We start from the raw sequence: 64,297 nt of genomic DNA on the forward strand, positions 1-64,297 counted from the left end.
TCCTTATGAAATTTTGAGACGATTTAGCAAAGTCCGTCAGTCCATCCGTCCGACCGTCTGATTTATTTGCTCACCTTAAAAAGGAAGCAAAATATATTGGTTAAATTTAGCCATAATATTTACTATTGTCCATACAACAGAACCCCCCGAAAAGGGCTTCTGAGCTCATAATTATGTTAAATATACCTGTAAATCGATAAAAAGCGGCACAACTACGTTTTATACAAGCGTTGATGATCTTGCCAAATTTCATAGAGATCGGGCCACATTTGGCCCTAGCACCCATTCAAAGTCTTCTTCAGAAAATTACTTGAATGTCCAAAATTAACTTATAAACACAAATATCGCGATGAAATTCAGCACAATAAAATATTATGTAAATATAAATATATTCACAAAATTTTATCGGGCTTGGTCCATATTTGCCCCTAGCCCCCATTTAAAGCCTTTTTCAGAAAATTCATCCATAAAGATAAATGCTTTATTATGAAAAATAAATCACATTTAATATTCATAACTGGTGTAGGGTATCACGCCCGACTATACTTTCTTATTTGCTTTTTATACCCTACACCACTTTAGTGGGGAGGGTATATTGGATTTGTGCTGATGTTTGTAACATACAAAAATATTCGTCCTAGACCCACCTTAAAGTATACCAATCGGCTTAGAATCGTTTTCTGAGTCGATTAAGCTATGTCCGTCCGTCCGTCCGTCCGTCTGGCTGGCTGTCCATGTAAACCTTCTGCGCAGGTACAGGTCGCAATTTTCAAGATAATTGGATGAAATTTGGCACGCACGTTTTATTTGACCCAAGGACGAAGCCTATTGAAAATGGTTAAAATCGGTCCATTATTTCACCTAGCCCCCATAGAACAGAACCCCCCGAAAAGGGCTTCTGAGCTCATAATTATGTTAAATATACAGATATATCGATAAAATACGGCACAACTAAGTTTTATAGAATTCTTGATGACCCTGCCAAATTTCATAAAGATCGGGCCCCATTTGACCCTAGCTCCCATACAAAGTCCCCTTCAGAAAATTACTTGAATGTCCCAAATTAACTTATAAACACAAATATCGCGATGAAATTCAGCACAATAAAATATTATGTAAATATAAATATATTCACAAAATTTTATCGGGCTTGGTCCATATTAGCCCCTAGCCCCCATATAAAGCCTCTTTCAGAAAATTAGTTTTTCATCCATAATTTGCTTAAATGTATCGGAACAAGGGAATATTGAAAATAAATGCTTTACTATGAAAAAAAATAAATCACATTTAATATTCATAACTGGTGTAGGGTATCATATGGTCGGCCTCGCCCGACTATACTTTCTTACTTGTTTGCTATGAATATTTGCGGTGTTAGTATGTATACAAAGCAATACAAATTAATTAAAAAATTTTGATAAATATCTGCTTGTATATGTTGTATGCATATGGGCAATTTCGTGTCAAGTGATCCAACTCAAAAAAATCGATTTGAAATTCACCCAAATAAATATTTTGAGTTGAGTCACTTGACATGAAATTGCCTATATATAAAAAACCGTAAAAGCCCCAGGAGAACGTTATTAAAACTAATGATTTCATCATGTTTTTTATTTGACTATATACTTTTTGTGACATTTTATTATTATTATTTTTTTTTAATAATTTCCAATAAATTATGCGAAAAAAGAACTCATTTATTTTTATTAGCAAATAGTTTTTAAAATAGTTTTATGTTTTTTTAATATTGACTAATTACATATATTCGATTATTATAATAACAATGGTTAATTAATTAAATTATTGACGGTAAACATTTTAATAAAAAGCTGCTGAAAGGTTTCACTATTATTTAATGTTTAAAATTTTCTTTATTACCTGCTACTTAAATGTTTTTTCTAATACATAAATGTTAAACTTAAATATAAATTGAAAATAATAAAAGAAAACGATATTGATAACTCGTGATTATCGAAAATTTATTTCTATTATTTTAGTTTTTCAACTCAAACATACTTTTTTATAAATTCAAACAATTACAGAACTTTAACAAAAAGTTTTCTTTACAATTCGCTTTCGATTTTTGTTCCTTTTATATTTTATATATGTATGTATTTTTTCGTATTGTTCTTAGAAAGGAAATGGCTAAAGTGCCTTTAAGAAGTTTGTATTTGAAACAGACTGCAAATATGTTTCCGTTTCCTTTTAATAAAACTTGTTACTGAAACTAAACTTTTTCTTTGCAATAGTACAAAATATACAAACATACAAAAAATATGTATAGCTTGAAGACAAAAAGTTTATTTTTTTTTTTTTTTGTAGATAAATAGAAAAAAACAAGAAACTACACTTCCGGACATGCACGCACATGTGTTACAAATAACACATAATAAATTGGCTAAATTTGTAGAGCAGAAAATGTTATTATTCTATTTTTACAAAACTTTAAGAAAATACTCTTTATTTTATATTGGATGTAATATGTTTTGTAAAAATATATGTTTATAAATTATTGCAAAATACTAAGTAATACTTATAGAGAACTTAAAAAATATTTTTAAAGATGCAAGGTGCTAAAGATGTTTAGAACATCTATGTAACAGATAAACATAGTTTCTATTTTACTACTATACACTTGTAAAGGCTGCTGTAATTGTAAGTGATTTATTGCTCATTTGTTCAAGATACTGATTATCCGAAAGATAATTTAAAGGGAGATATACCAGGCTATATTCAGAAGAAATGCGTTTTATTTACAATGTTTTTCGGAAAATGGAATATAAAAGATCGACTTTATAATACGCTACACTTAATACTTACAAGTTTGCAAAAGGGGGATTTAAAATTTTTTGTTGGACGACGCACTCAGGGGATGAACACCACTCACGCAGTGCATTGTGTTGTAAGTAGAATGGAGGCAGTAGTGGATTCCATTTAAATTTCCTTACATTGCAAGTATTAGGATAAACTTTTGGTGGAAGTTTGTTTCACATACGTACAGTACGACTAAATAACTCTTTCTCTCTCTCTGTAGTATCTTGAGCAATCCACCAACATGTTTTATACATAAATAAGTGGTTTTTGGAACCAAGTTTTTTAATTTCTCTAAATTCAGTTGTAATATAAATAGACCAGTCAAACACGCTTCACATTGCGACCGTGATCCAATGTGTCAGATACCATTTATAATATCTCGTATATATCTGATATCTGAGAAAGCTCAATATAATTGAGAGAAGTAATTACCGACGCCAAAAGTAATTCGTTTTAATAAAAGTGCAACATGCCACATCGTATAGAAATTCATAGACCACCACTTTAATTTCGACAAAATAGTAATTGCACCTCATTTATTCGAGGGGAAGGCTCTCGTAAAACGACCACTAATAAAGCCATACTAAGTTAAGTACATTTTGGAACTCTAAATATTTTACAAGATGGTAGTTTACCATAGTTTATATAACATTTGAAACTGCAGTTGGGCAATAATTTTCAGAATTGTTAGACTCTCCGTTTTTTGGATTGGCTAAACATTTGCAATCTTCCAGCGTGTAGGAAATTCACTGGCCAGAAAGATTAGCTAATGGACGAGATAGCATCGAAGAGCACTCCTTCAAAACCAGTGCTGAAATGACATCCTTTCCTGGAGACTTATTTTTGTTGAAATTCGCTAAAATAACATTTAACTGCTATAGTTCGAAATAATAACTCATGTGTAATAACCAATGATTGATTGTTTTCCGATAGAAATTGATTTTGTATGAACTTTGGATGGTACAATATTTCAATCCGAAGGTTAAGCTCATAGCATCATTCCATAAAATGTGTGCTACTTCTACAGAACTACTCTATCAATCGTTAGATTAAAGTGCATATACTTCAGACGATCTTCCTCGCGCCCCTGGATCCTGGTGGCTAATTCTCACATTCGTATACGTACGAATTTATATTCGATGGTACGAGTTTTTTTTACTTTTTGGATTCTCTTATTCGATAACGAATAAAACGTTTCGAAATTTCTTATGATGGCATTCGATAACGAGCAATCGTTCGAATGAAACCTTTCGAGTTTTTTCTCGAAAGCAAAATTGCTTTCAAAGTAAGTTTTTGTGGAAAAAATTTATGAGAAAAAACATGAATTTTATTAAATCTGGGAAAAAATAATAAATGGAATACTTTTAAGTCAAAAATGAATTATGCCAAAATAAATCCTTGGCAATTTAATGGCAAATCACAAGAGGTTAATGCCAAATACTTCAAAAGGGAAATAACGGGTGTTGGCGGTTATAATTTTATTGCAGACATTCCTTGAAAGTTTCTTTAAGAAATAAATATATAGTCATTATGTATTTGGTTCCATGTATATAGAATTTACATTTAATAAAAGCTTATTCCAATACTTGAAATATGGATTTCAATATGCACAGAAAAAACTGAAAAACGATTTCAATTACCAAAACCTCGTTTTCAATTATTTTATTTTTTGAAGTTCAACCTATAACAAAAATTGTATATTCAATTACTACTTATAATTGATTTCGTATACAAAATTTTTATTTTTTTCTATTTTTGTTGTTGTTAAATACGTATTTGATTATACATTTTTATGAATCAAATACAAAATGAATTGAACCCTTTTAAAATTTTTAATTAATCGTTTAATTGAAAATTTTTTAAAATTAATTTTTTCTGTGTGAAATATGGATTTTGAAATATGGATTTCAATGTGGTATTGGGGTGTGACCGATCATATGATACCCTACACCACTGTGTAGTATGTAAAAATGTTAATTATTTTAAATAATAAACCATTGAAGTTGTTTATTGGTTTAAAAAAAGTAATTTTCTGAAAGAGAGCAAATAAGGGGCAAGGATAAATATGGGTCTATCCTTACAAATTTTGACAGAGGGATTTAGGTCTACATTAAAGTTATTTATGCAGAATTTCATCGTGATATTAGTGTTTATAAATGAATTTTTACCTTCAAGTCATTTTCTGAAGAGGACTTTGTATGGGGGCTAGTGTCAGATGATTGATCTGTAGTATCATTTAGGCTTGTATAAAACTAAGTATTAGCGATTTTTGTAGAGATACAATACAATTTAACATAATTAGTTCTAAAACCGTATTTGGGGGGGGGGGATTACAATTGTATGAGGGCTAGGCGAAATAATTTTAACACTTTTCAATAGGCTTTGATCTTTGCAGAGTATGTACCAAATTTCATCAAAGGTTTATATGGACACGCAGACGGATGGACGGACATAGCTAAATCGACTCAGAGACGATTGGTATACTTTAAGGAAGGTGTTGGACCAATATTTTTGGGTGTTATAAATATCAGCACAAACGCATAATACCCTCCCCACTATAGTAGTGTAGGGTATAAATATGATCCAATATTTGAATTTCTCGCGATTCTTTCATGAAACGTCCATTTGAAACCCCCTTTATTTAGCCAAATTCAGAAAATACAGATTTTTAATTTTGTCCACCTAAATTTTGATTTTAAACTACAGTTCAACGATAGGAACAAATCGCTGCTAAATTAAATGTTTGTGACCCACCAATAAAACATGCCTATAATCCAAAATGGGTCCAATCAATGAAGCCAATATCTGCCAAATAAATAAAAGTAAATAAATAAACAAACATCCATGTTGTATTTACATATCATTTAGAATATTATATTTTGCATAAAAAACTCCTCTCTGCAATTATACTCCATATTTATATTTTAATTTAATTTTTTTTTTTAAATTTTGCTTTAAATTTTTGAATTTTAATGAAACATATGAGTTTTGTTAACATTTCGTTTAGTATTGTTGTACGAGATTTTAACTTTTCTAAGTTAAAATAATTTTCAATAATTTTTATTTAAACGGAATAAAAATCCTTAAACTCTTATGTAGGGTATTTATTTAAACCGTTATTTAATTTTATTAAATATTTGGAAACTAATTAAATATAATTAAATGTATGAAAAATCTTCTGTTCGCAGCGAGGCAGTAAAAGCAAGTGAATTTTAATAATAATTTCAATTTAAAAAGAGCCAAAAAAAGTGCGTATCAATATTTAAATATAGCTTACGCATATAACATACATATTTACATACATGCGAATATGGTAAAAAGTGCGTAGCAAAAAACCAGTATTTTTCGCACTTCTTTTACTGCATTTACTTTAATGAGAGAAAATAAATCTCATTTAAGTAAATCTGCATAGAACTACCAAAATTAAACAAAAAAGTGCGTAAGCTTTTATGTGCATTGTTCACACTAGCAATGAAATTCAAAAAAAATAACTTAAATTGTTAAAGAGAAAAATAACAAATTAATGCAAATAAAATAATACAAAATATAAATATTAAAGTTGTTCACCAACATTCTCCCCCACTAAGGACGACAGTGCTTAAACCGAGGAAGAATCATCATCACCATGTAGTTTAAAGTTGTAATCATTTTCTTCGGCATTAAAGCTATCATTTGTAGGTAACAGGGCAACTTTAGACATTGGGCGTTTAAATGTTTTTCTGTTTGAAAATAGAGTGACCACCCTTACACAACCATCTTTGCCGGGATGAATATCTTGGATTCGGGCAAGCGGCCATTCTCCAGGGGCACCTCGTTCATCGAATACGACCACTAAATCACCAATTTTAGGGTTTTCAGTTATTTTGAGCCATTTGGGCCTAGCTTGAAGTCGACACAGCCATTCGTTACACCAACGTCGCCAAAAATGTTGCTTCAGCTTTTCGACGGTTTTCCATCTATTTAGTCGATCAATGTTGACATCCAGTAAATCTTCTTCCGGAACACATAGAGTAGGTTCCCCAATCAAGAAATGAGCTGGGGTGAGCGCATTGCAGTCAGATGGTTCGGAATTTAGAGGGCACAAGGGTCTGGAATTCAAACAGCTCTCAATCTGGGCTAAAAGCGTTGTAAGCTCCTCAAATGTCAAAATACGGTTCTGCATCACTCTCTTTAAGTGGTGTTTTGTAGACTTCACGCCAGCCTCCCAAAGACCACCAAAGTTTGGAGAGGCTGGAGGTATAAAATGCCATTTCGTACCATTTGCGGCCAGGCAGTCGCTTATCTCATATGAAATCGATGATTTGCTGCGATTATAAAGAATTTGTAGCTCCTTATTAGCTCCAACAAAGTTCGTACCACAGTCTGAGTACAAGTCGGTACAAGGGCCACGGCGGGACACGAAACGCCTGAAAGCGGCCAAAAAAGCATCGGTTGACAGGTTTGTTACTGCTTCCAAGTGTAAAGCTTTCGTAGTCATACATATAAACAAACAAATGTAGCCCTTTGTAGTTACTGAGTTTCTTGCAGTGGATTGTTTTATAGCAATTGGACCGGCATAGTCAACTCCACTGTGCTTAAACGGACGAGCAGGTTTAAGACGAACACTAGGGAGATTTCCCATCATCTGCTGGGCTGCCTTTGCGTTATATTTGAAACACGTTATACATTTTCGCAAGACACGTTTAGCAATACTTCTACTTGATATTATCCAATATTCCCGTAGGACGTAAGCTTGCATTTGGATTAAACCGCCATGTAAAGTTTTTATGTGTGCATCTAGAAATAATAAATTAGTCAAAGGATTTTGCTTTTTAAGTAAAATTGGGTGTTTAGAACAATAATCAAGGTCAGAATTTTGAATTCTACCGCCAACTCTAAGTATTTGAGAGGAGTCAAAAAATGGGCAAAGTTGAGCTAAAGCGCTATTTTTTATAATTTGACCTCTCTTTTGAAGTTCAGAAATCTCTTGCAAAAAATCCACCTCTTGTGAAAGTTTAACAAGCCTTAAACGAGCAAATTTTAGTTCTTCGGTTGAAAGAAACCCTGTCATCTTACCGTTACCTTTTATTTGTGAATGTTTATAGTTTTGAGTATTGTGTTTAAAACGAAATATGTATGCAGTAACACGTATCAATTTGCAAAGTGAAGAAAATCTTGTTAATATTTCTGGATATTGTTTTATTTCAGCTACAACCGAGTGCATATTTAAAGTTGGTTCAGTAGAAATTTCATCCATTTCATTTAGATTTAGTTTCGGTTGTTTTGGCCAATTTTCTGCAGGTTCCGATAGCCATTTAGGGCCATGCCACCATAGTTCATGTTCAACCAATTCATTCGAAGATATACCACGGGAAGCGCAGTCAGCAGGATTTTCACGTGTAGATATGTATCGCCATTGAGAAGCATGACATCTGCGTTGGATTTCTGCCACTCTGTTTCCAACATATACGGGCCACTTAAATGACTGACCACGTATCCACGAAAGTACAGTTGTACTATCAGTCCAATAATAAACATTTGAAATATCTTGATCAAGTGAAGAAGTTATTCTGTCAACTAATTTAGCCAATAAAGTAGCAGCACATAATTCCATTCGAGGTATAGTTAACCGCTTTATAGGACCTACTTTAGTTTTCGCTTGTATTAAATACACTTTTGTACCCAAATCTGAAATAGTCTTAGCGTAGACAGCAGCCGCGTAAGCCAACTTAGATGAATCGGAAAAACCATGAATTTCAATTGAACCACATTTAAACGTTCCGATCCAACGAGGAATTTTAATTCTTTCAAGAAACTTTAGATTTTCGCGGTATGTTAACCATCTTTTTTGCATAGCGTCAGGTAAGCGATCATTCCATTCAATGCCAAGCAACCACAAATTTTGAAATTCAATTTTAGCAAGAATTGTAGTAGGGGAAAGCCAGCCTAAAGGGTCATAAAGTTTTGCTGAGTCTGAGAGTAAACTTCTTTTGGTAACTACTGATGTATCTTCAATATTGATCTTAAATGAAAAGCAGTCGTCTATCGTGTTCCACTCGAGTCCAAGAGCCTTTACGGTATTAGGTTGATTTAGTTCAAATATATCAGATTTTTCTCTGTAGTCTACAGGAATCAATTCTAGCAATTCCTTCGAGTTTGTTGTCCATTTACGTAAATTAAACTTGCCTTCATTAAGTAAACTACATAATTGAGTATGCAAATGGTAAGCTTCAGATAGACTATCAGCTCCAGAAATTACGTCATCGACATAAGTATCTGAATTGAGCACATTACATGCCATCGGATATTTTTCCTTTTCGTCCAACGCTAGTTGTTGTAAAACCCTAATCGAAAGAAAAGGAGCGGGTGTAGTTCCATAAGTAACCGTTGAGAGCTTATAAATTGATATCTGTTCAGAGCCACTATTTCTCCACAAAATTTGTTGAAACTTTCGTTGTTCCTGTACCACAAGTATTTGTCGGAACATCTTCTCCAAATCTGCCCGAAACCCAATTTTAAAACGTCTCCACCGATTTATAATTGTGGGCAAATCATTTTGCAATGCAGGACCAGGTGCTAGTTCCTCATTCAAGGAAGATTGAGCAGACCTTTTACAGCTACCATCAAAAACTACCCTCAATTTAGTAGTAGAACTACTCTCTCTTAACACACCATGATGAGGCAAAAAGAAACCATTTTTTTCTAAATCACGTGGATAGGTACCGACCTTTTCCATATGTCCGAGACATTCATACTCTTTCATAAAATCTAGATAAAGTTTTCCAAAGTTCTTATTCAATTTACATTTTGACTCAACATTCTTTAAACGAGAAAGTGCTGCATAATCCGTATGACCAAAGACTGGAAGCGGGAGGCCTTTAAGCAATGATTTAAATGGCAGTGATACGGTGTAACGCCCAGATGAATCACGAGAAGTAGTGCTTTTGAAATGTTGTTCGCAAAGGATTTCTTCTTCTGTCAAAGCTCTTTTTTCCAGCAATTCTTCTTGTTCCCAAAAGGACAGCAATTGCTTATCTAATGAACAAACATTTACTGTGATGATGTGCTCAGATGAGTTATCATGTGAGGGGCCAGAAACTATCCAACCGAAATGTGTGAGTTGTAAGAATAAACCACTTTCAAATTTTTGTTGCTGAGGTAATATGATATCTCCGTATACATCTCCTCCTAACAAAAGGTCAATTTCACTAGGTTTCGAAAAATAAGGATCAGCTAATGAAAATTTCTTTAAATCCGGTAATAATGTTTCGTTTATAGCCATAGGTTGATATGCCGTTATTTTCGGAAGAACCAAAGCCTCGCAATCTATTTTAAAATTTGTTTCGATTCTTGAGAATATTGCAAAATTAACGTATTGCTTTGAAATAGTAGATTGGTTTCCACCTACACCGCATATTTCCACAAAGTTCCTTTTATAAGATAAGTTTAAGGCATCTGCAGCCTTTTTGGTTATAAAGGTTGCTTGAGCACATTGATCAAGAAGAGCACGCAAAACAAAATCTCCCTGAGGGGTTTTTAAAACAACACGCATCGTAGCGAGGAGAACTTGGGGCCTTTTCCTCCTGTTAGATGTTTTACTATTGTCAACGACATGAGCGGTAACGTTTTCAATACCTTGAGAAGACGAGGATGTTTGAGAAGGTATAACAGGTTCAGGGGTCGGAGTATTAGAAACATGATTTATAAAATACTCATTATGAACAGTGGTATGGTGGTTTTGTTGGCAGACTTGACAGCGAGAAGCTACATGACATTTGTTACTAAAGTGGCCTGGGGTTAAACAATTTCGACATATTCGCTTTGAATTCAAAAAATCTCTTTTTTCACTAGATGGTAAAGCAGAAAACTTGAAACACTTGAAAAGAAGGTGACGCTTATTGCAGCAGGGGCAGTTGTAGTCGGTACTTGTGGAAGCAGCATTTACATAACGTCGTAAATTGTTTCTACTTTTATTTTGATGTTGTGGGGTTTTTGGTTTCGAAAAAGGAACATTAGGGCTTGAATCAGTCTGATCAGAAATAGTTTCTAATGTTCGAAAAGTTGATTCCAAAAATTTGAACAAGTCTTCAATAGGAGGGATTTGAGTCGAGGCATTAAGCGATTGCTCCCATTCCTTTCGGGTTTGTACATCTAGCTTATTTACTGTCATATAAATAAGCATAGCATGCTCACCTTCGGTGTTTATTTCTAAAGTACGTAGTAGGGCAATACTAGTTCGTGTTGTGTCTAAAATCGTCTGAATGCTTTTGGAAGAGCCATCAGACGAAGGTATAGCAAACAGTTTTTTAAAAATAGTATCAACTATTTTTCTTTTATTATGATATCTATTCTGTAGAGCGGTCCATGCTAAAACGTAGCTTGAATCCGTTGCTGGATATTCGTTCACGATATCCAAAGGAGTTCCTTTACAAGAATTTTTCAAAAAACAAAATTTTTGAACATCAGTTAGCCCAGAATTATTATGGACTAACGAAACGAACATGTCCTGATAAGACATCCAAGTGAGGTAATCACCACTAAAAACTGGCAAATCAATCTTCGGCAAACGAGCCTGAAGCGAAAAGGTTTCATTTCTAGAATGAGAGGGACCAGCAAACGTACTGGACTGAATTCCAGGAGAACGAGTAACAGAAGAATCCATGAAATCGAGCAATTGGCTTTTAAGGGTAAGAAACTCGTCTTGAAATTGATAATAAACATCGTCTTCGAAATACGGAATATTTTCTGTATTAATAGTATTGTCACGGACTACAGCGCATAATTGGGTATTCCCGTCTTTAAATTGCAAAAAATTTGATTCTATTTCGTCTAAAACAGATTGTGCGAAGCCATGCGTTTTATGCTGTCTTGAATTATATAACCTAGCAGTACGTTTTAAATTTAAAAATAAATCTTTTTGATCCTCAATAAGATGGTGAATATCCGCCATTTTGTTCAAAACACTTTTTTATTTTCAGTATTGTATAATACAAAATGTTATGCATACATACAGTTTTCCAGAAACCACAAATTAAGGTAACTGTAACGCAGAGTTCCAAACCTTATTTTATTCGTTGCAGCAAGTTTCACTTTTCAAAATATCTTCAAGACTACAAGCGATTTTTCCAAAGAAGTTCTAGAGCCAAGTTCCAATCGCAAAGCAAGCAGTTCTAAGGGCAATAAGATTCCAATTCGTTACTCCAAATAGCACACAATTATTCATCAGTCCCGGGTTTCGGCACCAAATAATGTACGAGATTTTAACTTTTCTAAGTTAAAATAATTTTCAATAATTTTTATTTAAACGGAATAAAAATCCTTAAACTCTTATGTAGGGTATTTATTTAAACCGTTATTTAATTTTATTAAATATTTGGAAACTAATTAAATATAATTAAATGTATGAAAAATCTTCTGTTCGCAGCGAGGCAGTAAAAGCAAGTGAATTTTAATAATAATTTCAATTTAAAAAGAGCCAAAAAAAGTGCGTATCAATATTTAAATATAGCTTACGCATATAACATACATATTTACATACATGCGAATATGGTAAAAAGTGCGTAGCAAAAAACCAGTATTTTTCGCACTTCTTTTACTGCATTTACTTTAATGAGAGAAAATAAATCTCATTTAAGTAAATCTGCATAGAACTACCAAAATTAAACAAAAAAGTGCGTAAGCTTTTATGTGCATTGTTCACACTAGCAATGAAATTCAAAAAAAATAACTTAAATTGTTAAAGAGAAAAATAACAAATTAATGCAAATAAAATAATACAAAATATAAATATTAAAGTTGTTCACCAACAATTGTAAAATATATTATGAAAGTTTTTTACAACACTGAAGCAACAACTCGATTCGTTTCGTATCGAGTAACATCATGAGAAAATTACGCACTATCGAAATTAATTTCGATTCGAATTTTACTTCGATCACGACTGCGAGAATTACCCCCCTGCTATGAAGAACTAAGGTGGCAATTTTTGTACATGGCTGAGCCGGTCGATGTACAAGCACTTTGCTGAAGTATTCGAGCTATCTAATCTCTTGCCATAGTAGCCCCGTTGCGTAATGGCAGACAGCATGGGATCAATCCCAATGCAAACCCCGACAAGGAAAAAGCAATCACTGGTCTAAAGTCAATAGAAGGGGAAACTACCCCAACATCAGGTGAAATCAATCTTCCGGTATAACGGAATTATGGTGTCATGAAAGATTACATTATTTAAAATGCAATCCCCATCAATTAATAACCCAATCCTTAACCTCTTAAAGCCCGCGCAACCACACTTCTGAGATGGCTCTGTTGATTCGGCATCAGCACCTGGAGACGTATTTGGTAGTCCGAATAAATCGGGATCCCTCTGTATGTCAAATAATGTGACAAAAGATGTAGGAATTTCCAAAGTCAATTCGAACTCAATAATTGCCCCGACAAGTTGAGAGAACGGACCTCGCGTAGCACGAAAGTCTACTGTCGGCAGAGGAGTTTTTCCCGATAGTTCACCAATTACTTTAGTTCCATTCTCAAACCATAACGATCTGTGGGATGACAGGCAACTATTAAGTGTCAACGTGAGAATTCCCCAATCTATACTGGCGCCCTACTACGCGAAAAGTAAGAGATACTCAACGGGTTCATCCAGTATAAGTTGTTTTGCCACATCACCCAGTGACATCTGTTGAGATGGCAGCACCAGACATATATGGCATTTGGATATATCAGTCCTTGAACCAACATTCTCTCCCCGCGAATTTGGGTGTAAACCACAGTCACTACGTAGATCCCGAAGGAACCTCAACCAACTGCCAGGCCAGGACAAGTCCTGCGAGCAACTGGCCACCTGTAGTGGCAGATTAATTGGTGCTCTGGTTAGACCCCATGTCAAATCATTCCAAGGAATAACACCAACATGGAGATTTCATCAAGGTAACATGCCCCCCGGGGAGGGGGTGGTGTTGTTCTGAAGAAAGTGAAGTAGAATTGGCTGGAAATTTTAATACTATTTCCGCGGCACCCTACACTACTATAGAGGGGAGGGTATTATGTGTTTATGCTGATGTTTGTAATACCCAAAAATATTGATCCTACACCCACCTTAAAGAATACCAATCGGCCCAGAATCATCTCCTTTTTTGTCAACAAATTTTTAAAACATTTCTGTATTAGTATTATTGTAATCTCGGGGAAAAGAAGTGCTACCAATATCTCTTGTCTGCAGAGAATATAAACTGTTGATGATCAACTTTACCTTCGGTCTTTCTTTCGAATGATTTGACATGGCGAACTTGACGAACTAGAGAACCACATAATCTGGTACTACGGGAACCGGTAATCTACAGGGCAGTGCTTTGGTATTTATCTTGCCTTGGTTATTGGAAAGGTCCCTTTGGGGTGTATGTAGTGATTTTAGATTAAACCCAAATTCGCGGGAAGAGAATGTTGGTTAAAAAGCTGATGAACAGACTATAATTTGGGATAAATTCGATGCTGTTTCCGAGACAACAGATATCCTACAGAGGAGTGACTGGAAGACTTAGCATTGGTGGATCTTAGATACCTATAGTGAATGTAAACGGAAGTGATGTTTTTGCATATCGTAAGTTAAGCAACGGTCAGAGCAGCAATGGTCAGAGTTTAGATAGCTCGAGTACTTAACCAAAGTGCTTTTACATAGACCGGCAGAACCATGAACAAAAATTACCACCGGCTTGTAGGATAGGAAAATTACCGGTATGCAAGTTGGATGAAAAAGACCACCGCGAAGTTAGGACATCAAGTGAGGTGTTCATGTAAAGCACTTCGATTTCATGCATAAGTTATATAGGTAGGTACAGTATGCTGCCTAGAAATATGAAATGCATGCGATATCCTGCCACCACTTTATTGATGTTCATTCAGTTTATAACTCTCTTTATGACATTTCTCCTTATATACACGAGAGTCCTTCCTGACAATTATTTGATACTTCATTCGGGGGTATTAAATGATTTAAAAAATCATTGAATTAAGAAGAGAAATTTTTATGAATGTTTGAAATCTAAACAAGTTGAAGTAATATTTATATACAATTATTTTTAGCAACAAATAATGTTTCTTTGTTGTTGTTCTTTTGTCAAATAAACATATTTATACCATTAGAACGAAATTGTTTCCTATATATTTCCTTTATAAATAAAACCTTTTTTTTTAATGCGACTATAAATCATTTAGCTTTAGTCTAAAAGTACCAGATGAAATAAATGCAAAAAGAGAAAAAAAATGTTTTCCGCAATTAACACCTTATTGTTGAAGTATCTTTTATTGCTTTCATCATCTTTACGCTTAAAATCACTCAAAAGTATCACGGAGGTTTAAACAAATAAATAAATGGTTTTCCTTTATTTTATTTAGTAAAAGGGTAAACTTGAGGAATTACTTGGGAGTTTTTTTTTTCAAACTCAGGAAAATTTGTTGCTATTACGGATTGTTAAACAACCGAAATAAATAAATTTATTTTTTACATTTAAGATAAAAGTCTACGTCCCATTGAGTTTGATTTTTATATAAATGTTGAAGGTATTAAAAGATTTCAACAAATCTTTAATAAACAATTTTTGTTGGCAGGCAGTGTGGGTGTGGGTTTTATTTATTAATAATGACAGGGTGGAAAACTTTATTCATTTTGTGAAGAAGTGATTGTCCATGACAATAAAAAAAAAGTTTGATGAGACAATGAAAATTCGTTTTATTTCGTAATTTAAGATTTTCCTTAAATAATTAATATTATTGTCGATTTTAGGTACATACACAACAGAAAAAAGTATGACTGATTTAAATAATAATTTATTTTTTAGCACAACAAAAAGTTTAGTTACGATTTGAGTTTTACAATTCTCACTAAACGTATATTTTACACTATAGTGACAACATAATAAGGACGGTCGAAATAAACTAGTGCAAACTAGTAATGGCAAGTTTTAATAAAAATGGAAGTACGTTGTTAAATTATATACACGAACTGCTTTTGACTCATGAATTCAGTTGAAAATTGTTCAAAACAGTCCATGACTTTGTCTTACATAAAGTTCTGGAATTGTAAACAAAAACGAATCTAAGTAAACAAACTTCGACCTAGAATTTGTCATATGAGGTCCTCATCCGAAAATCTCTTAAGATTATCTGTTTATTATGCGTTTGTGCTGAAGTTTGTAACACCCAAAAATATTGGTCCTACGCCAATCGGCTCAAAATCACTTCCTGAGTCGTTTAAGCTATGTCCGTCCGTCCCTTGAGATAATTTGATGAAATTTGGAACGTGGTCCAAGGACGAATGCTATTGAAAATGGTTGAAATCGATCCATTATTTCACCTAGCCCCCATACAACCGTACCCCCGAATATGACTTTTGACCTCATAATTATGTATGTTAAATAACCTACTATCCCTACAAAAATTTAGTTTTATATATGTCTTTATAATTCTAGTCATTTTTGTTAAGATCGGACATTATTTGACCGTAGACCCATACAAAGTCCACTTCAGAAAATTACTTGAGTGTCCACAATTCACTTATAAATATTAGTATCACAATGAAATTTGTCATAAATAAGTTTTATATAAACATAAATACTGAAAATAAATTTTATAAGGATCGACCCAAGTTTTGCCCTAGCCCCCATATAACCGGACCTTCCGATTTGGGCTTTTTAGCTCATTACTTTGTCAAATATACTACTATCTCTCCAAAATTCGGCACAACTAAGTTTGATATAATTATAAATAACACTGTCAATTTTCATAATGATCGGGCATTATTTAACCCTATCCCCATACAAAGCCCCCTTCAGAAAATGACTTAAATATCCACAATTCACTTATAAACACTAGTATTACGATGAAATTTGGGACAAATAAGTTCTATATAAAGATAAATCCCGACCATAAACATAAATACTGAAAATAAATTTTATAAGGATCGACCCAAGTTTTGCTCTAGCCCCCATATAACCGGACCTTCCGATTTGGGCTTTTTAGCTCATTACTTTGTCAAATATACTACTATCTCTCCAAAAGTCGGCACAACTAAGTTTGATATAATTATAAATAACACTATCAATTTTCATAATGATCGGGCATTATTTAACCCTATCCCCATACAAAGCCCCCTTCAAAAAATGACTTAAATATCCACAATTCACTTATAAACACTAGTATTACGATGAAATTTGGGACGAATAAGTTCTATATAAAGATAAATCCCGACCATAAACTTTATAAGGATCGGGCCGAATTTCACCATGGCCCGCATACAACCGCATCTACCGATTTGGGCCCTTTAGCTCATAACTATGTCAAATATACTACGTTCTCCCCAAAAATCGCCACAACTAACTTTGATATAATTATAAATATCACTGTCGAGTTTCATAATGATCGGACTTTATTTGACCCTAGTCTCCATACAAAATCCCATTCAGATAATGACTTGAATGTCCACAATTCACTTATAAACACTGGTATCACGATGAAATTTGGCACAAATAGACTTTATAACACAAACTTCGAAATTAAATTTTATAAGGATCGAACCAATTTTTGCACTAGCCCCCATACAACCGGACCTACCGATTTGGGCCTTTTAGCTCATAACTACGACAAATATACTATTATCTTTAAAAAAAAACTAAGTTTGATATAATTATAAATAACACTGTCAATTTTCGTCATGATCGGGCCCGTAAACCCCACACAAAGTCCCCTTCAGAAAAATGAGTTGAATGCCTAAAATTCACTTATAAATATTAGTACCACGATGAAATTTGGCACAAATAAGTTTTATATAAACATAAATCCTGATATTAAATTTTATAAGGATCGGACCAATTTTTGCCCTAGCCCCCATACAACCGGACTATCCACTATTTTTCTAAAAAATCAGTATAATTAAGTTTGAGATAATTATAAATAACACTGTCGATTGTCCTAATGATCGGGCCTCAGTTCACCCTAGCCCCTATACAAAGTCGCTTCAGAAAATGACTTGAATGTCCACATGTCCATAGTATCACGATTAAATTTGACACAAATTAGTTGTATATAAACATAATTCCAACAATAAATTGTATAACCATCGGCGTAATTTCTGTCTTAGCCCCCATGCAACCGGACCTTCCGATATGGGCCTTTTATCTCTTAACTACATCTAATATACAACTATCTAACCAAAAATTGGTACAATGTGCTGATGTTGGAAACACTCAAAAATATTTGACCTTAACCAGTCGGTTCAGAATCACTTTCTCCTATGATTATGATGTCCGTCTTTGTTACCGTGTAAACCTTGTGTGCACGCTACAGCTGGCAAATTTTCAATATAATTTGTTAAAATGGGTCACATACTATTCTCTGGATCCAATGACGAAGGCTGTTGAAAATGATTGAAAACGGTCTTTTATTTCTCCCAGTCAGCATACAACCGTACATAAACAGACATTATTTGGAACCTATATAAGATTCAACATAAATGCTTCATTATTGAAATGAATCACATTTAATATTCGCAATTGGTGTAGGTCATATGGTCGGCCACACCCGACTATAATTTCTTACTTATTTTCAATTGGAATCCTTATGAATTTTACCGAATACTGTACATAAGCCTGTGAAACAAAATCATGTCTACATTCAGGAATGAATCAGTTCTATAAACTTTGCTTGTTTATTTGTTTCATGTCTTTCTAGCTAACTTAGACGTATTTCAGCGAAGGCATGTATATAAAGACTTGTTTTTTATACCTTCACTTATGGTAATAGGCGAATATATTAGGTTTGTCTTACTGTGTGTAACATTGGCAATTAATTTTGTCACAGTTACCATATAAAATTATCTTAAATTTGTTAGAAAACCTATTTACACAAATTTCTTATCAATAGAAAGTCAGCAGGGCATTTAGGATTCGTTACTGCCGAATATATGTATGTACATAGCACTCCTACTTGTTTACCTTTATAGTTATGTATGTATATCTGTTAATTAAAACGTGTGTTTTTGTATATCATTCAACAAAATCTATCTTAATATAGAAATATTTATTTCTATTTGTATTGTAGATGTGTAAAACTGTGTGTATGTATGTAATTTAAAGTGTATCTGTTGAAGTTGGAAATATTGTAGAATAAATAGTCCTTGACAACAATACCTGTTGTCACGTGTCTCGTGAATATTTTCTCCTTTATGAAACTCATTAAAAATATTTTGTAGCTTAATTTTTAATAAGTAATTGAATGGAAAATAATACAAAAGGGAACAGAACAAATTATAATACATACATATGTACATACTAAAAACAAAACTTAATTAGTAAGATTTTTTAATGAAGTATAGTTTTTAATCTCTTTATGTTCATATAGTATAGGCTGAACATAAAAATTATTTAACGATATGAGACCAATAACTTAATGTTTCTCGTTTTCATGACCCCGTTTTTATAGTAATTCTGTAATATAAGCTTTTTATACCCTATACCACTATAGTGGGGACGGTATTATACGTTTGTGCTGATGTTTGTAACACACAAAAATATTGGTCCTACACCCACCTTAAAGTATACCAATCGATTCAGAATCACTTTTTGAGTCGATTAAGACATGTCCGTCCGTTTGTCCCGCCGGCTGTCTGGCTGTCCATGTAAATCTTGTGTGCGAGGTACAGGCCGCAATTTTCAAGACAATTTGATGAAATTAACTTAAATGAAGTAACCATTTGTATCACAGTGAAACTCAACATAACTAACTGTTATTTAAAAATATATCCTTTTCTCAAATTTAATGAGGATCGGCCCATGTTTGACCTATACTCCTATATAAAGCCTCATTTAGAAAATTTGTGTTTTATCTATAAATTGCTTAAATACTTTGGAATTAAGGTAAAATTCAACATAACAGTTTCTTTATAAAAAATAAAAATTGTTAAAATTTACTCATGGTGTAGGGTATTATATGGTCGGCCATGCCCGACTATAATTTCCTACTTGTTTTAGATTATGGATATATAATACAGATATAAATAAAACTGTAATAACATTTACATATGTTTAAATTAAATAAATATGTAATAATTAAGTACTACATATATGGTATATGGTTTTTATACGTAAACATCCGTTATGTTTAAATCAATGTGCATTCCATTTAACTCACATTTAAAAAAAGTTTTCAAACTATGCTTGCAAAATCAGTCATTCGTTCCGCCCATTGGTTCTCAAAAATTATTTTATTAATTTTTATACTCTACATCACTATAGTGGAGAGAGTATTATGCGTTTGTGTTGATGACGTTTGGTTGGTTAACGTGGTAGTTCACTGCACGCAGAGTCGAAGAGTCTCCGTTTTGACCGGACCACTCCAGTCAGATGTACTATTTATAGTATTAGATCAAGCCTGTAGCAGTGAGAAATCTTAGAATGTCATTAATCTTATATCCAGCTATCTCACCAAGGTTAGATATGAAGTAACTGCCAAGGAAGCAGTTTCTCTTTACGGCCAGAGCAGAGCATTCACAGAGAAGATGGTTTCTTTCTTTTTCCTGTCTTTGCAACTGCGAGTGTGATCGTTGAATGGGAGCGCAAGCCGACTTGCATGTCTGTCTATCACCCAGTGTCCTGTTATTACTGCTATCAGCCTCGATATGTACCGCCTACTTCGGTTTATAAGGTGTCTTGTGCATTCCTAATTGAAGGAGGGTTACAATAACTTGGTTCCTTTACATGTGTCAAGGTTATTCCATCTATTTTCAGTCTTTTGAAAAAATAATCTGTGGATACTGCTCTTGATAAAATCTAACAGAGTTGCTACTGAAACGGCGCTGGAAAGATCAAAAACAGATCCCGTTCTGGCAAGCTCATCCGCCTGTTCATTACCATAGTAGTCGCTATGCGCAGGGACACAAGGCTAATGTCAGACAGGCAACCCCCCCTTAACAGATCCTTCTTGCATTGTCTAACTAATAGGGAAGTGGTAGTATAAGAGTTTATTGAGAGAAGTGCAGCTTAACTATCGACACTACAGTTGTTGGGAAGACGGTTAGATATACTTACCCTAGCTTCTTCACAGAAGGCACCACAACCAACACCGCAGTTCATTTTAGAATCATCTGTAAAGATTCTGGTGGTATATTTGCTCGGTAGGTTACCTTTGCACCACTCGCTCCTGGAAGGGACTCTGACTTTGAAAACTCTATCAAAGTCCGTGTGTGGTGTAATATATTGGATGGTTGGATCAAGATTGGAGGTAATAGGCCTTAAATATTAGCGTGTCCATATGTTCTTGATCTCCAACTTCCGGATGAGTTAAGCCTCGCTGCGCTGTAAGCTGATATGGCAATTATATGCAGATATATAGGTAGGATGTGCAATATAGCGTTCAGGCCTTCTGAAGGACTAGTTCTTAGAGCGCCTGTTATCTCAATGAATGTCTGATCTCTGAACTTTGTTTAGCAGATCTACAACAAAATTCTTCTTAGTTGATGTCCACCATACAAAAGATCCGTATATAAGAATAGGACCTACTATAGCTGTGTACTTCCATTTTACTATGTTGGGACTAAGTCCCCATTTCATTCCAAAAATCTTATGATAGGTATAGTAGGCAACCGTTGCCTTCTTGACTCTGTGCTAGATATTGAGTTTCGATGATAATTTGGAGTCTAGAATAATTTCTAGATCAATATTAACAAAATTGATTACTTATTCACCCCAAAAGTAAGTAGTCTTTACTTAGATACCATATTACTTTCCTGCTTACCCGGTAAGTAAAATTTTTGCTGGGTTTACCACAAAGCAAAAATCTATGAGGACCTCTGGTCAAGTAATTTATTCACTATTCAAACTTTAAACAAAAATGTATACATTGTTTTGTTTTCTTAACAGTAATAACAATGGCTATAAATAAAGTTTTTTTTTTTAATTTTAACGGCAATATTAATTCCCCTTCATTGATCCATCTCAAAGTGCAAGTATACTATGGATGCAATTTGCTTATGTTGAGTACCATAAATACATAAGTTTTGAAATACATAGAGACATTTCCATACTATCGTATGTAATATTTATACGCAAGCAGATTGATATAAATTTTGCATAAATGGGAGTAATTAAAAAACTAAATTGTCTATTTGTGTGTACTACCTTCGAAACCAAACAGGATACTACCTTGGCCCAAAACATCAGCAAAAAAGGACATATCGTACGTGACATGAAATGGAAGTATTTTTGAGGTAAATGTAAAAATATACATACAAAAATCTATAATCTATTTCTATTCCAAATTTTATAAAATATATTCGATCTATGGTCTAATATGGACCAAACCATATATAAATGGTGGTGGTGGGATTTATATTTACATACAAGTTTATACATAAGTAAAATATGGTTGTTTAAGCCATTTTTCTAAAGGGGACTAAAGGGTCTAATGAAATCTGATCTACGAGAATCGATAGAAACATTAGGGTCATATAAATTTTTAATCTGCCGAAATATTTATATATTAATAAATATGGGGCCTAGGTGAAAAAATAGACCGTTTTGAAATATTTTAGCAAAATTTTGTTAAATTTTCATAAAATATATTTTTATACTTCGAAAAAGTTTTTTAAACATGTGAGTAAATGAAGCTTTACTGCAATAATAAGCCTGGCAAGTGGAATGATTTGTATGGAAAATTCGATATAAATATAATTTTAAGAAATTTTCTTCTTATGTATATTTAATCAAAAAATACTCTTAAAGGTTTAATGAACAGCAGGCACTATTTGACCCTAGCCTTGATAGAAGATTCCCTTCAGACAATTTTTCCAACATTCATAACTAGTTTAAAACAAGTAAGAAATTATAGTCGGGCGAGACCGACCATATAATACCCTACACCTGTTACAAAATTAAAATGGTATTTAGTTTTTATAATAAAGCATTTAAGTTGAATTGTACCTTGTCTCAGATGTACTTAAGCCATTTATTGTTGAATAAAATTGTGGATATTTAAATCAAATTTTGAAGGAGGCTTTGTATAGGGACTATGGTCAAATGAGACCCTATAATTATAAAATTCATGAGAACCATAAAGGCTAGTATAGAACTTTGTTTTGCAGCTTTTTGTCGAGATACGAGTATATTAAACATAATTATGAACTTAAGAGCCTTATTCGGCGGGTTCAGTTGTATGGGGGCTAGGAAATAATGGACCGATATTAACCATTTTAAATATGCTTCGTCTCCGGTAACATAGAAGATCATGTGCAAAATTTCATTGAATTATCTTCAAAATTGCGACCTGTAGTTTGATTACAAGGTTTACAAGCCCTATTCGGGGGTTCAGTTGTATGGGGGTTAGGTGAAATAATGGACCGATGTAAACCATTTTCAATAGGCTTCGTCTCCGATACTATAGAAGATCGTGTGCCAAATTTCATTGAATTATCTTCAAAATTGCGACCTGTAGTTTGATTACAAGGTTTACAAGCCCTATTCGGAGGTTCAGTTGTATGGGGGCTAGGTAAAATAATGGACCGATCTTAACCATTTCAATAAGCTTCGTCCCTGTGATAAAATAAGGTCATGTACCAAATCTTCAAAATTGCGAGGTTTACATGGACGGACAGACGGACGGACATAGCTAAATCAACAAACATCAGCACAAACCCAATATACCCTCCCCACTAAAGTGGTGTAGGGTATAAATAGGTAGATTTTAATGTATGACCCATGATTTAATAGATGGTATATAAGATTCGGCATAAGAGCTTCCTGTTCTATAATATAAAACACAAAATGTATATTAAAGTACATTTTTTCTTGCATTTCAAACATCTTATTTTAAAGCGCATTTAGTTTATTTACAACTTTAATAAATAAACACCTTAAAGGGCAAACGAACAATGTGAGTAGTAAAACTTTGTGTCACTTTGATGTATTGTTATAGTTCATAAATATTGTTTGTGTGAAATTTATGATAAATTATTCACATTTTCTTAAGTAGTATTTATTTTTGTTCATACTTATTCTTGTTGCAGAGTTCGGATATAGTTATAGTATGCTAGTTATGTACATATTTTTATAAGAAACTTTTAACAACATCATTTTTATATTTTCCTATATATTGTATGGAATAAAGTTAAAAAAATAAGTAAAAACTTTAAGAAAATAGTGCTGCAGCAGCTTAAAAAAGTATGTATGGAGTATGTTGGTACGAGAATTACTTTTCACGCCTTAAAATAAATATGTTGTGCATTTATTTTACAAATATTTATACCCTACACCACTATAGTGGGAAGGGTATTATTATGCGTTTGTGCTGATGTTTATAACGCCTTAAAGTATTAGTACTATACCCACCTTAAAGTATACCGATCGACTCAGAATCACTTTCCGAGTCGATTTAACGATGTCCGTCCATCCGACCGTCCGTGTGTCCATGTAAACGTTGTTATCAAAGTACAGGTCGCAATTTTCAAGATAATTTGATGAAATTTGGAATACACTTTTGCTTTGACCCAAGGAAGCCTATTGAAAATGGTTAAAATTGGTCCATTATTTCACCTAGCCCCCATACAACTAAACCCCCCGAAAAGGGCTTTTGAGCTCATAATTATTTATAATATAAATGTATCTCGATGAAGTGGAAATGATCGGACTTCATTTGACCCTAGCCCCTACACAAAGCCCCCTTCAGAAAGTGACTTGAATATCCGCAATTCGTTTATTAGCACTGTTATTGCAATCAAATTTAGCACAGACAAATATTATATATACATATTATATAAATATTATATAAACGCAAATCTATCCAGCCCATTTTATCGGGATCGGTCCACATTTGCTCTTATCCCCCATATAAAGCCTCTTTTAGAAAATAAGTTTTTCGTCAATAAATTGATTTTTTTGGTCAATTATGGACCGGTCCTCGTCAAATTTTCTAGAACGATTTTAGTTTTGGCAGTAATGAGCGTCAAAGCTATTTTTTGAAGGGACCTTATATGGGGAGTATAATCAATTATGAACCGATCCTTATAAGATTTTACAAAGCGATTTAGGTTCCTGTAAAATATGTTCATCTCGAATTACATCGCTATAGATACTTCTTTTAGACAGTTATGAGCGTTAAAGTCATTTTCTGAAGGGGACCTTATATGGGGGATAGGGTCAATTATGAACCGATCCTTATAAAATTTTATAATGATATTAAGGTTCCTATAAAATATGTTCATGTCTAATTTCATCGCTATAGATGTTTTTTTTTTTTTTACATTTATGAGCGTTAAAGTCTTTTTCTGAAGGGGACCTTATAAGGGGGGGAGGGTCAATTATGAACCGATCCTTATAAAATTATACAAGGCGATTTAGTTAGTTAGTTAGTTAGTTTGAAAGGAGGATGAATATACATCAAATCCGAAGAAATACACCTAGGCCTCTATCGGGCCTGTTGTGCGCTCCTTAACCAGTGCCTCAGGTGGGAATCGAACCCACCACCTCCGGTCTACCAGACTAGAACACTAACCACTAACCTACCGGAGGCCACTACAAGGCGATTTAACTAGTGTAGGGTATCATATAGTCGGCCAAGCCCGACTATACTTTCTTACTTGTTTTATTCTTAAAATAAGGTGATATATTAAATTTGTTATTCTATTCGAAATATATTAAAATATGTTCTATGTTATAGGACAGCAATGTTCGAAAAAGTGGCCCCACCTAGCCCCCAAAAAAGTTGCTCCTCGGAATACAGTTTAAAGAGCCATAATGAAAATAGGCAGTAGTCGTGATTAAATATTTGCAAAATTAAGTTTTATCCATAATTGATGAAAATTAATATGAACAAGTTTTATAGGAACAAAAGTCGCTCTTCCATTCACCATTCCTCCTCATATAGCGGCCCTTCAGAAAATAACTTTAAAGCTCATAATGGGAAAAGTAAGTTTTATTGAAATCAAGATCTTTCTACAATATATTATGAGATAAATTTTGACAAAAAATAAGTTTTTATCAAAACGAAAATTACTCTACCATATTTTATGAGGATCGGTCCATACTCCTCATATAACCCCACTCGCAGAAAAACAATTGATTGTCAATAAATCGTACAAAAGTAATTATTCGAAGATAATATTCACTATTTCAAATTTTGCATTTAAAGCCCGGTCCATAATTAATGCAAGACTCCATTAAACTTCTAAGACCTAAACCCAACTTTCCAAAACTAACTTAATTTACTACTTATGCTTTTATGGTGGGTATGAAAGATTCGGCATAGCCGAATATAATACTCTTACATGTTATAAAATATGTTTAAGTTGATGACAACTATATTAATATTTGAAATAATTAATAAACTTCTGAAATTAAATTCAATGACACTTAAGAGTTTACAGTTAGTGAAGGTGGCAACAAAGTAATGAAAGTAGTTTAAAAACATTTTTGTTATATCAATATAGAAATGACGTACCTTATAGCAACGATTTCAAAATGAGGGTGCACTGAGGACTTTAACCGTTTTATGTTACAGTTTATAACGTTTTTAAAAACTTAATGACAAAAAAATAGGAAAGTATAGAGGAAAATGCTCGACCAAGACCCAAAGGGTCTTCATTCAGAAGTATTTGTGCATTTTTGTCGGGATTTCCCTTAATTCCTATCATTCCTTTGCACGAATGCTTTCCTTGAGAGGCATTTGAGACCGGGGGGTTTTCGAGATTCGTGAGGGCAGAAGAGGGAACAGTGGTTGGACCCAACATCGATTCGACGATCCAATCTGTCCAGAAGTCGCTGGGGTCACCGCTTGGTCCGCATTGCCCGGAATAGAGGGATTTGCTGGCGTACCAGTGGAAGCTTGTGCAGCATCTGAGGTGGCAGCCATTACAGGCGAGACATCCTCACTGCGTTAAACCGGACTATCATCAGAAGAATGCATAGCCGGTTGTTTGCAGTCCAGAAGCTTGGGTTTACTCAGCTGATTTTCCGTGTGTTGTTTTTGTTATTTGAAGTTTGCATTTGATTCCCACGAGTAAGCACGTTAGGGGATGGACGACGCACACAGTGCAGACGTATGTGGAATATGCTAGGAGTTACAACCGATCCGTATCAAGGCATCAGAGGGGAGTTGTTAGTGATTAGTCTTTTCTAACCACTGGCTAGCCATTCACTGCTACCAACAACCTTAATCTTACAAGATGGAAAATGGGAGAAGAAGGATTAAGTAGGGTATAGGGAAGGTGAGAGGAGTGAAAAGAGTTTTGGTACGCGGTATGAACTCTGAAGACAAGAGAATTGTAATATTGTAAGAATTGTAATATTTTCTATGAAATGTATCATTGTTGTCTTACATCTTCTTATACCCTTTCTAATATCTATGTGACCATTTTTCAAAAACGTTTAAACATAGGTATAAGAATGGCTTCTATGGCAGCAAGTACCAATCTAGCTATAAAATACCTACATTTGTATCAAATGTATCGTATCGGGTCTGTTATAGCTCGAGCTCTCAGCAGCGCTGTGTCCATTTGTTTCGTATGTATCAAGACACCGATAAGAGCTCCACCTATCCGCCACCTGGGACGCGTCCGATTAATGAACTGACAACTCCGTGTTGCAGCAAGTACCAATCTAGCTATAACAGGCCTAATAGACCATTTGTCTATTAGCGAATAGCGTCTGTTATAGCCCGAGCTTTCAGCAAGCCTGTGACTATTAGTTTTCAATGTATCAAGACACCCATGTGATCTTCCCTATCCGCCACCTGGAACGCGTCCGATGGGTGAATAGACAACTCCGTGTGTAGTTTTTTATTTTATTGCAAAAATATAAACTTTCTAACTACCTAATTTATTATTCACATAAGATGCTTAATTTTTTTTTTACTTCTGAAGAATTATATGAATTTTATTCCTGTGATTTTTCTCACATAAAAAAATTGAACTTCTTCTCCGAGTTTCACATTTTTTTAAATTGAATTGTTGTATTTTCATCTGTTTTGTATTCTTAAAAAATCTTACAATTCTTTCTTAATTGGAAACTTCAAAGGCTCAACATATTTAGATTGAATTGAAAAAAAAAAAACGTAATTAAGGTTTCAAAAAGGCATTTTTGTTATTGCATTTCATACAAAAACATACAAATTCTCGTACATGTGCTATTGTTAGAAATCAATAATACCAAAATAAGAAGAAATACATGCTAACAAATACCTAAGTGGATACGTTTACACACATACATACATATGTATATAAATATGCATGAGTCCTGCTTCCTTTCTTCTCGAGCAAATTTGAATACTTAAACATTTATATACAACTTGAGCTATAAACACAATACAATATTTTGCTCATTGTAATCTATATGAGGCGACAGTGTGTGTGTGTGCATTTTGTATTTTTCAGTCTAAAGAACTAATACAAAATAATATTGAAATTATTGCATGATCACAAGCGGTAGCAGAAATTTCAAAATCAGGGCATTTGGAAAATTCAATCGAAAAGTTCAGCATTAATATTTTCCTAAAAATATCAAAGTAAAATAGCCATTACAAACTTTATAGCAAACATAAGTTAGTTTCTGGTTCGTGGCCCAACGCCAGAAGTGTTAAATGAAAAATTATTATTATTTATACCCTGCAAAAACGTTTATTATCAGGTAAGGGGTTAAAATTCTAAAATTTATTTACACAATAGAATTTTAAGTCATTATTGTAACATGGTGATGTCATTGGAAGCAAGTACTTACCACAATAGCTTACAAGTAATTAGAACACTCAGTCAATGTAAATCGTGTGAAAAAACGTATACAGCTTCTATATCTTCACACAGAAGCTGACTAATGACTTAGAAAGTATTTATATAACACATTATTAATAAGACGTTATTAAAGTACTTCCATGATATGTAAGTGGTTACAATTTCAAGTCATTACCAAGTTCTTGCTGTACATGAAATCGATTAATTAGTTGTTCTTGACTTACCATTCACTAAGAACTCAGTGAAAATATGACCATATACATACGTTTCACTTCAGAAAATGTCTTTTAAGTCAATTAATGATTTCATGATTAGTATGTAGTAGGAATCATAAAACTCAATATTCATTCATGTTGATTGTGTTTTCCTGTTGTTTGATTTGAAAAAACAATTGAATGCAATCTGTACAACAGCAATAATAATTCTGTACCCTTTGGATGTAGACACATTTATAAAATCACATGGTGAATTGTGCCATCAAAAAAGACGGGGTGTATATTGATTTCGACATTTCGTTTGTAACATATCGAACATCATCCTTCTGTTGAAATCAGGATATCGATCGAAAGGTCTGAAATTTTTCACAAAATATTTATTATTGATAAGTTGTTTAGTTAGTTAGTTAGCTAGTTAGTTAGTTAGTTAGTTAGTTAGTTAGTTAGTAGTTAGTTAGTTAGTTAGTTAGTTAGTTAGTTAGTTAGTTAGTTAGTAGTTAGTTAGTTAGTTAGTTAGTTAGTTAGTTAGTTAGTTAGTTAGTTAGTTAGTTAGTTAGTTAGTTAGTTAGTTAGTTAGTTAGTAGTTAGTTAGTTAGTTAGTTAGTTAGTTAGTTAGTTAGTTAGTTAGTTAGTTAGTTAGTTAGTTAGTTAGTTAGTTAGTTAGTTAGTTAGTTAGTTAGTTAGTTAGTTAGTTAGTTAGTTAGTTAGTTAGTTAGTTTAGTTAGTTAGTAGTTAGTTAGTTAGTTAGTTAGTTAGTTAGTTAGTTAGTTAGTTAGTTAGTTAGTTAGTTAGTTAGTTAGTAGTTAGTTAGTTAGTTAGTTAGTTAGTTAGTTAGTAGTTAGTTAGTTAGTTAGTTAGTTAGTAGTTAGTTAGTAGTTAGTTAGTTAGTTAGTTAGTTAGTTAGTAGTTAGTTAGTTAGTTAGTTAGTTAGTTAGTTAGTTAGTTAGTTAGTTAGTTCGTCTAGTTAGTTAGTTAGTTAGTTAGTTAGTTAGTTAGTTAGTTAGTTAGTAGTAGTTAGTTATTTAGTTAGTTAGTTAGTTAGTTATTTAGTTAGTTAGTTAGTATGTAGTTAGTTAGTTAGTTAGTTAGTTAGTAGTTAGTTAGTTAGTTAGTTAGTTAGTTAGTTAGTTAGTTAGTTAGTTAGTTAGTTAGTTAGTTAGTTAGTTAGTTAGTTAGTTAGTTAGTTAGTTAGTTAGTTAGTTAGTTAGTTAGTTAGTTAGTTAGTTAGTTAGTTAGTTAGTAGTTAGTTAGTTAGTTAGTAGTTAGGTAGTTAGTTAGTTAGTTAGTTAGTTAGTTAGTTAGTAGTTAGTTAGTTAGTTAGTTAGTTAGTTAGTTAGTAGTTAGTTAGTTAGTTAGTTAGTTAGTTAGTTAGTAGTAGTTAGTTAGTTAGTTAGTTAGTTAGTTAGTTAGTTAGTTAGTTAGTTAGTTAGTTAGTTAGTTAGTTAGTTAGTTAGTTAGTTAGTTAGTTAGTTAGTTAGTTAGTTAGTTAGTTAGTTAGTTAGTTAGTAGTTAGTTAGTTAGTTAGTTAGTTAGTTAGTTAGTTAGTAGTTAGTTAGTTAGTTAGTTAGTTAGTAGTTAGTTAGTTAGTTAGTTAGTTAGTTAGTTAGTTAGTTAGTTAGTTAGTTAGTTAGTTAGTTAGTTAGTAGTTAGTTAGTTAGTTAGTTAGTTAGTTAGTTAGTTAGTTAGTTAGTTAGTTAGTTAGTTAGTTAGTTAGTTAGTTAGTTAGTTAGTTAGTTAGTTAGTTAGTTAGTTAGTTGAATAAGTTGTGGACATTTAAGTCAAATTTTGAAGGGGGCTTTGTATAAAGGCTATGATCAAATGAGGCCCTATAACTATACAATGTTTGAGGCTCACCGAGGCTAGTATAGAACTTGGTTTTGCAGCTTTTTGTCGAGATACGAGTTTATTAAACATAATTATGAACTTAAAAGCCCTATTCGTCGGGTTCAGTTGTACGGGGGGCTAGGTGAAATAATGAAATGATGTTAACCATTTTCAATAGGCTTCGTCTCCGATACCATAGAAGATCATGTGCCAATTTCATTGAATTGTCTTCAAAATTGTGACCTGTAGTTTGATTACAACTACAGGTCTCCTAGTTGTATGTGGGCTAGGTGAAATAGTGGACCGATGTTAACCATTTCCAATAGGCTTCGTCTCCGATACCATAGAATATTATGTGCCAAATTTCATTGAATTATCGCCAAAATTGCGACTTGTAGTTTCATTACAAGGTTACTTGGACGGACGGACAGACGGACATAGCTAAATCGACGCAGAGAATAATTATATTACTTTAAAGTGGGTATAGGACCAATATTATATTTTATAGCAACATATGCAACCTATGTACCCAAATTAACTCACGTGTCCATATACATATATTTTAATCTGCCAACTGTTTTTTGATACATATTGCTTATTTTTTTGATACTTAAATAAACATACAACTTTGCTTTGTTTTCATTTTGCATTTGTTTATTGTAGTTGTATTAATTTTAATGTTTACTAACATGGATTCCTACAAACTTCAACAACAAACGAGAACCGGAAACCAAAAAATAAAATGAAAAGTGTCTATAATATCAACATGAAATTGTGCACGTTCCTCAAATGTTTATTAGACTGCTGCAGAAAATTTAAATTTGGAAAATTCCCGATATTGGATCATTTCCCTAAAATATTTAGTTTAGGTTGAAAGGGTGATAAATACAGCTATGCCACTATGGGGTTTTGTTTTGCGCTCATGTATGGTGCTCTATGTATTATATATAATTTTATATTTATACAATTTTCCAAACAGTGTCCTTGATTTATGTAATATCTGTAATAACATCACTTCCAAGAAATTTGTTTCTAATTTTCAGCGAAAATTTCATCCTCACAAACTTAGACCACTCTAATGCTTAAGTGTATATGCGTTAGAGGGAGTAACTGTATCCTTGGTTTAAATGGGGTGCTTTGTTTTTTGTACCTTTGTGCTCAGCCATTCATTGTTTGTTTTTAATTTTCTAAATTTGTTTTTAAACTGTTAAAAGAAAACAAAAGAAATGTAATAAAACAAACTAAAACTGTTTTGTTTATAAACAATAGGGAGGTGGCTGGCCTTTTTGGTCAAACAATTGTTAATTTTGCGTTGAGTTTTTTTACTTTGTTTATTCAATATTAAAAATAATAACAATATAAAGGAAAGGTAAGGTTTGTTTTTTAATAAAATATAATGAAAAATAATACTTCAAACATAAGGTTGAAATTTGTGCAAATTAAATATAGCTTAAGGTATGCATTATAAGATGACGGTACTGGTAAAAACTTTTGCAGTTTGTTAATAAATTTTTGTTGATGAAAAGAATAAACAAAATTTATTTTTTTCATAAATATTTATATTGGTTGCTTCAATATGCTTTATTTTAAAGCTACACTTTAATTGTGCACAAATTGTTAAAACTTTTTTAAATTAAATATTAACAATGCAGTAGAGACATTTTAGTCAAATGAATTCCAGAATAAAAGTCCGTGTAAATTCCATTTCTTGCACAAGTAAATTTTTGTTTTAAAATTATTTTATGTTTCCACATTGTCGCAGTCATAATGGTAAAGAACTTTGTTTGTAGACAAGATTTCATGGTGAGACACTTGGGTATAATAATAGTGCGATTATATTATATGCATACTTATAACAAGTAAGAATATATGGAGATTCAAGCCCGAATATATATATTATCTTACACTGCACAGTGGGGCAGAATGGAAATTTTTTGGAAATAAATCTGGCATTTCTAAACGGCTGATCCGATCGGGATAAAATTTGGCATGAGCGTAGCCAAGGAGTATTCGAGTTTAAGTTTTGAAGATGAACCCTGCAGATGCCCCAGGGACGGCGCTGTGGCGGCTCAAAGTGGGGTACCTACGACATGTAAAATTTTTAAACTCGTGCCATTTTTTTGTTTTTCACCCAAATACAAAGATTTTTATATTTTGTGAAAGCGCTCGACGAGATCTTGAAAAAACATGCTTGGACATACTACTTATCTCTTATAATATCCGAGTTATAGGCATTTAAAAATTTAGTGATACAAAATTTACCATACCTTGGTCCGCCTTTTTTTGAATACCGGGCGTAATTTTGGACCAAATGGACTCAATTTTTTCTTGTTAGTTAGACAACAAAATTTCCAATAATATACAAAAAATTTCAGATCAATATCATTTACAGATCCAAAAATATACGTTTTTTAATTTAAAAATTCAAAAAAAGTTAGATTTTTGCCGTTTTTTTGCCCAAAATGTGTCTTAACTCTTTTATTAATAAAATAAAATTTTCTTTATGAACATATAACAATTTTATAGTTTTCTAAAAGGTATCTTTACGCAGAACGCTTTGGCGTAAAAAACTTGTCCTATTTTTTGAAAATGTTGCCACTGCGTCTTTCCGAATATGACCTATTTTTCATCAAAACTTCAACTTTGGGCGACATGTTCTAAAATCCCAAAGCTGGGATCAGAAAACTGAAAGCAGTTTTGGAAACCTCAATATGTTTTCTATTTACTCCAAAAGTATTTTCCCAGCCCTGAAAGAAATGTGGACCCTATGGGCAAAAAAGTAAAAAATCCCATTTTTGGGATTTTCATTCCTATTTTTGGGAATTGCGGGATGCCCTTTGACCTTTTCAATTTTTTTTTTTGCATATTCTTATTTGAAATGACAAATTTAACAAGCGTTGAAAATTTCATTGAGTTTTGTTCATAAATAAAGATTTTGTCATATATTACATATTTGTTTAATTTCTAAAACTATGATTTATATCAAAATTTTAATAGGATCGCAGATAGCTACAACAATTTAGTCCATATTTATCCCTTAATATCATTTTTTAGTTAGATATGGAAATTCTCGACCCTTTACAAAAAATTTCAAGCCAATATCTCAATTACATTCAAAAATATGTTCATTTAAACCTGTGTCCTTTAATTTCATCTTTTTCATATTTTAGTATTAAGTATGACAGAACATATTTAAATCTTATATTTACCTATTTTCTATTTGTTTGCTTATCCTTATAATTGAAAGGTCCTATTATGCTTAAATTTTCAAAAATTTATAACTATTTTTTACCTAAATTTTTTCGACAGATCATTTCGATCTGTTTCGTTTATGATCATGTAGGTAAAAATATACAGGTAATGATAATTTCGATTCATTCACTAATAAGAAATATCAAGGACTGAATTACAGGTTATAGTAATATAGTCCTAAATGTTAATAGGTCGACAATTCGTAATTTTTTACTTTGGAATACCTGTATCGGAAATGACAAGAATTGGTATATAAGTAAACTTCTCAGATTTTAAGTACCATATTTAATAAATCTACAATGAAGATTACATTAAAGTACGAAGAGTTGTGTTCCGTTTTATGGAGTATATCTTCAAAAGGGCCAGAAAGAATTGAAGACATTTCAAATTATATAAAAACTACATATAGTAGAAAAGTAGACAAAACAGGCATATCAAAAATTGAAAACTTTTTAAAACTTTTTGATGTAAAAAGTAAGTCTGTGGATGGAAATCAAAAGAAATTTCGATTAAAATTTTGTAGTTGGATGGAAACTACTACGGAAATCTCAACTTACAACACATCAACAGGAGCGCCTTGCAAGTCATACGAAGACTTATGTTCAAGGTCAAAAAAAAAAGAGGGTCACACAAAAACTTTTTTCAATCTCAAATGAGGAAATTGCTACATTTAACGAAATGCTGAAAAAGGAAAACCAACATATGGATGTCTTACATATTGCAACTATTCTTCCTAATGCATCACCAAAACGACTTAAGCGAATTGTGGAAAGTATACCAACTCCAACATCATAATCAAATTTTACTGAAGAGGAAGCAATAGCGCTTATGTTGGAACTGGGTCTCAGTCGAAATAAGTACCAAATATTAAGGAAAGCTCTGCATGAAAAAGGACACAATATATTACCATCATACAAGGCGATCCAGGAAAAAAAAACAAACTATCCTACTAAATCAACAAAAAATAATGAAGAATTGAAAGAACTGAGAGCTGCGGAAAAAAGCAGAATCCAAGAAGAATTTAAAGTTCAGATGGGATTAAACATCGACAAACCACTTTCAAGTTGCGGTAGTACAAATGACGGTAATACGGCGAGAAGGTTTTTTCGTGATTTTGAAATTACTTCAAAAATAACTGGAATCGACAAGGAGTTGCTTCGAAGAGTTAACACTATTTTAATGGCACTGAATAGTAAACATAAAATTAATGGAAATCGATTTGGGGAATACACATCTGAAATTTCTAAATTACTTGTATCTCTGTATCCATGGAGGGAACTAACACCAACAGTACACAAAGTATTGTGTCATGGTCAAATAATAATTGAATCGAATATTCTTCCACTTGGAGAGTTAACAGAAGAAGCCCAGGAAGCGAGGAATCGAGATTTTAAGCATGTTCAACTATTCAGCTCAAGAAAATGCTCCAGGCAATCACAGAATGAATATATTTTTAATAGTTTACTTTTATCTTCTGATCCTGTTCTTTCAACTATGCGAAAAAGATGGATTTGTTATGAAACTCTATCATCTCAAAACAAGGAAGATTTAAAGGACTTATATTACCTTCTGGATATGTATACCGATATGACAGATTATTTTATAGAAAATAAGTAGTGTTAGGAATTAACTATATAAGTAGGTTGTAAGAATTAATTGTATTATATTTAAGATAAACAGTTCAAATAAAAAAAGCTATTATACTAACTGATGAATTGTATTAAATTGTGTTTTATATTTCGGTGGGCGGGAAAGGTAATTTGTGTGGGGTGATTTAGGTGTTGTTGTGCGTGGCTCATAATAAAATTATAATTTTTTTATTGTATATACAATATTATAATAAAATATTTAACTAAATAATTTTTAAAAATTGTCCAAATATTTTATTCAACACCAAATGTATGTTCTGTCATAAAAATATGAAAAAGATGAAATTAAAGGACACAGGTTTAAATGAACATATTTTTGAATGTAATTGAGATATTGGCTTGAAATTTTTTGTAAAGGGTCGAGAATTTCCATATCTAACTAAAAAATGATATTAAGGGATAAATATGGACTAAATTGTTGTAGCTATCTGCGATCCTATTAAAATTTTGATATAAATCATAGTTTTAGAAATTAAACAAATATGTAATATATGACAAAATCTTTATTTATGAACAAAACTCAATGAAATTTTCAACGCTTGTTAAATTTGTCATTTCAAATAAGAATATAGGGCATCCCGCAATTCCCAAAAATAGGAATGAAAATCCCAAAAATGGGATTTTTTACTTTTTTGCCCATAGGGTCCACATTTCTTTCAGGGCTGGGAAAATACTTTTGGAGTAAATAGAAAACATATTGAGGTTTCCAAAACTGCTTTCAGTTTTCTGATCCCAGCTTTGGGATTTTAGAACATGTCGCCCAAAGTTGAAGTTTTGATGAAAAATAGGTCATATTCGGAAAGACGCAGTGGCAACATTTGCAAAAAATAGGACAAGTTTTTTACGCCAAAGCGTTCTGCGTAAAGATACCTTTTAGAAAACTATAAAATTGTTATATGTTCTTAAAGAAAATTTTATTTTATTAATAAAAGAGTTAAGACACTTTTTTGGCAAAAAAACGCCAAAAATCTAAAATTTTTTGAATTTTTAAATTAAAAAACGTATATTTTTGGATCTGTAAATGATATTGATCTGAAATTTTTTGTATATTATTGGAAATTTTGTTGTCTAACTAACAAGAAAAAATTGAGTCCATTTGGTCCAAAATTACGCCCGGTATTCAAAAAAAGGCGGACCAAGGTATGGTAAATTTTGTATCACTAAATTTTTAAATGCCTATAACTCGGATATTATAAGAGATAAGTAGTATGTCCAAGCATGTTTTTTCAAGATCTCGTCGAGCGCTTTCACAAAATATAAAAATCTTTGTATTTGGGTGAAAAACAAAAAAATGGCACGAGTTTAAAAATTTTACATGTCGTAGGTACCCTACTTTGAGCCGCCATAGCGCCGTCCCTGGGGCATCTGCAGGGTTCATCTTCAAAACTTAAACTCGAATACTCCTTGGCTACGCTCATGCCAAATTTTATCCCGATCGGATCAGCCGTTTAGAAATGCCAGATTTATTTCCAAAAAATTTCCATTCTGCCCCACTGTGCACTGTACTGTGATAATATACATACAAAAAAGATGTACAATTTTGCCCACAAGCACTTCCAATGTTGGTGAAAAACGGGTATTTCACAGTATACCACAGGGTGGCATTTTGTCCCCTTTACTCAGGGTATCCACAATTAATAGCCTTCTAAGGACCCTAACCTAGAAAGGGCATAGACCTGTCTGCTATACATACGATGTTGTAATACTTCTAAAGGAAAAGTATCCAAATTACTTGGGAAGAAGGCTGTAAATACGGCCTTGAGCTGGGCTCAACCGAGAGTCCTCAATGTTAACCCAGCGAAATCTGTATTTTCACAAGAACGATACAACTTTCTAAGTATATTGAATCCTGTTTCTTGGACACAGGTGACAGACAAAGTTAAGTATTTAGGTGTTATCCTTGACCGGGGATTACAATAGAGACACTACATAGGGGATAGAATCAACAAGACAAACTGGTGTCCTACTATGACACCTTGGTACTATAAAGGTGTAATTTGACCTAGAGTTGGTCTTAAGGTTCAATAATTTAGTGGACTTCTTCGGATGTGCTCGACCGCATACCAGACTCAAATTATGTAGGAAACTTTAAAACACAGATCCAAGATAGAACGTCTTGGTCAAGCGGAACATTAAAGCAAATACCCGCAGGAATTCGTTGCTACACGGATAAAAGTGGGCCTGTGGTTCTATTTTGAAGACCCAGGTATAGAAATATACCTCCGTTTCCTAATCACAACACTAGCTACCAGATAGAAGTCCGAGTAACAACGGAATGAGTAAATTGGGTTAAAATAAATATGACGCTTACAGGGCTTAACATATTTACCGACAGCCAAAAGGTAGTTAGGGCGATATCAGGTGATAAAGTTAAATCTACCGTATTGGATTTTAAGAAAGCTATAACCAAATACTCTCCCAGAGGTAAGGTTTACATCATATGGATACTAGGTCACGAGGGAGTAGTCGGCAACGAAAGAGATAATGTAACAACTTTAAAGGGATGAGAGCTCGAGTTAACGAACTCAAAACCATTTGACGCAACGAGGCAGAATTAATAATGTGGATGAGGAACCCATAATGCCTCTTGGAATAATGAAGCGGTTAGTAAAACCACAAAGATCCTGTGGGGTGAGCCTAACGAGAGTAGGACGAGTAGCCTCGACCTCGTTAATATAATAGCACGTATTCTTAGTGGTAACACCGAATTACGGACACAGTTATAGAGAATTGGACATGCGGATTCAGATGTATGTATATAAAGATGACAGTGAAACTCTGGATCACTTTCTTTGTCATTGTCAGGCTTACGTCGAAATTAGTTATAAAGATCTTGGAAGTGACATTATTCCGGATATAACATCCCTCACTAACTAATTGAAAACTACGTCTAGGAAGTTTTAGAACATCGGAAGATTAGACATTCAGTGAATACTATATAAGGTTTTTGTTTTTACCAACAAACATTTTCCATGAAAAGGTGCGAACAAAAGGACCTACAGTGCATCAGGTGTATTTCTTGGGACCTACGTTTAATAGGTCTTAATGTTATTTCATTGGAAATTTCGACGGAAAATCAGAGTTACATAGACATATATATATGCAATTATGAATCGAGTGGTATAGTTAATGATATTTTTTGATTTAACAAACGTTAGCAAAATATCAAGTATTTTACTGCTCTTCTATAGAGGAGTAGGGTATATAGAACTATAAATATACCCATGTATGTTGGGACACAAATAATTTTGTGTAATTTTTGTATGTTTCTATGTACAAATAAGTTAATGCTGTAATTTAAGCACAAAATGTGACCGTTTGAATATATTTTTACAGCTGAAACGTGCTTTAAGTGAAAAATGGTCCAAAAAAATTAAATAATTAAATCCGAACAAACCCTCAGAAAAAATAAACTATTTACTGTACTTCAAACTGGAAAGGGTGTCCTTTACTAAAAATCAATAGAAATTTCTATCGTTTTCATTGAAGCTTTTTGATTTTGATTTCCAGCTTTTAGATTTTACAACAAGTAGCTTTAAGCAAATGTTTGATATAAAAGGAGCCAAGTTTGGAACCAAGAAGGAGTTACCTAATTTCTTGCTAAAATCACACTAATTTCTGAAATATTATAATTTTGGTTACATTTTAGATTAAAAAGTCTCTCAATATTGTTAGAAACTAGATCAAAATTCTGAATTGAAACGAGCCCCCTAATATAGGTTTACAATTCCCTTATAAATATATTCTCATGGAATATTTAAATTTTCATATAGTCAAACGAGATTGATTCTACTCCCTTACTTTAAATATAATTTACAGAAAAGGAAATAATTTTCAATAATGATTTAAGACATAAAATATGACAAGAAAATAATTCATTTCTTTCATTCTGAAAACCACAAAAATCTTTTCATTTACAAATGCTCAAAGGTACTCATGCCTCAGAGGATTTTAATTAAATTAAAAATAACACAAACAACCTACAATAAATGTTCATTTTATATTGCACAAATATTTTTCAACTTGTTGCTAAAAATATTTTATATGATGTCATATTTTTTATTTTTAATATATGTACATACATACATGTTAGGGTGATCGATTATTCGACATTTTCCAAAAACCGGTTTTCGAATAGTTCGAATAGTTGACATTTAAAAAAAACCGGTTGATTTTTTTCAAATTCAGAAAAAACCGGTTAACCGGTTTTTCATTATAAATAAAAAAAATATATTTTAATTTGAAAAACTTAATGTTTATGTTTAAATTTGATTAATGAAACATGGCCCGAAATGATTTTTAACAGTTTAAAAGATTATAACTTTAGATCTAGTCGTCTGATTTACATTATTTCTTTAATATAAAAAAATTAGGAAAAAAGTGGGACACTTCTGTTAAACATAAGGTACAATGTAATCCAAGCTTATTTTAAAAGCCCTGTTTAGGAAATTTGCATATGCATTCCAACACGTCAGCCGTAAATTAATTATTGTAATTGGAATATAATCTTAAGATTGATAAAATTTTATCAAACAGTTATCAATTTTACAAATAAATTTTTTTAATTAATTAGGAAAATCAAAAAAGTTTAACCAAATGAGCTGTAGAAAAATATACGCTAGTTCCTCGAATCGAATATTTTTAAAATTTAGACGAGCTGCATTATTATTTACTTAAAAATTTCATTTAAATAATCTTTGAATACAAAGCAAATAAAAGTATTCGAAACCGGGTTTTAAAAAGTGAAAAAACCGGGTTATTCGATATTCGAAAAATCAACATTAAGAAAAAACCGACACTGGTAAAGCAGAAAAAACCGGTTTTAAAACCGGTCGAAAAATCGAGTCGATCACCCTAATACATGTCTTTAATAAATAGTTTTAAGAATATTTACCTTTAAAAATATAGTATTTTCTAGAGAAAATTTATTTACCCTTTGAAGTCAATTTAAATTTATAACAATGTCATTTGCCGTTTAAACTACCATATCAACATTAATACCATGATGATGATGATCCTTTTGCTGCTGTTAGTGATGATAATAATGATGATGACAATGATAAGGATGCGTGCTACAAAAGAGGAAAAAATCCATTTATCCCACCACATCCATCTATCCATCCAGTCAGCCAGCCAGCCATGTATCATGTCTAAAGTAATCTTTTGTCATAGTATTAAGCTTAGACTAAATGTTACCTGTCATTTTGTGTGTAGGTATAGGTATATTAATGTGTGTATTCATCTCCCAATAATTTTGCTAGGAGTCTGTGTATCACTTTTATACACATTATTACTTCGGTGTCCCTATCTATTTGTAATCAAAGTTGAAATAACTGAAAACATTTTAGACCGAACTGCAGGGCTGCATGTAAAAGCATATAAGTATATGATTTGTGTCAGAGTGTATGTGATTTATACTTATAAGGGTGCGATAGAATTCTTGTCTTTAAATATTTCACGTTTGATATAGATACATTTTCCACATGTATTATTTTGTTAAATATATGTCCTTTTATATTTTAGTTAAAAATTCATACACGTTATGTTATGTGTAAAAATATATAGAACCTAGAAGAACACTGAATTTTGTAACACAGAATAGATCAGCTAACTTAACATAAGAACTAATAAACTTTAAAATATCTATTCAATATGATATCACATAATGCTGTGGCCAAATCACCTAAACGAAATTTAAAACGAAAATTTTTTAATAATATTTATACTACGTGGAAAAACTGGGCCAAATAGATCAAATTGAAAATAATTAAAGTTTGTCAAATTATAGGAATTTATTGTGAATCTAACTATAAATTTATTCAAAGTATCGGTCATCATTTATCTTTCCTATCTTTCGGATAATATATAGATTATACGTCAAAAGAGAGAGAGAGAGGAGACCCAGAACAGCAAAACAGGAAACATTCACGGAACATAACGAACGAAAAAGGTTGGCGGGCTACAAACGCTCTCTCCTGTATGTCAGAACGTTAGACACACGAGATCCTGCGTCCTTGACCACCCGGGAAAAGTGTTTGCGATGCAAATGCACCTACTACATATATAAGTATGAAGCCATGTTAAATACTACTGTTATGGAGGTCAGGCCAGCCAAGACTTAAAAGGACCGAACCAAATCAGAGCAAGCATGTGATAACATCTAAACAGATGCCCCATGCCAGCTCTGGACCGAACGCGATAACCATCTCGGAGAATCCTGACGTAGGTCCGTCTACATCAAAGAGGGCCACGCCGGGACCAAATAGAGGTGATGACCAATGCGGCATGACGAAGTATGCTAGTACAACACCCGTCTGCGATTTCCTCTACTCGAGGTAACGCGACGGTTACCAAAGGTCCAGCAGGCAGACCTAATATTAAGCGGAAAAAGTCGATTGAAACGTAGGTGCCTAAGGGTAAAAGGATGAGACCATAAACTAGCTTAACATCAGCACCTGAGCTTCAAGTAGCTTTCATAGATCGTAATCAACCCGATGGGAAAATAACTACGGAAAATAACTCCTAGTTCAAAACCTAAACTCGTTAACACTTCTTTACGTACTATGTGAAATTTCATGAGAATTAGAAGTATGAGGCCATGCCAAATGCTACTGGTAGGTCAGACCAGCCAAGACTAGAAAGTACCGAACCAAATTAGAGCAAGCATGTGACCACATCTAAACAGATGCCCCTTGCCAGCTCAGAACCAAACACGATAACCATCTCGAAGAATCCTGACGTAGGCCCATCAACATCAATGAAGGCCACGCCGGGACCAAATAGAGGTGATGACCAATGCGGCATGACGAAGTCTGCTAGCGCAACACCCGTCCGCAATTTCCTCTACTAGCGACGGCTATGAAAGGCTCAGCAGGCAGACCTAGTATTAAGCGGCAATGAGATGAGACCATAAACTAGCTTAACATCAGCACATGAGCTTCAAGTAGCTATCATGATTTGAAATAGTTAAGGGGTGTCAAGATCATCGGGAGTGGTAACGAGAAAGCCCTAGGCTTTCTTTGAAACTGCCGAATAAGGCTCTTAAGTTCATAATTATGTTTAATATACTCGTATCTCGACAAAAAGCTGCAAAACCAAGTTCTATACTAGCCTTTATGATTCTCATGAATTTTATAATTATAGGGTCTCACTTGACCATAGCCTCTATACAAAGCCCCCCTCAAAATTTGACTTAAATATCCACAATTTTTTTCAACAATAAATGGCTTAAGTACATCTGAGATAAGGTACAATTCAACTTAAATGCTTTATTATGAAAACTAAATCACATTTTAATTTTGTAACAGGTGTAGGGTATTATATGGTCGGCCTCGCCCGACTATAATTTCTTACTTGTTTTTATTTATATAACACTGTGTAGCGTACTCCACAGCGCTTCTAAAGTAGGTGGATTTTTCAAGTGCCCTCTAACAGGTTTTATACATTAGAATAGGCTGGATAATCTGAAAAAAGCAATTCCACATTACTTGGGCTAACATCAGAAGTCCTGTATATGGCCTTCCTACATTTTAGATTATACAACAATGTACATATATTTTGAACTGCAATTGAGTTTCACCCCATTAAAACGTAGCAATGGAAAAGCTGGAATATAACACCTCCTGTAGAACATTAATAGTTTCACTACAACAATGACTTACAAATGACTATATATGTAAGTACTTACTTTTTAACCTATTGTTTTATTTTTTACTGAAATGAAAAAAATATGTTTGTGTGAAAATATTAGTAGACGCAGTGCACTTATTCTCGTCGGCTCCTCTTTTTTCAAAAACAAAACTGCTTAAAAGACTTCTCATTAGAAAGAAGTACTTATCTTAACTCCTTTTTTGTAAGCAGACGTGGTAAGTACTTGCCTCCAATGTCATCACCATGTTAAAATAATCACTTAAAAGTGATTTTTGTAAGCAGACGTGGTAAGTACTTGCCTCCAATGTCATCATCATGTCAAAATAATAACTTAAGAGTTTATTGTGTAAAGGCATTTTAGCATTTTTAAATCTTCATTGGTAATGAAAGTTTTCGCTGGGCATATATTAATACTAGTATTTAGTTATTGTAAATATTCCAATCGTTTCTAGTATGTTGCAAAAGTGTTAACTTACATAACAATTTCTTACTATGATTTAACGCATAAATACCTGCAGAAGATTCCTTCTTATCGATGCATGCAGTGACATGCAGTTTAAGTTTAGATAAAATTCTTGTGTTTGGCGCAAGCTGTGCCTGTCTGTGTTGTCACTGATTAATAATGCTGGAAAATTTGTTGAAATTCTCTTCAAAGTAGTTAGATGATATAATGAAATTGATTTATCGCTTCTTCATTAATGTTTATGGTGGTTAGATTTAGCTATTTTATCCAAAATTAATAACTGAATGGCAAAGATGCTTATAAAAAGTTAGTAGTTTATTTTTAGAGAAAATTGTTGTGTTTATATAATTAAGAATACTTCTTAAATGTACATCGAACGTCACTTTTAAAAGTTTAAGTTGAATTTAAATAAAAATTTCTATTTTTAACAATTTCCATAAAGCTTATTGTACTCTATAGTCAATCTGAATAAATCAATATTTTTGATATACATACTGACGTATATATGTGTGTATGTAAATGTACAATGTACATATAAAATTTATATAGTATGTATACCAAAAAGTATTGTATGTACAAAAATATAAGTATATATCGGTATTTAAAAACGACTCTTCGCCAACTCTTTAACCGGGCATGGCGTAAAAAGAACACAGTATACTAGGATTAGTATCGTAGTAATGTTGGTGAATATAAGAAAATCGTTCGAAAGCCAAACGAAATTGATCATTGAACAGGTAGATAGCGTAAATTATATAACAAAGACCACAAAATTCTTATGCAAATCTCATGTCCAACCGGAATCTATGATCGATGACATGGGCAGGAGACTAAAGGATACTGAGGAGACAATGAAAATCCTAATAGACTTTCATTTCCCACCAAGTATATCGGGTGTCATATATGAACCGATATTGGGGGAAGGGGAGGCTAACACAGGGATAGTGTATTATTAGCATGGCTAAGAATGCGATTAAAAGCTTTGCACCTTATAAAGCTACGGGATCGGATGCTCTTTTTCCAGCATTCTGTCCCCTTTACTATGGGTAACCACGATTAATTGCCTCATAAAGATCATAACCAAGAGATTACTTAGACAGGATATGCAGTGCTGAAGAAGCTTTGAATACGGTCTTAATATGGCCTCAACCGAGAGACCAGAATGTTGACCCGACGAAGAATGAAATCTGTCTTTTCACAAGAAGGGAAAAAAGTATATTGAACTTGGAGAAGAAGATACCGGTGTTCGCAGAGTTAAGTACTTAGTTTAATCCTTGACCGGAAATTAAAATGAAGATACCACATAAGTTGATGCTAAGTGCTATATAGGGGAACCATAAGCACAATATGTGGCCTAGGTCCTTTTATGACACATTGGCTTTATAAAAGCGCGATGAGACCAATTCTAATTTTTGCTTTAGTAATCTGGTGTATTTCTTTGGACAAAAAGTCTAATATCAAACTACTACAGGGAGTTCAGCGTACATGCTACTTGGGTATAAGTGGTACCATGAGAATCCATAGAAATATAGATGTTATGAGGCGGTACGATATATATACTGGAGACATTGGAAGGCCATACACAAACATCGGACGTGGCTGATTACATACCAAACACAGAATATGTCAAGAACTTTAAAAAACTGATCCCAGATCGTCAAGCAGAACATTAGAGCAAATACGCGTAGGAATCCCTTGCTACACGGATTCCATATTGAAGGCCCTGAAATAGAAATATACTACCTTATTCAGAGCAATAACACAATGTATAAAATGGATTTGAATAAATATGGCACCAACAGTTGTTAACATATTTACCGACAGTGAGAAGGCAATCAGGGCGATATCAGATAATAAGGTTCAATCTAAGACCATAGCTTAGGATATTTGTAGTCGGCAACGAAAGAACGAATTACTTGCATTAATGGAAAATGAGTTCAAGGTAATTAACTTTGCGAACGCAAAACCATTTGACGCAAAAAGGCAGAGTTGCAAATATGGGTGAGAGAATCCTATAAAGCCTATTGCAAGATCCTTTGGGTGTCCTAATGGGCGCAGGATAAGAGGCCTCCTTAAATGATCAATGTAGTGCCTTTCCAAGACATTCCATGTTGTGTTTTGTAACTCACGACGAAAGAACATAAATATTTTTGTTCCACAAGTCTTTGTCCCTTTTAAATTTTATATGACGATATAGTACACATAATACCACATATACACATTTTATAGTTTCAAAGTCAGCCACCTACCAGCAGCCAGCCCATTTACATTTAAACCAACTGTAAAATGTAAACAAAAATAAACAAATATATAATTGCATATTCACACATAGATTATAAATAGTTACCTTTTTCTTTCACTTTCTCTCAACCATTTTCATTCCATCCTTTGTTTGCATGTGTTTTTATTTTCACCTGTCAACACAACAAAAGCTAAATTTATAAGCAACAGTGAGTTGAATGTATGTGTTCAATGCAGGAGTTTTATAAACATTTTTACATTAGGATGTCTTCAAAACAAAAGCTGCAGATTATTTCTAACTAAAATGAGAGTTTAATTCAATCTAATAGTGATTTTGTTTTTAACATTTTTGTCCATTTGTCATTATTAGCGAACTGGATGGACAAATCACTGCCCTATGGTTAAATACCCTTTAGGAAATAGACTCGAACAATCCGAAGGAGGTGTTTCCACATTGGCGTCTATATGCTCTCTATTTCGAAAGTTTCCTGTCCTAAACGGTACGTTCGTTAAGTCCCAAACAATCTCTAATTAGTTTTTGACTTATTCTGAAATTGTATCGGATACTCCAGAAAGGAGTATTCATTTGATACTCTTTACTCCTAGATCTTTTGTAGTTAAGAAATCCAGGTGGTAAAAGTTGGCATCTCATCAACCAGTTTTATTAACCCTGACATTTGTGCTAATTGCATCTTTTTCAACCACAGACTGAACTGATTAGACGACTCACCGCCATCCTTTGAGCTTATTATTCACATGTTATTGTACATGTTTCTGCCGGTCAATGTACAAGCACTTTGCTCAAGTACTCGAGCTATGTAACTTTTGACCATTGCTGGCCGGTTGCTTAACTTCTGAGATCCAAAACTTCACTTCTGTTTACAACCAATCATTATGATGGCCTCTGTTGAGTCGGCAACAGCTCTTAACGACGTATTCGGTAGACCGAAACATGAATCCATCAAATAAGCCGAGGATTTGTTCCTACACAGAGTACACACTATGGTATATCTAGTATGAACAGAGTAAACCCTGAACATAAACGGATAAGAAAGGAAAATTCAATGGTATCACTTGTATAAGATAGCTTACATCCATCACCATTCAACCCAGTACACTTTTCATTCATCCTACATACTCATAAAGAACAACGACCAACACACTCAATCTAGGTATATGAGTGGGTATTGTCCGCATACCCCAACAATGCTTAGTCCAACAGTCATTCCTCTGTGAGTTATGTGTTGTCTCAGCAACAGTACCGAACTTATCCAGAATTATAGACTTTACCACGAATTTGGTTTAAACCATAGCCACCACTTGCAGCCCGAGGATATCTCTCCAATAACCAGATTATATATTATATTATTATAATCTCGGCAGATTAGAGGTACTGGTAGTACATATTTTTCCCGGGATTGCAGTAACACCAAGATAAGATTATTTCATCAAGGTAACATGCCCCGGGGGTTCAAAGTTTAAATGATTTAATCCTGAAACCATGTTTGGAACCGTCCATGTTTGGAACCGGTAACTACTCCTTATCTTTTTTATTTTAGCCATTAAAACGTTAGGACCTCCTCGCTCTTAGGATTTGAATCTTTCAATGTAAATATACTGTAGTAGCTAATGATAGCAGTCCTTCCAATCGGCACCTTTTCAATTTTAAAGTAGAAAACTAAATTGCCTTCCAGCGATTTAGTTGTGGTTAATGATGATGTGGGCACCACTCTATGATATAATTAAACTTTCATTTTAGTTTGGAACATCAGCAGCTTTTGTTTTAGTGTTACCCTAATGTACAGACATAAACACATACATATGTATACATATGTACACATACATGTGTATATACATAAATAATGGGTGTGCGTTTTTTGTTTGTGTGCATTCAATTACTTTAAATAAACAATTTTGTGGTCAAGGTGTTGAATTTTTTCTCTCACATTTTTGCTCGTTTGTTTCAATTTTTGTTAACAACTAAAATTTAAGGTATGCATACATACATATACATATGTATGTATGTTCAAAAATTTGCCGATTGTCCCCATTTTAATACCCAGTACCAAAACAAGTAAGAAAGTATAGTCGGGCGTGGCCGACCATATGATACCCTACACCAATTATGAATATTAAATGTGATTTATTTTTCATAATACAGCATTTATCTTCAATATTCCCTTGTTCCGATACATTTAAGCAATTTATGGATGAAAAACTAATTTTCTGAAAGAGGCTTTATATGGGGGCTAGGGGCAAATATATATATTTACATAATATTTCATTGTGCTGAATTTCATCGCGATATTTGTGTTTACAAGTTAATTTCGGACATTCAAGTAATTTTCTGAAGGGGACTTTGTATGGGAGCTAGGGTCAAATGGGGCCCGATCTTTATGAAATTTGGCAGGGTCATCAAGACTTCTATAAAACTTAGTTGTGCCGTATTTTATCGATATATCTGTATATTTAACATAATTATGAGCTCAGAAGCCCTTTTCGGGGGGTTCTGTTCTATGGGGGCTAGGTGAAATAATGGACCGATTTTAACCATTTTCAATAGGCTTCGTCCTTGGGTCAAATAAAACGTGCCTGCCAAATTTCATCCAATTATCTTGAAAATTGCGACCTGTAGCTTGCGCACAAGGTTTACATGGACAGCCAGCCAGCCAGCCAGACGGACGGACATAGCTTAATCGACTCAGAAAACGATTCTAAGCCGATTGGTATACTTTAAGGTGGGTCTAGGACGAATATTTTTGTATGTAACAAACATCAGCACAAATCCAATATACCCTCCCCACTAAAGTGGTGTAGGGTATAAATATGGATTTTACAGTGCCCTGTTTAACAACTCAAAATATTGTTGGTAGATTCTGAATGGAAAATTCAATACTATTGTACTTTTTACAATACTTTTTAACAATGAAAAGTACCGCAATACCCCAACTACAAATACTTAAATACGTTTTTGTACTATATATACATCTGTTAGTAAGTCAAATGACCAAACAGTAGATAAGCGAATCGACAAATATACCAGTCCATGGGCATTGCATGATTTAAGATATGTAAGAACATAACTTATCAGGACGATAAAGGAATATTATTTCAAAAACTTCTATTTAACAGCTTTGTCCTTTAAGAGGATTATTTAATAAGATATTAGTCCAGGTGTTTTAAAATTTCTTATGATGTGAAATATCTTTGCAAGCTTTCGTAATTTTCATTAATATCTGGCAACACTGCTATTTACATTTACCTTATTAACTAGTATAAATATGTACATTGATATGTGTTTATATTTGTGTATGTAAATTTACCTTCAGCTATCCAACACACAAAAAATACACACTATTGTAAGTCCACAGTCAGACAACACATATATAAATGTGTTCAGATAGCGAAAAACAGTAGAGATGCAAAATATAATTTAAACATACAATATGAAATCCTTTATTTGTGTAGATTCATGGTAAACATATACATTTGAATACGGTTTATACGAACAGAGTTAACAATTAACAATCTTAAGATATACGTATCAACTATACTGAGTCGATTTAACCATGAGGAAACTGAAGCGAATCGGATCATAATTGGATGGAACCACTTTTCACCTTTCATATGAATATAAAGGTCCAAGTCATACATTATGTAATACGTTTGAAGAAATTTGGGTTTTAAAACCATAAGTAATGAAAATATGATACAAATACAATCATAACCTGTAAAATTAATTCGAAAGGTGGGCTTATTTACTGTGATTTACGAATCAATCATCTAGTTATTTGCAGAAATGATTTTATTATATTGTCGATACCTTGTAATAGGGACTTTAATTAGGTCTCGGGTCAATTATGGAGCCGTGCTCCATAAAAGTTTAATTGAATTTCGGAAGGTGGACCTGTACTATGTGAATTGATCCTTTTATTATTTGTAACCACAATATACTTATGTATTGGATTTATTCTAAACTTTATTATCACATATATAAACTGATTTTTGAATAATTTATTGAGTAAAAATTGATTATCTCTAAAAATAGTTGTATTGGAAGTAAGATCAAATGTGGATCGTCCTCATAGGATTTCGTAAAAGAATGTTGGTTCCTATAAAATTTGTTTGTGTCAAATTTCATCGCTATACTAACATTTTAAGCGATAAGGTATTTTTCAAAGAAGTCTTATATGGGGGGAGGGCCAATCCTCATAAAATATTACAAAGTCTTTATTTTCAATAAAACTTGTTTTGTCAAATTTCATTGCTATCCATCAGTGTTTATGACATTTTTAAAGCGAACTTTATATGGGAACTTGAATCCAATATCGTCCGATCTCCATAAAATTTTATACATATATTTTAGTTCCGAACAAACTAGTTCATGCCGTATTTTATCTGGTATTTTTAAACCAATTATTAGGGTCATTTTCTGAGGTGAATTTTCTATTGGTCCGATCCTCATAAAATTTTATAAAATGATTTGGCTCCAATAAAACTTGCTTATATCGAATTTAATTGCTATATATTCTTCTTACCGCCAATTATGAACATTAAAGTCATTTTCTGGAGGGTAGGGTCAATTATTATCCGATCCTTATAACATTTAACATAGAGATTTAAGTTACTATAAAATATGTTCATATCGATTTTCACCGATATATATATGCATTTTTTAGAAAGTGATTTCCTGAAGTGGATCTTATATGGGGATGGGGTCAATTATGGGCTGATCCTTATAAGATTTTATAAAGAGACTAGCATACCCTGGGTGCTTCGCTACCCTAACTTAAATTAAATACATACAAAATTTTGTTTACTTTTATTGAAAATTAAAATTGATTAAACATTTTTTTTAATGTTTCAGTTTTATACGTTCAATATCACGTGATTAAATTCGCATTTAGTAAGAAGCTTGTATTTTTAGTTTCATTCATTTAGCTTCCACATTATAGAAAATTTCGAAAGTACTATTTGAAAAAAAGTACTACAAAATACCTCTAATAGATTATCATTTAATCAAAAATTTTATGTGTCTGTATTCAATATTATATACAATTCAAAAAAATCTAATTTTAATGAATGAAAAAGTGCCAAAAGTCCTTTTCAGTAGATTCTCATTCACTAAGGTCCCTAAATTTTCAATTTTATTTTCAATATCTATGTTCAATATCGTAAAAATATCAAAAAGTATCATCGGAAAAACAAAAAAGTACAAAAATCTCCCTCAATAAATTCTCATTTAATAAGGACCGTGTGTTCCGGTTAACCATTATACAGAATCTAAAAGGTACCATTTGAAGAATAGAAAAGTACCAAATAGTTCCCACTTACAGAATATTATTCAGTCAAGACCATGTATGTTAAAATTAATGTTCCTAGGTTGAATATTTTAGAAAATTAAAAAAGTATCATTTATGATATAAAAAGTACTAAAAAGTTCTATCTTAAAGAATCTTATTCAATGAGGACCGTGTATGTTTAATAATCATGTGTTTGGAATTCATATTAAAGAACATACAAAGAGTATATATTACCTAAGTGGAAAGTACTAATAAAAAGAGTACAAATTTTCCCCTTTTCGCTTAGAAATACACTTTTTCGAGAATTAAGTTTACAAAATGTTTCGTATTTAAATCTATATATTACAGATAAAACTCAAACGATTCAAATCTGCATTCATTTGTTCCAGAAATATAGTGCTTTCAAAAAGTGCCAACCATTTTACTCGAGTTTGGTCCTATATAGGCCTTAGTACTCGAATTCCAAAATAATATACCAATAGCTTATTTTGTGTGAGTAAATAAACTACTTTTTCAAATTTTATAAAAATTGGCTCAATGAGTTTGAATAAAATTAAATTTTCCGTTTTTTCCCTTTTTGATACTTTTTTCCCCAGTGAAATATTTTGTTACAATAATTTTTACAGAGTTAGTACGTAATTTAATAGGTATACGTCAATGTCAAAAAAGTACCAAAAATACAATTTTCTCCCTTTTACACCCAAAAAGGACTCAATTTAAAAAAGTACGAAACAGGTGTCTCATAATTTTGGGAGATGTATCCAAAATATTTATAAAAATTTTATTATGTTAATTAGTTCAAAAGTTATAAAGGGTCCTTAAAAGTACGAATTTCAAAAAAGTACCAGACACCCATCTGCTCATTTTAAGAGTAGATACAGGTGCATTTAAAATTTTTCTGGTTTCACTAATATTGTGTATGATAATTAAGAAAACCTGTTTTACCCGTTTTTCCCCCTTTTTACCCGTAAATGTACAAATTTCCAAAAATCCCTCCTTAGTGGATCTACATAACCAAAAACACATTTACTCTCAAAATTTCATGATTCTAGGTTTAGCCGTTTGGGCTGTGCGATGATGAATCAGTCAGTCAGTAACGCTACTCTTTTATATATATAGATTAAGGTTCCTATAAAACATATTTATACCGCTATAAGTAGAAGCTTTTTTGGCCAGTTATGTACGTGTAAGTCATTTTATCAGGGGCTAGGCGAAATCGTGAACCGATATTGCGCATTTTAAATATCCAATCAAATTAAAAAGATCTATGCAAAATTTCAGCTTGCTAGCTACTTCCGTTTGGACTCTATCGTATTTTCTATATATATATAATTTCAGGGTTTTGAGCTCATAATTATGTTAAATATTCTATTGTCTCTACAAAAATTTGGCACAACCTAGTTTCATATATGATATGAGGCGGCGCTTATAGCCGAAAGGACCTTACTTTAGACGAACTGGCCAAAAGCGGTTATAGGACACGACATAAAGCGGTTATAGGACACGTCATAAATGTATACTGGAAACATTGTAAGGTTATACACAATCAACGAACGTGCTTGATAGCATACCAGAATATGCCGGAAACTTTGAAACGCTGATCCCAAATAGAATATCATGGTCAAGCGGAACATTAGAGCAAATACCAGTAGGAATCCGTTGTTACATGGATGGCTCCAAATTGGGGGAACAAAGTGGGCGTGGAGTTCTATATTGAAGACCCAGAAACAGAAATATACCATCGTTTACCAAATCATAACACAAGCTTCCAGACAGAAGCAATAACGGAATAATAAATTGAATCGTAATAAATATGGCGCCTACAGGGCTTAATATATTTAAAGACAGCCAGAAGGCAGTTAGGGCGATATCAGGTGATAGAATTAAATCTATGACCGTATTGGCTTGTATAAAAGCTTTAACTGAATGTGGAGAGGACAGTGGAACTCTGGAGCACTTTCTTTGCCACTGTCAGGCATTCGTCGAAGTTAGATTCAAGTATTTTCGAAGTGATGTTATTCCGGGAAAATTCTTAGGAATTTCGTCCAGGAAACTGAATTTGTGAATATTGAAAAATAATACATTCAGTAAACCAATGTTTTTCTCTCATGAAAAGGAGCGCACAGCTGGCCCGACAGTGGCCTACGTGTATTTCTTCGGATTTGATGTAGTATACATCCTCCTATCAACCTAACCTAAACCCTAGTTTCATATACTGGCAATTTCGTAATAATCGGTTTCCATTTGACTAATGATCGGTTTTCATAATTGATATTCTAGACTCGAACCATAAACCATGAAAAATTAAACATTTATATGAATTTTGGACTTTTTCGTAAATGCTGTTCTAATAAGAGATACGCTATATTATATATCTATTAAGGTTTAATCCCTAAGTCATTATGTTTTTAATGATACCAAATACTTTATAAAAACTATAAACTTAATCTCCAGAAAGTTCCCAAACGTATACACCTTTTGATATTTTAATGCTTTTTTTATAATTTGCAAGGAATTTTCGCTAATTTGTGCAGTCCCAGAAAAAAAAAATTTGTCTTTGGTGAGTATAATCTTATTCCATCGGATGTGAAATAAACTGATGATAAGTTTTAACCCAATAGGATTTTTAGCGATTTTTTATAAAGATTTAATACCCGAGGCAATTTCACAATGCTTTGCGAAATTGCATTACTTTTATTAACGACACCTGTACGTATACGTGTTACTGATTTATTGATATTACAAATATTAAGTATACGCCTTATTTAGTGAAGCACTTGAAATATTTTTTAACACGTAAACGCTCGCTTTTATATTGTGTGCTGCGTTCTTTATGCTTATTATGCTTATTCTGAGCTTACCGCTTTGCTTGTGCTACAGTTTTTTGATGGTGAGTATAAATATTAGATATTTATAAATGACTAAATAAAAGTTAACTTATAGGTGGAGGGTATTTACCATTCGACTTAGCCGATTATTGCACTCTAAATTGTTTTTAACTTAATTTCTATAGAACAATATACTAATATATAGTATACTAAGATTAAGTTCCAACACAACTCACGACAAGGGGAACTAATAAAAGAGCTAAAGTACCGCTACTACACTGAAATACTAGTAGAAATTCAACAATGTTAACAACACTTTTTCCACTTGCAGCACACCGAAGAAGAAAATAACTTTAAATTGCGGCACAAAAAAATATGATAGAAGGTAAAGTTACTGAAGAGTTAATCATTGTAAAGTTTCACATGAATTGCAAAATAAAACAAAAATTTAAAAAAATATAACAACAAGAAAAGGTAAAACAAAGAAAAAATAGAAAACGGATGAAATAAGAAACTTATTCACACTTACAAAGTAAAAACTATGATACGATAATGACAGACAATGTGCATAAAGAAAAGGCAATAAAAGAAAAGTTTTAATTTATTCGAAATAGTAGATAGTGAACATTCACTTTTAGTTAGTGGGTCATTGATGGCCTGTTATGGGCTTTGGAAAATTTTCGTTTCTTAGGGACCGATCTCTACAGAATTCGAAATAGTTTTGGTCAAATTTTAATTTTATGGAATACTACCCAGAAAAGCTTTCATTACCATTTAAGGGGTTAAAATGCTGAAATTTACTTGCACAATAACATTTCAAGTAATTATTTTAAAACGATGATGTCATTAGAGGCAAGTACTTACCACAATCGCTTATAAGTAATTAGAGAAATCAGTTAATGTAAATCGTTGAAACAAAAAACGTATACAGCTTCTATATGTTCACGGAGAAGTTGACTAATGAATTAGAAAGTATTTATATAACACATTATTAATAAGAGGTTACTAGACTACTTCTGGGTAATCAGTACAATATGTGTAGTCATTGAAAAGTATCTTACAGGTAAGTGGTTACATTTACAAGTCATTAACAAGTTTTTGCTGCATAGTTGCAATATCTAAATAGTTTACGTTAGAGTTGAGCAGATGCATGACTGTTTCCGTAAATATTCAAGGACAATACCGCAGGCTTTAATCCTCGGATTCTACTTCCCTCCGTATCGATGGCATCACTCAATCCATTTTAAAACTGAAGCGTATTGGGTTTATCAGTTTACATATTATTAACTAAAGTTTATGTAGGATAATAATAATACCACATTACCCTTACTTATTTTTAATTTTTTCGCAATTTTCCCCTTTTGGCTTTACATGAAATCCCAGAAAAAATATTTTTTGTTATTCTTTATAGTCTTTTTTTGCAAAAAATGTACAGCTTTTTTTATGATTTAACTAAGTGAATAATATGCAAAAAAGTCAAATCATAAAGAGTAAGAAGAAAATAATGAACAGTTTATGAAATTAAATGAAACAATTCAAATGAATTCATTAAATTCAGTGAATTTAAGCCATTAAATTATATATAAAAGAAATTAAATTAATTATTTCTTTCTTATCTAAAAAGGTTTTTATTAACAAATAAGTAAAATGCTGAGGTTGTTAAGAAATTGTTTATTTAATGAAGTTAAAAGTGAAATGTTAATTATACCCTTCATATAGGTATATATAGGTTTTGTCATTCCGTTTGTAATTTTCGACCCAATAAAGTATATATATTCTGGATCTTTATAGGTAGCGGTGTCGATTAAATCATATCTGTCTGTCTGTCTGTCTGTCTGTCTGCCTGTCCGTCTGTCTGTCTGCTGTTTGTCCGTCTGTCTGTCTGTCTGTATGCTTGTTAAAATCAGTTTTTAGAAGACCCCAGATATCTGCGAAATCCAAATCTTCAATAATTCTGTTAAACAAGCTTTCGAGAAGATCGCTATTTAAAATCAGCAAAATCGGTTCACAAATATCGGAGATATAAGCAAAAATCCGAGACAAAATTCCCAAATCGGGAGGTACGGTTGTATGGAGGCTAGGTGAAATAATGGACCGATTTCAACTACAAGGCTTCATCCTTGTGCCAAAAAACATGCTTGGTCCAAATTTCATCAAATTATCTTGAAAATTGCGGCCTGTAGCTTGCGCACAAAGTTTACATGGACAGCCAGCCAGCCGGACATACGGACGGACATGTCTTAATCGACTCAAAAAGTGATTCTGAATCGATCGGTATACTTAAAGGTGGGTGTAGAACCAATTTTTGGTGTGTTACAAACATCAGCACAACGTATAATACCCTTCCCACTATAGTGTTGTAGGGTATAAAATTAAGTTTGTAGAAATTAAGTTTGTAGAACCCGCATTAGGTGAGAACCCATAAAAGGGTACTTTTTGGATCTTCAAAAGGTACTTTTTGATTTTTTATAATATTGAACCTAGACATATGAAATTAAGTACTAGAGCCAGGAGTAAGTGAGAACATGTAAAAGGGGACTTTTCGGTACTTTTCCTTCTTCAAAGAGTACTCTTCTTGTTTTTTTAAACTTAACGGACTGTTCAAAATACTATATGTATTAACGGATTGTAACCTATCTACTTATAACTGAATTAATTTTTTTCATTATTCCAACTGGGAGAAATTTGCTAATAAAATTTCAGTTCATAAATTCTTTATCAATAACTAATACATAGACAGTATCTGAGAGTTACTTATCTGTTTCTTATACAATTTTATTACATTATATGTATAACTTACATATATAAAACTTCTATCTTTATGTTAGAATTATATAAGGCCTGTGCTGTAATTAAATCTAAGATTAATATTTCCAGGCTATTCAAATTTGTGTTTATGTTGCATTATTTGTAAGTATTTCAATATGCAATTTATGAATAAATTTTTTATTTTGTAAGTACATATATAAGTATGTATTTCAATATGTAATGGTATAAGTTACAAATATTAATATGTTTGCATATTATTTTAGCATAGATCTAAATACCTGCTCATGCAATACTTGTTATGTGGCATAAATGTTTACATACATCTTTCATATACATGAGTGAGTTTATCTATTCATCATAAAGTGCACATTATTCATAGATACATTAATGTAAATGCTTTTTGGTGAAATAGAATATTGTAATTATTCATTGTCAGTTTTAGAAACATTAGGATTATGAAAATCCAACATCACTATATTGCTATATAGTAGGTATATTATTTATAGGTAGGTACTTCTTTCAAATTTATTATAATAAGTATGCACATCCTACTATGCACTTAAAAATCATGCATTAGTGTATATTTGAAAAGTATATTTTAAACAAAAATTTCTCATTATGTTTACAGTATTTGGTTAAATCCAGAATTTTGTTTAATTTTAGGATATGAAATGAATGTGAAATTTTTTGATGGTACATTGATGTTCTTTTATATTCATCTGAGACCCAACAAGGTATTCTTGATCCTTATGATACTTTGAGTCGATTTAGATCTGTTTGTCTGTCTGTATAACACACGCTTATGTTAAAACGAAGCAACGGAACTTAATAAAATTCATTGTTATCCTAAGCAGTTTGGTATTGCAAATCAACAAGATCGGTAAATAGGTTCAGAGTTATGAGTATAAATTTGTGACAACCTCGAAAAAATTTAGCTTTTTCATATATTTATTTGTATTTTTTACAAAAACTATTTCAGATAAATTGATGATATTTGTCAAGAATATAACTCTTGACATTGAGACCAATATAGTTAGAAATCGGTTCACAATTTCATATACCTCCCATACAAATTCCAGGAAATTAATTTATTGTTAATAACTTCCGTTATAATGCCGATATCTTTACAAAATTTTACAAATTACAGCTTTATGTTAATGGAATTCATATAAAGAAACAATTTCTAAATCGGTCCATAACTGGTCATGGCTCCCATATAGGTCCCCTTCCGAAAATCACTTAAACGCACATAGCTCATTACCCAATAACGATATACATACATAAAAAATTTTCAGAAACATTGCTTTTGCATACAGAAATGTTACCCCTAACATTTTTTAAGACCGAACCATAATTCGTAATAGCTCCCATACAAGGTACCCTTCCGTAAATCACTTAAACGCATATTACTCTTTACCAACTAAAGATAACCATACAAAATTTGCAACAAATATTGTTAACATCTAAAGAAATCTTACTAAAATTTTGTTCACGATCGGTCCATAATTGGTCTCATACAAGGTTCCCTTCCGAAAATCACTTAAGCTCATATTACTCAAATATCACTAAATCTTGTCAATCATATAGTTTTTGATACGGGGATCCACTGTGTTGAAAATCAAAATTGGTCCACAACTTCTTATACCACCCATAAGGGAGTTAAAAAGTTGTTTTTCGAAAACAAATAAATAAAAACATTCCAAAACGAACAGGATTTGAAGTTACAACCTCTCAGTTGCCAGTCCTACGTCATACCCACTACACTATTAACTAGTTTCATAATTGCTTGCCAACTAATGATGTTCACATAGAAATTTTTTTCCTGTCTCTGTAAAAAAAACAGTTGCTAACCCAATAAAATAAGAACATTGAGAAAGTGTAACTGTTGTAATTGTTTTGTTTGCAATGGAAAAGCAACACTTATTCTTAAAAATGACTCAAAAACGATTCAAAAATGAGTCGAAACTGATTAGAAAATGGGCTCAGAAAAGACTCTTTTAGAAGAGTTGGCAAACAATTTTGTGTGGCCTAAATGAGTTGATATACATAATTCTCATTCTCATTTCGTTTATAAAATTAAATGTATAAGTACTTCAATTTGTGTGATATTTATAAAGTTGATTTTCTGTCAAGGAAATTGAAATTATATTACGCTTTAATTGTAATAATTGTATATGTTTAATGATCTTCTAGGGAAGATAGTTGGGTGACTAATTACTAAACTAAGTCTAAATAATTCCAATTAATGTTTAAAATCTGATTTAATTGAAAAACAATAACAAATTGTACAGCAATCACAAACAGGTCTTCCAGGTGTTCGAAATATGATTGTTTATAAATTTATTTTGTAGTTACATTTCGAGTTACATTTCGAATGTATCATTTATGATCAGAAAATGAGCACATATATGATCATTTTAATCGTGCAGAAGAGTCATAAATGACTCGAATGTGATCAAAAATTTCAAAAATCCTAGCTGGGAGGTTAGCATCTGTTAAATTTAGTACGCTCTGTAATAGTCTGTTAAGTGGTAGGTTTTGTTTTAATGGCATATTGTAAGACGCAATGGAAGTAAGTTTAAACTGAACCAATCCTTAACATTTTATGATTTATGCAACCAGTTTAAGGTGGAGGGTATTTAAGATTCGGCAAAGCCGAATATAGCACTCTAACTTGTTGTATATACAAATCAGACCAAAAAATTTTCTGTGATTAGACCCGTAATTAGTCACGGCTCCCATATAAGGTCCTCTTCCGAGAATCAAGTTAACGGACATTTTTCATTACTTAATAAAGATATCGAAAGAAACTTCATCTGAATGAGTTTATAGTATATAACCTTCTTAAGTTTTTCCGGATCGGCCCATAATTGGTCATAACTCCCATACAAAGACTACTTTCGGAAATTATTAAGTTATTGTATAATTACTGTGTCCCGCCCAATATTACTACCCCACTTTTGTTTTTAGTAATCATACTGCAAACCTTCTTAATCTTAACAAGTAAGAGTCCTATATTCGGCTGTGCCGAATCTTATATACCCTTCACCATGATGGTTAAATAGAATAGCCAGTACAAAAAATTATTACAAAAAAGTTTAAAAATACCAGATGTAAAACGAAAAAGTATCAGAAAGTCCCCTTTTAAAGATTTTCGATCAATCAGGGTGTTGCATAACTGCATAAAAATCGAAGAATGTATAATTGATAGAACAAACAATTTGAAAAAATCGTTTCCTCCAGATTTGTATTAACTTAAAAGTACCAAAAAGTCCCACTTTATAAATACAAAATTTAATATTTTTTGGTTCAATATTATAGAAAAATAAAAAAGTACCTTTTGTAGAACGAAAAAGTACCACAAGTCCCCTTTTATGTGTTCTCACTTAATCCAGGCTCTACATATTTAATTTCATGTTCTTAGGTTCAATATTATAGAAAATTCAAAATGTACCTTTTTGTAGAACGAAAAAGTACCAAAAAAGTCCCCTTTTATAGGTTCTCATCTAATCAAGGCCTATGTTCAAGTGTCTATGTTCAATATTATAAAAAATTCAATCTCGGCCCCTTAATGGTTAAAATCATGTTTTTGGGTTCAACATTATAGAAAATTCAAAAAGTACCTTTTGAAGAACGAAAAAGTATCAAAAGGTCCCCTTTTATAGGTTCTCAACTAATCCGGGCTCTACATATTAAATTTCATGTTTCTGTCTGAGCTTGAATAAAAAATCTCAATTTTTTATGAAATTTTCAGAGATTGTCTCGGATTTTTGCTCATATCTCCGGTATTTATGGACCGATTTTGCTGTCCATATCGGATCTCACCGATATCTGGGGTCCTCTAAAAACTGATTTCAACAAACACACAGACGGACAGACAGACAGACAGACAGATAGACAGACATACAGATAGACAGACGGACAGACAGACAGACAGACAGACAGACAGACAGACAGACAGACAGACAGACAGACAGACAGACAGACAGACAGACAGACAGACAGACAGACATACAGACGGACGGACAGACATAGCTTAATCAACCCCGCTACCTATAAGGATCCTTTATGGGATCGGAAAATTATATTATAAAAATTACAAACGGAATGGCAAACTTATATATACCCTTCTCACGAAGGTGAAGGGTGTAAAAGTATTAAGTATATAAGGAAGGTGTTACGCCCAATATTGGTAGTCAGCCAATATATTTCATAAGGATGGGATTGGAAATTTTTAAAATCTCTATAAACGCATACATTGTGTAGAATATCATATGTTTGTACATCCCCTACAATACACTTTTATTTATTTTTGCATACATTAATAAATGTGTAAGATTTATTACTTTTTTTCTAGAGATTCTTCAACAACTCTAATCTTTGGTCGAAATGAAATATTTGTCATTTTCTAACTACGTGGTATGGTTTGCTAAATACACAATTATTTTTCAACCAAATTTAAATAAAATGAATGCCTTTCGAATCTTTGTCTAGAAACTTAATAATAACAAATATGGCGTTCGTAAAACTTTTAGAAAATTACATCCTCAAATCTGTAAGAGGAAATCTATACTAGAACTTCTAAAAACATATGTATGCATGTAGGTAAGTATGTACGTTATCAGTTACGATTTATGTCCTTGTATATGCGCGAAGAACATGTTTTAGATAAAGTTAGAGTTATATATGTATTTGAATTAAATTCTTATAAAATAAGGTGGTTTTACTTTATATTTTTATTCCAATCCAGAGAAATGTGACTCAGAATAATGTTACCGAATTTAACAATTATTAAGTTTGCAGCTGCAGACATATACAAAATTATGTGAATTATTATGTGAAGAAAATTTCTAGAAGAAAACTTTTACAAAAGAAGTACTTTCAACGAAATTGAAAAGAAATTAACATAAAATAAAATATTTAAAATATTCTATACTAGATGCTCTAAAACAGAGTTAAATGTTTTTGAAGCATTTATTTTCTCTTTGAAATTGATTTTTTCCATTTATTCATTAAATTGAAAATGATATGTGTTTGTAAAACGATGATAAAAATAACTTTTATACCAGTTAGTATGATGGAAATATGATATTGATTGAAATTATAATTGAAAAATTTTACGACTAAAAAATACTTGCTCGTTTAGAATGGAAAATATTGTCAAAATAAAGTTTCATATATTTTTTAATTATGTAAATTCTTGGTAAGTGTCTGAGAGAAGTATTCGAAAATATACAGTGACGGCCATAATGTTAGCACATTTGGTATCTGTTAAATATGAAATCAAATATTTCCTTAAGTTCTTAACTTTTTCAACAAATTCTTTTTAGGCGTAACACATATCCTTGGAGGATCACGACACATTACATTTTGTTCCACTACTTTGTTGCAAATAGATTATTTTCTTTCCAAAGTACATCTACCCCTGAAAAATCTGAACATAAATTTAGCACATAATAAAAAAATCATCAAAAATAAAAAATAAAACAAAACAACTTGGTGAATGTAAGAAGTTTGTTCGAAAAGCCAAACACTCCTGGAAACTTTTCTGTGAACAGATAGATAGCGTAAATGATGTATCGAAGATAAAACAATTCCTATCCAAAACTCATTTCCAACCGGAATCTATGACTGTATACACTCGTGGTATGCATTGAAATCGAAGACCCCTTCAATAACGTGCACAATGATACTCTTATCCAAACAATAGACCAGTTTCATGTTGACCGGTGCTCTGTAATCGGATCAACTAAATGCTAAATTGCAGATGGATAAGTTGCGGTATACCAAGGGTGGCATATTGTCACCTTTATTCTGGGTCACCTCATTCTTTGTCACCTTTTAGGGTCCTCCTAAGGACCCTAACCGAGAAAGGACTACACAGACTATGTCGTAACACTTTTAAAGGAAAAGGATCCAAATTACTTGTGTAGAAGAGCTGAGGAGGCTCTGAATACGGCGTTGAGCTGGGTTCAACCGGGAGCCCTCAATAAAAACCCGGCGAAGACGGAAATCTGTCTTTTCACAAGAATGACAAAAATTTCTTCGTATACTGAACCTTACTTCCCGGGCAAAAAGATACCGGTGACAGACAAATTTAAGTACTTAGGTATAATCCTTGACCAGAAATTAAAATAAAGACGCCATGTAGAGAATAGGATCAACAAGGTACATCGGTGCTGGGCGATATGTAGGAGAACTATAGGCAAGAAATGGGGTCTTAGTCCTAATATGAAAAATTAGCTTTATAAAGCGTAATTAGACAAATTCTAGCTTATGCTTCAAATATCAAACTACTACAGGGAGTTCAGCGTACATGCTGCTTGGGTATATGTGTACTACTTCAATCAAAGCTCCGGCAACGTTGCTAGATATTCCACCCATTGAAACATATTTAAGATATGAGGCGGCGCTTACAGCCGAACGGCTCCTTACTTTAGGCGAACTGGCCAAAAGCGGTTATAGAAAACGTCATCAATGTACACCGGACACATTGGAAGGTTATACACAATCATCGGACGTGCCTGATCGCATACCAGACACAAAAAATGTCGGAAACTTTGAAACGCTGATCCCAGATGGAATGTCTTGGTCAAGCGGAACATTAGAGCAAATACCAGTAGAAATCCGTTGTGACACGAACGGCTCTAAATTGTAGGGCAAAGTTGGCCTGGGCTTCTATACTCAAGACCCAGAAATATACCACAGTTTACCTAATCATAACACAAGTTTCTGAGCAATACGGAACGTGTAAATTGGATTAGAATAAATATGGCGCCGACAGCCAGAAGGCAATTAGGAAGATATCAGGTGATAGAATTAAGTCAAAGACCCTATTGGATTGTAAGAAAACTTTAACGGAATATTTTCCCAGAGGTAAGGTTTACATCATATGGGTACCAAGCCACTCGGCAGTAGTCGGCAACGAAAGGACGAATGTAATAGCCTAAAAGGGAAGCGAGCTCAAGGTAGTTAACCTGACAAACGCAAAACCATTCAACGCAACGAAAGCTGAAGTAAAAATAGGGGTGAGAGAGTCCCATGAGGCCTCTTGATGTAATGAAACGGTGGGTAGAACCACAAAGATCCTGTGGGGTTACCCTGATGAGAACATCCGAGAAATCTCCTCAAAATGAGCAGGTCTGAAGTTAGTATGATGGTACGTACGTATTCTGAGTGGACACACAGAATTACGAGCACATCTATGCAAAATTGGATGTGCGGATTCAGATGAATGTAGAGCATGTGGAGAGGACAGTGAAACTTTGGAGCATTTTCTTTGCCACTGTCAGGAATTCGTCGAAGTTAGATCCAAGTATCTTGGAAGCGATTCGTGACTAACATTGATTGGAAAATTCTTAGGAATTTCGTCCAGAAAACTGAGTTTCTGAACATTGAAAAATAATACATTCAGTAAATTCCTTTTTTATGAAAGGAGCGCACAACTGGCTCGATAATGGCCTAGGTGTATTTTTCGAATTTGATGTAGTATACGTATCCTATCAACCTAACCTAACTTAACCTAAATATCTTAGTTTCTTTCCT

At 32.8% G+C, this 64,297-nt stretch overlaps 1 protein-coding gene across 1 annotated transcript; it reads right to left on the reverse strand.

Annotated features, from left to right (window-relative positions):
• Window positions 1–6,412: 6,412 nt before the first annotated feature.
• Window positions 6,413–11,743, reverse strand: LOC119610101. Its single transcript, XM_037965200.1, has one exon. The coding sequence runs from the start codon at window positions 11,741–11,743 to the stop codon at window positions 6,413–6,415; it is 5,331 nt and encodes a 1,776-aa protein (XP_037821128.1).
• Window positions 11,744–64,297: the final 52,554 nt, after the last annotated feature.

This window comes from Lucilia sericata, unplaced genomic scaffold, assembly GCF_015586225.1.
Source record: "Lucilia sericata isolate MDLA Ls3-8-SP2 unplaced genomic scaffold, ASM1558622v1 Contig001118F_arrow, whole genome shotgun sequence".
Taxonomy (NCBI): Eukaryota; Metazoa; Arthropoda; class Insecta; order Diptera; family Calliphoridae; genus Lucilia; species Lucilia sericata.

What these genes read in the sequence shown, in the direction of transcription:
- LOC119610101 (XM_037965200.1), bottom strand. Translation starts at nt 11,743, where the DNA reads ATGGCGGATATTCACCATCTTATTGAGGATCAAAAAGATTTATTTTTA.